This window comes from Macaca mulatta, chromosome 1 (assembly GCF_049350105.2).
Source record: "Macaca mulatta isolate MMU2019108-1 chromosome 1, T2T-MMU8v2.0, whole genome shotgun sequence".
Lineage (NCBI taxonomy): Eukaryota > Metazoa > Chordata > Mammalia > Primates > Cercopithecidae > Macaca > Macaca mulatta.
The window spans coordinates 23,268,700-23,324,718 of NC_133406.1; the positions used below are offsets into that span (position 1 = coordinate 23,268,700).

The following is a 56,019-nucleotide window of genomic DNA, read 5'->3' on the forward strand; positions in this document are numbered from 1 at the left end:
GGGTGCCTGGAGACCCACTGCACGCTAAAAGCATCTTTATAGAGCATTTAATACTTGTATTGTCCTTATTTGTTTTGCGTGTGTGGTTTTCTTAGTTTGCTTGTTTTTTGTTTTTGAGACAGGGTCTTGCTCTGTTGCCCAAGCTAGAGTGCAGTGGCCCAATCTTGGTTCACTACATCCTTGACCTTCTGGGCTCAGATGATTCTCCTGCCTCTTGGCTCACTGCATCCTCGACCTTCTGGGATCAGATGATTCTCCTGCCGCTTGGCTCACTGCATCCTCGACCCTCTGGGCTGAGATGATTCTCCTGCCTCAGCCTCCCTCCCGGGTAACTGGGACTATGCCCGTCACGCCACCCGACTAATTTTTTTTTTTTTTTTTTTTTTTTTTTTTTTTTTTTTTTTTTGTAGAGAGGGGTTTTCGCCATGTTACTCAGGCTGGTCTCGAACTCCTGGGCTCAAACAATCCTCCTGCCTCAGCCTCCCAAAGTGCTGGAACTACAGGCATGAGCCATGGCACCCAGTCTGTTATTCGTTTACATGTCTCTCTCCTCTCCTGAACTGTAAGCCCCTTGAAGGCAGTGTGGGTGCTACCTCTGGCCCTATGACAGCACCACCTTCTTCTGACCCTCATAACTGAACAAATCTTTGGAGAGTTGACTGTGTTCTTAGAACAGAGAACAGATGTTATCAACCTTGATATGTAAAAGTAAAAACATAGTTGAAAAATGTAGAGAAATGGAAAGGAGAAGGAAGGGGAGAATAAACTGTAAGCACAAAGGACAAAAGTGGAAGAGTCAAGGGATGGTGCCTCGAGCCCATGGAAAAAGCAATAGAAGGCAGGGCGCAGTGGCTCACCCCTGTAATCCCAGCACTTTCGGAGACAGAGGAGGGTGGATCACTTGAGGTCAGGAGTTCAAGACCAACCTGGTCAATATGACGAAACCTCGTTTCTACTAAAAATACAAAAACTCAGCCAGGCATCATGGCAGGCACCTGTAATCCCAGCTGTTCAGGAGGCTCAGGCAGGAGAATCGCTTGAACCCAGGAGGCGGAGGTTGCAGTGAGCTGAGATCATGCCATTGCACTCCAGCCTGGGCAACAAGAGTGAAACTCCGTCTCAAAAAAAAAAAGAAAGAAAGAAAAAAGAAAAAACGTAGAGGAATGAGTAATTGACAGTGCATGGGCAATCATGGAAGAAGAGAGGAAGGTGATGTAACTGCATAGGCTGGGGTAGGTGTGGGTACAGGGCAGCAAACACCAACTATCATAGCATACATAGCATACGGGCAAAATAGAATGTCTAAAGATGACATATCAAGAAGTAGTATGCAGAGGACATATACAAGTAAGGAGGAAACCACCAGAAAAATCAAACACAGAAAGAAATAAAATGTAGTTGCTGCAGTATACCAGGAGTATGTAAGACTGAGGAGTGTTGTTTTGCTGTGCTACCTGATTTATTCACAATTGTGCCTGATCTATATTAATGAAAATTTTAGAAATATGAGAGGGATGATTGTGATGCATCTAAGAAGTTTATCCATTCAAAATAGTAACTATAAAGTATGCTGTATTATTTAAAGGCCTTCGTCTTTTTAGAAAACGGAGCCATTTCTTGGGGATATAAGACAGTCAGAAATTTACTACACCAGTTCTCCTTCCTATCTGAAGTAGGCCACTGTTCATCTCCTTTTTATAGCCACTAAACACCAGTTGGATTGCACTGTAACTCCTTAAACAAAGAACAACAAAGAACAGTACTAGATACACTACTATTTTGAATGAAACTAGACTTTGCCCCAAGATATTGGCACTAATATATATTGCTTGCCTAACTTTACATTGCTATGTTTATACAGATCATTTCTTCCCATTAAGAATCCACAAGAAGATTATACCTATGTACCCCTGGCCCCAACAATCCATTATCCTGTGCACCAGATGGCCACACATTAATCCGTCTCCCACAGCCCCTTGCTAAGGTGTGCTTCCAGTGCTTGCATTCTTTGTGCCTACATATGGCTTTGACTTTCTGATTGAGGAAAAAAAAAAAAAAGTTTTTGCTTTTTTAAATCCAAGTAGTAAGCAAAACGTAAAACAGTTCCTACAGAAAAAATAGATATCAGTAAAACAAAGTGGAGAGCCCAAAATTAAACCAAATGCCTAGAGCATTTAAGTTCACGGTAAAGGCTACATTTTAAACAAAGAGGATAAACATGAATTCATTGGCAAATTGTTAAGGGGAAAGGCTAGATTCCTCCTGCATTCTGTACTTTTCATGCCTCAAAAACTTAAACATACACCAGGTGTGGGAGCTCACGCCTTGTAATCCCAGCACTTTAGGAGGCTAAGGATTGCTTGAGCCCAGGAGCAACATAGCAATACCCCACCTCTAAAAAAAAAATTTTTTTTAATGAGTCAAGTATGGTGGTGTGCACCTGTAGTCCCAGCTACTCTGGAGGCTAAGACAGGAGGATCACTTGAGTCCAGGAATTTGAGGCTGCAGTGAGTAAGTTATAATACATCACTGCATTCCAGCTTGGGCAACAGAGTGAGACCCTGTCTCTAAAAAGACCCAAAGATTTAAACTTAAATTATCAAAGATTTAACATATATTAAGGAGTTGAACATAAAATAAACCATAAAATTTCAAAAAGAAAGCATGAGTGAAGATGAAAAGCCTTACTAAGAAAGATGTAAAACCTAAAGATCATAAAGTAAAAAACTGGTAAATGTGAATACACAAAATTTTTTCAGTATGAAATGAAAGTAGCCTAAACAAAGTCTAAAAACCAGTGTCAAATTTTAAAAAGATATTTGCAGTATATATGATAGCAAAAGGCTAATTTCCTTAATTTATAAAAAGCCTGTATAAGTTAATAAGAAGAAAATGACAACCCAATATAAAAATGGATAAAAGATAAAAACTGGCATTTTCGAAAAAAGTTATAGTCATGAAAAATAAATAAACTTAGATAAGTACAAATCAAGACAAAACGTGAAGTATCTATGAGATTAGCAAACATTTTAAAGTTTGATGCTAGCCAATGTTGTTGACGACATGAGGAAGTAGGCTTTTGGGAATATACACTGATTGAATCTTGGGGAAGAACATTTGACAGTGGTTATCATATTTACAGCACCTTTGGCCCAGCTTTCCCACTAAAAGGGAGATATACTATGGATAGATTTATAGAAGTTTGCCAAGCAGCCATAAAAAAGGATGAGATTATGTCCTTTGCAGCAACATGGATAGAGCTGAAGGCCATTATCCTAAGTGAACTAATAATGCAGGAATAGAAAATCAAATACCACATGCTCTCACTTGTAAGCAGGAGCTAAACAATAGGTACACATGGACATAAAGATGGAAATAATAGACACTGAGGATTCCAAAAGGGGGGAGGGGAAGGGAAGAGAGGGTTGAGAAATTTCCTATTGAATACGATGTTCCCTATTTGGGTCATGGGTACACTAGAAGCCCACCAGTATGCAATATATTCATGTAATAAACATGCACATGTACTCCCCGAATCTAAAATAAAATTTTAAAACAATTTAAGTTTGCCAAGATAATCTATGAGGTCAGTTTCATTACAGTTTTTGTAATTGCAAAAACTTTTAAGACAGAAAAAACTCTAAACTGACCATTAGCAGGAAACTTATAAAAATATATATTTTTTATTTCAATAGGTTTTGGGAGAACAGGTGGTGTTTGGTTACATGAAAATGTACTTTAGTGGTGATTTCTGGGATTTTAGTGCACCCATCACCTGAGCAGTGTACACTGTACCCAATGTGTAATCTTTTATCTCTCACCCCGCTCCTATGCTTCCCCTCAGGTCCGCAAAGTCAATTGTATTACATTATTCTTATGCCTTTGTGGCCTCCTAGCTTAGCTCCCACTTGTAAGTGAGAACATACAATGTTTGGTTTTTCATTTCTGAGTTACTTCACTTAGAATAATGGTCTGCAACTCCATCCAGGTTGCTGCGAATGCCATTATTTTATTCCTTTTTATGGTTGAGTAGTATTCCATGGTATATATATACCACATTTTCTTTATTCACTTGTTGGTTGATGGGCATTTGGGCTGGTTTCATATTTTTGCAATTGTGAATTGTGCTGCTTTAAACATGCATGTTCAAGTGTCTTTTTCATAAAATGGCTTCTATTCCTCTGGGTAGATACCCAGTAGTGGGATTTCTGGATCAAATACTAGATCTACTTCTAATTCTTTAAAAAAAATCTCCACACTGTTTTCCACAGTGGTTGTACTAGTTTATATTCCCACCAGTAGCATAAAAGTGTTGCCTTTTCACAATATCCACACTAACATCTTTTTTCTATTTTTTAAATTACGGCCATTCTTGCAGGAGTAAGATAATATCACATTGTGGCTTTGGTTTGCATTTTCCTGATAATTAGTGATGGTGAGCATTTTTTCATGTTTGTTGGCCATTTGTATATAAAATAAATTTGTATGTAATTATTTTGAGAATTGTGTATTCATGTCCTTTAGCCCACTTTTGGAAGAAATTGTTTTTCTTTTTCTTGCTAATTTGTTTGAGTTTCTTGTAGATTTTGGATATTAGTCCTCTGTCAGATGAATAAATCGTGAAGATTTCCTCCTACTCTACGGGTTGTCTGTTTACTCTGCTGATTTTTTTTTCTGTGCAGAAGCTTTTTAGTTTAATTAAGTTCCATCTATTTATCTTTGTTTTAATTGCATTGCTTTTGGGTTCTTGGTGATGAAGTCTTTGCCTAAGCCAATGTCTAGAAGGGTTTTTCTGATGTTATCTTCTAGAATCTTTATGGTTTCAGGTCTTAGATTTCAAGTCTTTGATTCATCTTGAGTTAGTTTTTGTATAAGGTGAGAGATGAAGATCCAGTTTCATTCTTTTACATGTGGCTTGCCAGTTATCCCAGCACCATTTGTTGAATAGGGTGTCCTTTCCCCATTTTATGTTTTTGTTTGCTTTGTCGAAGATCAGTTGACTGTAAGTATTTGGCTTTATTTCTGGGTTCTCTATTCTGTTTCCTTGGTCTATGTGCCTAGTTTCATACAAGTACCATGCTGTTTTGGTGACTATAGCCTTATAGTATAGTTTGAAGTCAGATAATGTGATGCCTCCAGATTTGTTCTTTTTGCTTAGTCTTACTTTAGCTATGCAGGCTCTTTTTTGGGTCCATAAAAATTTTAGGATTGTTTTTTTCTAGTTCTGTGAAGAATAATGGTCACTGTTGGTATATAGCAGTGCTACTGATTTGTGTACATTGATTTGTGTACATTGATATCCTGAAACCTTACTGAATTCATTTATCCGTTTTAGAAACTTTTTGGATGAGTCTTTAGGGTTTTCTAAGTATGTAATCATATCAATAGCAAACGACAGTTTGACATTCTCTTTACCAATTTAGATGCCCTTTTTTTCCTTCTCTTGTCTGATTGTTCTGGCTAGGACTTCCAGTATTACATTAAATAGAAGTAGTGAAAGTGGGCATCCTTGTCTTGTTCCAGTTCTCAGGAGGAATGCTTTCAACTTTTCTCCACTTAGTATAATGGTAGCTGTGGGTCTGTCAGAGATGGCCTTTATTACCTTAAGGTGTGTCCCTTCTATGCCAATTTTGTTGACAGTTTTAATCATAAAGGGATGCTGGATTTTGTCAAATGCTTTTTCTGCATTTATTGAGATGATCATGTGATTTTTTTTTAATTCTGTTTATGTGGTGTATCACATTTATTGACTTGCATATGTTAAACCATCCCTGCATCCCCGGTAGGAAACCTTTTCTTATTATTATGGATTACCTTTTAGATAAGCTGTTGGATCCAGTTAGCTGGTATTTTGTTGAGGATTTTTGCATCTAGGCTCATCAGGGATACTGGTCTATAGTTTTCTTTTTTGATTATGTCCTTTGCTGGTTTTGGTATAATATTAAGGTAATACTGGCTTCATAGAATAATTTAGGGAAGATTCCCTCTTTTTCTGTCTTTTGCAACAGTGTCAATAGGATTGGTACTGATTCTTCTTTGAATATCTGATAGAATTCAGGCTGTGAATTTATCTGATCCAGGACTTTTTTTGTTGGTAATTTTATTACTATTTCAATCTTGCTGCATGTTATTAATCTGTTAAGAGTTTCTATTTCTTCCTAATATAATCTAGGGGGGTTGTATATTTCCAAGCATGTAGTGCTGGCTTGGTAATGGTGAATTCTCTGAGCATTTGTTTGTCTGAAAAAGACTTTATCTTTCTTTCATTTCTGAAGCTTAGTTTCACGGGATACAAAATTCTTGGCTGATCATTGTTTTGTTTAAGGAGGCTAAAGATAGGACCCTAATCCCTTCTAGCTTGTAGAGTTTCTGCTGAGAAATCTGCTGTTAATCTGATATATTTTCCTTTATAGGTAACCTGATGCTTTTGTCTTACAGCCATTAAGATTCTTAATCTTGACTTCAGATAACCTGATGACTATATGCCTAGGTGATGATCTTTCTGTGATAAATTTCCTGGTGTTCTTTGAGCTTCTTGTATTAGGATGTCTAGATCTCTAGCAAGGCCAGGGAAGTTTTCCTTGATTATTTCCTAAAATAAGTTTTTCAAACTTCTAGATTTCTCTTCTAACTTGGGAATACTAATCATTCTCAGGTTTAGTCATTTAACATAATCCCAAACTTTTTGGAGGCTTTGATCATTTTTTTAAATTCTTTTTTCTTTTTCTTCGTTGGATTGGGTTAATTCAAAAGCCTGTCTTTGAGCTCTTTCTTCCACTTGTTCAATTCTATTATTGTAACTTTCCAGTGTATTTTGCATTTCTCTAAATGTGCCTTTCATTTTCAGAAGTTGTGACTGTTGTTTATTTACGCTATCTATTTTTCTGGTGATGTTTTTTGTCCATATCCTGTGATATGGTTTGTCTCTGTGTCCCCACCCAAATCTCATCTCAAATTGTAATCCCCACATATCAAGGAAAGGACCTGGTGGGAGGTGATTGGAGCATGGGGGTGGTTTCCTCCATGCTGTTCTCATGATAGTGAGGGAGTTCTCACGAGATTTTGTTGTTTGATAAGTGTCTGGCATTTCTGTTGTGTGTTCTATCTCTACTCCCACCTTGTGAAAAAGGTGCTTGCTTCTCCCTTGCCTTCTGCCATGATTGTAAGTTTCCTGAGGCCTCCCTAGCCATATGTAACTGTGCCAATTAAACCTCTTTTATTTATAAATTACCCAGTCTCTGTAGTATCTTGATAGCAGGGTGAAAATGGACTAACACAACCAGTATTTTTTAAAACTTTTCTTTGTTTTTCACCTTTCTCTGGTGCCTCCTTGAGTAGCTTAATAATCGACCTTCTGAATTCTTTTTCTGGCAATTCAGAGATTTCTTCTTGGTTTGGATTCATTGCTGGTGAGCTAGTGTGATCTTTTGGGGGTGTTAAAGAACCTTGTTTTGTCATATTACCAGAATTGTTTTTCTGCTTCCTTCTCATTTGGGTAGACTATGACAGAAGAAGGATATGGGGCTCAAGGTCTGCTTTCAAATTCCTTTGTCCTATGGGGTGCTCCCTTGATGTGGTGATCTCCCCCTTCCCCCAGGGATGGGGCCTCCTGAGAGCCGGACTGCAGTGACTGTTATTGCACTTCTGGGTCTAGACACCCAGTGGAGCTACCAGGCTCCAGGCTGGTACTGGGGAGTGTCTACAAAAAATCTTGTGATGTGATCCATCTTCAGATGTCTCAGTTGTGGACACCAGCACCAGTGGAGTTGACAGGGGAGTAAAATGCACTCTATAAGGGTCGTTGGTTATAGTTTTGTTTAGTACATTGGTTTTCTCAAATGCTGGTTGTGCTAGCAGTGAAGTTATCATGTGGACAGACGCAGGACCTCCAGTTAGCCAGGGTGTTTCAGGCGGTGAAATTAGCTGTTATTTTCTCCTTTCTTGGAGCAGCGTTGTTCTTTTGAGTTGCTGTATTGGCCTGAATTAGTTGTCCATCAGCCAGGAGGTGGCGCTTTCAAGAAAGCATCAGCTGCGGTAGCATGGGGGGATACAAACTTGACCTAAGGTCTCTTGGATAAACATTCAGGTTTCTCAGGTGATGGGCGAGGCCATAGAGCTCCCAAGAGATTACGTCTTGTGTCTTTGGCTACCAGGGCACGTAGAGAAAGACCTTCAGGTGGGGCAGCGCTGGGCATGTCTGAGCTCAGAGTCTCCTTGGGCAGGGTTTGCTGCCGCCCTTGCTGAGTGGATGGGGTGTAGTTCTCAGGCCAATGGAATTACGTTCTCAAGAAGATTATGGCTGCCTCTGCTGCTTTGTACAGGTCACCAGGGAAGTGGGGGAGAGCCAGTAGTGACAGACCTCATCCAGCTCCCACACAGCCAGCAAGGCCAGTCTCACTCCCATTGTGCCCCACCGACAGCACCAAGTTTATATCCAGGCAGCCGATAAGCAGGGTTGAGATCTTGCCCAGGCTACAAGCCTTCCAGCTGAGAAAGTAAGCAGGGCTTTCAGGCTTCTCCATCTCCCCACCCACCACAGCGGCTTCTGTGCTCATATCTGCACTTCCCATTTGCCCCCCCAACCCCTGGATTCTGTCCTGGAAAATTTGCACTTAGTCAAATTTATTACAAAATCCATCTGGAAGTTTTCTTCTCCCTGAGGTCCTTACCCAATGTCACTGGCAGCCCTCCCCAGGACCTCTGTGAGATCGAGTCCCAGATGACTTCCCCAGGGACCGGGAGTGCCTACAGGTCTCTTCCCACTGCTTCTTCTACTTTTATATTTTTCTCAGCTCTCTAAGTTTGTTTCAGCTCTAGGTAACGTTAAATCCTTCTCCCATGATAGGGATTTTCAGTTTCCCGAGTGAGGATGTGTATTCACAGGTGGGCTTTCTCCCTCTCACGCTTCGGGCACTCACAGTTTTTCAGTTGTCTCATGGAGTTTGCAGCAGCAAGCTACAAGGGGTCAGTGATCTCTTTCAGTTTTCCTGGTACGTTCCTAAGGTAGTTCTTGAAGCGAAAGTTTATGATGTTGTAACCACCCAACGGGTTCACCTTGCTTGCTGCCTAGACAGAACCGATGTATTAAGACAGGGGAATTGCAATGGACAAAGAGTAATTCATGCAGAGCGAGCTGTGCGGGAGACCGGAGTTTCATTATTACTCAAATCAGTCTCCCTGAGCATTCAGGGATCAGAGTTTTTAAAGATGCTTTGGTGGGTAGGGGCTTGGAAAGTGAGGAGTGCTGATTGGTCAGGTTAGAAATGGAATCATAGGGGGTCATAGGGGGTCGAAGATAAGTTTTCTGAATGTATTCTGTTCCTGAGTGGGATGGCAGAACTGGTTGGGCCAGATTACCGGTCTGGGCGGTGTCAGCTGATCCATCGAGTTCAGGGTCTGCAAAATATCTTAAGCAATGATGTTAGGTTTCACAATAGTGATGTTACCCCCAGGAGCAATTTGGGGAGGTTCGGACCCTTGGAGCCAGAGGCTGCATGACCCCTAAACTGTAATTTCTAATCTTATAGCTAATTTGTTAGTCCTGCAAAGGCAGACTGGACCCCAGGTAAGAAGGGGGTCTTTTCAGGAAAGGGGTGTTATCAATTTTGTTTCAGAGTCAAACCATGAACTGACTTCCTTCCCCAAGTTGGTTCAGCCTATGCCCAGGAATGGACAAGAACAGCTGAAGGGTTAGAAGCAAGATAGAGTCAGTCAGGACTAATTTATTTTGCTGTCATAATTTCTTCAGTTATAATTTTGCAAATAAGGTTTCAATGTGAGTCTTCTCACATTTTTCTGTCTGTCCAAGTGGGAGCTGCAAGTCAGTCCTGACTCCTACCCGTCATTTTTTCTTTTTTTCTTTATTTTATTTATTTATTTATTTATTTTTGAGATGGAGTTTCGGTCTTGTTGCTCAGGCTGGAGTACAATGGCGGGATCTTGGCTCACTGCAACCTCAGCCTCCCGGGTTTAAGTGATTCTCCTGCCTCAGCCTCCTGAGTAGCTGGGATTACAGGCATGCATCACCACACCTGGCTAATTTATTGTATTTTTCTTTTTTTTTTTTTTTTAGTAGAGACGGGGTTTCACCATGATGGCCAGGCTGGTCTCAAACTCCTGACCTCAGATGATCTACCCGCCTCGGCCTCCCAAAGTGCTGGGATTACAGGCGTGAGCCACCATGCCAGGTCCATTTTTTCTAACCTAAAAAATAATTTAAACAGGCATGGTGGTTATGCTTGTAATCCCAGAACTTTGGGAGGCCAAAGTGGGAGGATCACTTGAGACCAGGAATTTGAGACCAGCCTAGGCAACACAGCACAGACCCCCTTCTGTACAAAAAAAAATTAAAAATGAGCCAGGCATGGTGGTATGCACCTGTAGTCCCAGCAACTCAGGAGGCTGAAATGGGAGGATCCCTTGAGCCCAGAAGTTCAAGGACGCAGTGGACTATGATCATGCCACTGTACTCCAGCCTGGGTGACAGAGCATGATCCTGTCTCTAAAAAATAGAAAATCTAAAAAATAATTGAATAACTTGACAACACCAATTGTTGGTAAAGTTGCTGAGCAATGGGAAGTCTCCTCCATTGCTTGCTGTGTGGATGGGGGTTGATGGGTACCAATCTTTAGAAACAGTTTGATACCACCTAGGAAGTTGACATACATATGACCTAACAAACCCAGGCCTAAGAATACATCTTTTTTTTTTTTTTTTAACTCTTGTTTCCCAGGCTGGAGTGCAATGGTGCAATCTTGGCTCACTTCAACCTCTGCCTTCTGGGTTCAAGCAATTCTCCTGCCTCAGTCTCCCAAGTAACTGGGATTACAGGCACCCATCACCGCATCTGGCTAATTTTTTGTATTTTTAGTAGAGACGGGGTTTCACCATGTTGGCCAGGCTGGTCTCGAACTCCTGACCTCAGATGATCCTCTCGCCTCGGTCTCGCAAAGTGCTGGGATTACAGGTGTAATTACACCATGCGCGGCCAGAATATGTCTTTGAGAAATGGTGTACATTGTGTTAATTGTGCTCACTCAAAGGAAAAAAGAATGGTGCACACCAGCACCAAAATACATCTATAAGTATGTATGTTCATAAAAGCATTTTCCGCAATAGGCCCAAACTGGAAACAACCCAAATGTCCACCAATATTAGAACTGATTTTTCCAAGTGTGATTTAGTCCTATAATGGAATACTTTACAGTAATGAAAATGAACAAACTCAGCTATGTGCCACAATTTGGATGACTCCCATAAATATAACATTGAGCAAAAGAAGAAACAACAAAATTCATAAAGTATGACTTCATTCAAATAGTGTTCATAAATAGGAAAATAAACTATCTTATTTGGAAATGTATCCACAGATGATAAAATTTTTTAAAATGCAAATAAACTGTTACAAAAGTCAGATTGAATGACTTCTAATAGGTAGGGAGGCAGCACTAATTAAGTATGTGAAAGGAAAATAAATCTTGGGACCCCAAAATCACTAAACTAAAGGGAAAAGTCAAGCTGAGAACTGCTTAGGGAAAAACCTGCCTCCCATTCTATTCCAAGTCATCCCCCTGCTCACTGAGACAAATGCATATCTGATTGCTTCCTTTGGAAAGGCTAATCAGAAACTCAAAAAAATGCAATCCTTTTTCTCTTATCTACCTATGACCTGGAAGCCCCCTCCCTGCTTAGAGTTGTCCCATGATTCTGGACTGAACCAATATATATCTTTTTTTTTTTTTTTTTTTTTTTTGAGACGGAGTCTCGCTCTGTCACCCAGGCTGGAGTGCAGTGGCCGGATCTCAGCTCACTACAAGCTCCGCCTCCTGGGTTTACACCATTCTCCTGCCTCAGCCTCCTGAGTAGCTGGGACTACAGGCGCCCGCCACCTCCCCCGGCTAGTTTTTTGTATTTTAGTAGAGATGGGGTTTCACCGTGTTGGCCAGGATGGTCTCGATCTCCTGACCGCGTGATCTACCCGTCTCGGCCTCCCAAAGTGCTGGGATTACAGGCTTGAGCCACCACGCCCGGCCTATACATCTTACATATATTGATTGATGTGTCACATCTCTCTAAATTATATAAAATCAAGCTATACCCTGACCACCTTAGGCACATATTGTCAGAACGTCCTGAGGCTGTGTCAGGGTTGTGTATCCTTAATTTTGGCAAAATAAACTTCCTAAATTGACTGAGACCTATCTCAGATATTTGGGGTTCACAAGTAGGAGCCCCCACTTTTGCCCTTTGGGTGGTAGCAATGTTCTGTTTCTTGACCTAGGCAGTACTGAAATGATTGTGTGTGTGTGTGTTTTAGCACTTTAGGTACATTGTATAGCACAATAAAAGAAGAACAAAAGAAATAGGGCCAGATGCCGTGGTTCACACTTGCAATCGCAGCACTTTGGGAGGCTGAGGCGGGCAAATCACTTGAGGTCAGGAGTTTGTGACCAGCTGGCCAACATGGTGAAACCCCATCTCTACTAAAAATACAAATATTAGCTGGACATGGTGGCGGGTGCCTGTAGTCCCAGCTATTTGGAGGCTAAAGCACAAGAATCACGTGAACCTGGGAGTCAGAGGTTGCAGTGAGCCAAGATTGTGCCACTGCACTCCAGCCTGGGAGACAGAGTGATAGTCTATTAAAAAAAAAAAAAAAAAAGGTAAAAAGATCTATTTCTTAAATTAGAATATAAATAAAGCACAGCCATACTTGACTTAGAAAAATAATAGAGCACAGGCAGTCATTGTGCTCTTTTAATTTTTTAATTTACAGCTTTTAACCTGAAGTGCTTAAACAGGAAGGTCCTAGAGAGCTTTTTATCTGAACAGCTGTGTGAAGTGTTTGGCCCTGCCATCTTTTCCCTTGCCATCCATGCCTTTTGCTCCGGGACCAGGGAATTTGACAGAGAATGTCAGTGGATGGTCAGGGTCAGAGCTGAGGAGACACTGGACATAAGGTGTGCTCATAACACTACCTGAGCAAACAGCTCAGCATGAGAGGAGGCCGAAGTGAGCTAAGACTCCACTCATTCACAAAGGTGAAGCCAAATCAAACAGCTTGGCAAATCACAGCAGCTTGCTCAGATACTTGTTCTTTCCTTTATTAAACAAATATTTATTGGACACTTATCGGATGTTAAATTTGCCATAGGCCCTGGGAATATAAAGGTGAAGTTTTTTTCCTGGAGGGATATTACTTTATAACGGAGGAATGACCCAGTAAGTGAATACATTATAACGAAAGGTTAGATAGTAAGTGGTCTGAAGAGAAATAAAGGCAAGGAGATAGTGACCAGTTGCTCGCCTATTTTAGATGGACTGATCAGGAAAGACCTCTCTGAGATGGTGGCATTTGGGCAGAGACTTGTATGAAGAGAGGCAACAGAGATGCGAGGTAGAAAAAGCAAGCACGAAGGCCCTGAGGTCAGAGCAAGCTTGGTGTGTTCAAGGATCAGCTAGAGATCCACTGTGGCCAGAGCAAAGTAATGAAGGGAAGGTGAAATTAGAGAGGCCAGCAGTGGTCAAATCCAGTAGGATCTTGTGAGCTATGGATTTTATTCTCTGTGTGCCACTGGAGTGCCAGCCAGGCTCTAACTTGCTTGATCGTGTTGAGAACTGCTATCAGCTCTCTGGGCTTTCCAGGTGTTTGATGCAGACTCATGGTCTCCTGAAGTACTTTGGGAAGTTCTTTGGAGGCACCTCCCTATGCACCACATCTTCCCCCAACTGGAGATATCTCGCCTGTATCTCCCTTGGTGTAGGTTAGTACTCCTGACTGCTCCCTTCTCCCAGAGCTTCTCAGTATCCCTCCTGCCTCTTTCACCTGAGCTCACCTCTCCATGCAGTGCTCCCTTGATCTCTCTGTTCTTTTCTTTTCTCTCTCTTTCTCTCTTTCTCGCGCGCACGCACATTTCTGCATGTGTACACACTCTCTCACTCACCATCCTTATCTGGGTCACAGCAATTGTTCAGCATCCTCTATCAGCAGATGGAGATGGCTCCCTATTCAGCACCTTCGCCTCTCTCCTCCACTAGAACAGAGAACCAGCCCCAGCCTCTAAATATGGGTGCCCCTGCATCCACCAACTGCAAAAGACATTTAACCAGCTCACAGAGAGACTAAAAAGCCCCTTTCCTTGAGCCAATGTTTCTCAGCTCAACAATATTGACATTTGGGGCATTTATTTTGTTATTGCAGGGGACTATCACATGCATTTGAGGATGTTTAGCAGCACTGTGGTCTGAATGTCGGTGTCCGCCCAAAATTCGTATGTTGGAACCTAATACCCAATGTTTAGTACTAAGAGTGGGGTCTTTGGGAAGTGATTAGGTCGTGAGGGCTCTACCCTTATGAATGGGATTCATGCCTTTATAAAAGAGGCTTGAGGGAGCATGCTTGTCCCTTTCACCACATGAGGATGCAGCAGCAAGGCACCAACTCTGAGGCATAGAGCAGTCCTCACCAGACACCAAACCTGCCAGCACCTTGATCTCGGACTTTCCAGCCTCCAGAACTGTGAATAGTAAATTTCTGGTTTTTAGAAATTACCCATTTCGGCCAGGCGTGGTGGCTCAAGCCTGTAATCCCAGCACTTTGGGAGGCCGAGGTGGGCGGATCACGAGGTCAGGGGATCGAGACCATCTTGGCTAACACGGTGAAACCCCGTCTCTACTAAAAATACAAAAAATTAGCCGAGCGTGGTGGCAGGAGCCTGTAGTCCCAGTTACTCGGGAGGCTGAGGCAGGAGAATGGCGTGAACCCGGGAGGCGGAGCTTGCAGTGAGCTGAGATCGCGCCACTGCACTCCAGCCTGGGTGACAGAGCGAGACTCCGTCTCAAAAAAAGAAATTACCCATTTCAAGATATTTTGTTGCAGCAGCCCAAACAGACTAAGACAAGCAGGATTTCTGGCCACTAGCCAATAGACGCCAGCAGCAGCCCCCAAGCTGGGACAACCCAAAATGTCTCCAGACATTGCCAACTGTCCCCTGTGAGGCAAAAAAAAAATCACCTTAATGGACAAGTCACTTCAGCCCTGGGCTGAAAGTGAGGGAAATCCTGCTTCCCTGTGGGAATGGGGCATGGAGCTCAAAGCTCAAGGCAACAGCTTCCTCCTCATCAATCTCTAATTCCACCTTGGGCTTTCCAACATCTTTTATACCCTCACGTGGCAAAGGCTCAAGGGTTGCAATACCTGCTTTCAAAAGCCCTTTTTCCAATACTAGAACAGACCCCTGCCATCTCCGTGGGAAACATGAGAGTATTTGGAACCTGGAGTTCTGGCACCTCAATCAAAACTGAGACATAAATTATCCCATTCTCTCATCTATTATGCTATCATTTTTTGTGAAAGAGAAACAGGGGCACACATACATATCACATATGTATTTGCTAGTACAGTCTCTGCATAGAGCATCTTTGGGAAGACTCACAAGAGTCTTGAATGATAATATTTGTTTTTTTTTTTTTTTCTGAGGTATTTTTTTCTAGGTGACTGGACAAGCAAAGATAGACTTTTCACTTTTATAACTTTTGAATTTGAAACCATTTTACCTTTAAAAGATAAAAAGAGCCAATAATTCAAAAAAATAAAAGAAAGAAGGAAAGAAACCCCAGTTTTAGGACCTTGTAAGGAGGGGCAGGATTGCATACGAAAAAAGCCCATATGGGCTTTATTTATTATTAGAAGGCAAGAAGGTCCAGCTGCTCTGTGGCCCAAGACTGTCCTGGGGTTAAAAACTGAAGCAGATAAAAACAATTTGTGTAATTGTTATACAGATACCTCAGGTCTGTGAGATTCTGCCTCTGAAGAATCGATTTAAAAACTGATTATTCCTACCTGACAGCTACAAAATCAATGTCCTCCCTCCCTCCTTCCCTTCCTTTCTTGCTTCCTTCCCTCCTTCCCTCCATCCCTCCCTCCTTCCTTCACCTCCTTCCCTCTCTCCCTGCCTCTCTCTCTCTTTCCCTCCCTCCCTCCCTTCATTCCTTCCTTCCTTTCTCTCTCTGTCTCTGTCTCTCTCTCTCTTTCAGTATTCAAATGCGCACTATGTGCCAAGCACTGTCCCAGGAGCTGAGGATACAGCAGTGACCAAAACAAAACCCCTGGCCTTCACACATTCCAATGCAGGGAGAGGACAGAAAATGCAGAATAAGTAAATTACACAGTGAGAGAGTGAGAAATGCTAAATAGAAAAATAAAATAAGAAGAATAAAAAATAAGAAGGTGACTGTTGAACAAACTCCTGAAGGTGCTGAGGATTTTCGGACTTGCACACAGGGCCTCATACTCAGAAGAGACCTACACTTGGTTTGATTCTTTGCTGTCACCATCTTGACATTCCTAATGATTTTTTAACAAGAAGCCCCACATTTTCACTATACACTGGGTCCTGCATATTCTGTAGCCGGCCCTGATTTCTGATAACTCAGGGATGAGCCTTTCAGGCAAAAGGAACAGCGTGAACATACCTGTTGGTGGGGTTAGGACAGTAAGGCGGGTGATGTGCACACAGCATAAGGCCATCCTCAGGCTGGGCTTCCCTGGGTGAGATGCAAAACAAGCTGTGAAAACAGGAGTGATCCTACATATGTTTTAAAAGGACCACTCTGGATTTTTCTTGAGAATAGGCTCCAGGTGGGGAAGAATGAAATCAAGGAAATCAATTAAGAGGCTGATGAAATAATCCAAATGAGACCTGGCTCAGCCCCAGGTGTTGAGTGAAGGCAATGAGAGGTGGTCAAATTCTGGATGCAATCAGAAGGCACGGTTGACAGGATTTGCCAGATTCTTCTATAGGCTAAGAGAGATTCTTCTATAGGCTAAGAGAGTAAAAGAAGAGTCAAGGATGGCTCTAATGTTGGCCTGAGGAACTGATAGGCACGAGTTGCTATTTTGAAACGCAGAAGACTGTGAGAGAAGGAAGTTTTTCAGCGAAGATGAGAAATTTATTTTTGAATTTTTAAGTTTAAGATAAACTATTTCACCTCTAAGAGGAGATGTCCAATAAGTAATTGAGAATCTGTGTCATGAGTTTGTGGGGGAAGTCTGTATTGACAATACGTATATAGGGGTCATTAGCTCACACAGATGATATCTAAAGTCATGGCAGTAAATGAATCATCATGCAAGTATGTAGACAGAAAAGAAGGTCAAGGTCTGAGTTCTGAGATACACCATAGTAGAGGATGAACATGGGGGGGACCAGCAAGGGAAGGCTCCAAAGGTATGCTTTATATAGAAAAGTTACCATCCTAATGTAGACTAATTGAGAACATTTTTTGATATATCAAAAAATAAGAGACATACAGCACTACAAACGCATACAGTTTTGACATCAGCCCAGGCTTTGCTCAGAGCTCCCAATTCGAACAACTCATTAGCAGATCTTGTAACTGGCTAGCAGAAGAGCAATGAAGCCCAAGCCATGAAAATTGTGATGATATGATGATGATGATGATGATGATGATGATGATGATTAATTTTTTTATAACAGAGAGAAAGGCTAGACTTATGGGGTGACCAACAATGCTGGTTTATCCAAGAAGGGGATTCCTAGGACGCAGGGCTGTCAGTGCTAAACCAGGTAAGGCATAGGCAAACTGGAATGAGTTGGTCAATCCAATTTAATGTCAGTCCTTCACTCAAATCTAGCCCTCTCAGTTAATTAACTTGTATTTTCTCATCCATAAAAGTAGGAGTGACACAGAGTTGTTATTAAAATAAAATAAAGGGGCCAGGCGTGGTGGCTCAAGCCTGTAATCCCAGCACTTTGGGAGGCCGAGACGGGCGGATCACGAGGTCAGGAGATCGAGACCATCCTGGCTAACACGGTGAAACCCCGTCTCTACTAAAATACAAAAAAAACTAGCCGGGCGAGGTGGTGGTCACCTGTAGTCCCAGCCACTCGGGAGGCTGAGGCAGGAGAATGGCGTGAACCCGGGAGGCGGGGCTTGCAGTGAGCTGAGATCCGGCCACTGCACTCCAGCCTGGGCAACAGAGTGAGACTCTGTCTCAAAAATAAAATAAAATAAAATAAAATAAAATAAAATAAAATAAAATAAAATAAAATAAAAGAAAGAAAGAAAATTGCCCATCAGAATGCCTGACACTTACTTAGTAGGTGCTCAATAAATTATGGCTATTATTAGAAGAAAAGTACTCTGTGTACCTCAGTACACCCTATGTACACCATTGGATTATGGCAAGCAAAATATTGGCCTGGCACAGTGTCTCACACCGGTAATCCCAGCATAGGCTAGGAGGCCAAGGCAGGCAGATCACTGGAGGTCAGGAGTTCAAGACCAGCCTGGCCAACATGGTGAAACCCCGTCTCTACTAAAAATACAAAAATTAGCCAGGCATGGTAGCATGTGCCTATAGTTCCAGCTACTCAGCAGCCTGAGGCAAGAGAATTGCTTGAACCCAGGAGGCAGAGGTTGCAGTGAGCAGAGATGATGGCGCCACTGCACTCCAGCTTGGGCAACAGAGTGAGACTCCATCTCAAAAACAAAAAAATTAGAGTTCACAATTATGATCTTGAGTTACTAAAGAACATTAAACTATGACTGTTATATTCCTGTATAGCAATATTATCCATTAAGATGTGTGGGAGTCATGATATTAGGCATGAAATAAGGAGAGGAAGCTCAACACAATATTTGGTCCTACTATAAATAGTATTTACACTGCAACAATAGCTACACTAGTTATTGAATTACAAGTTATAGAATTGAATTATAGACAAATTATGGAGAAATTAACAATAGTTTCAGAACATAGTGTAAATATTATTAATCTGTATATTGTGAAAGTACAGCTATAGTTGACAGAGGTAGCAAAGTGGAAATGGGATAAAGAAGGACAAAAACAGTAGAAGCATCAAGAGCCAACATGGGGAATTAAGAAATGCAGTCTCTTGTTCGCGGAATAAGAAGTTGAAGTTGAATTGTGTTGCTTAAAGATGCCCTAATTCCAAGTGGAGAAACTGAGAAGGGTAATAGAACCATTTTGGAGGGTGGGAAAATCAGATGAGAGAGACACAGAGAGAGAGAGAGAGAGAGAGAGAGAGAAAGGGGAGAAAGGGAGGGAGAGGGAGGGATAGAGAGACATCACATCTCCCTCCCTTTCTCTCTCCTTGTCTCTCTCTCATCTGATTTTAAACACATGCATTAATTCTATTTATGAAATTGTAAAAATAAAAACAGAAAGGATGTGAAAGTGACTGCAAATTCAAAATAATTAAAAGAAAGAATATTTGGATGCATAAAGGCATTTGGCTTTTCAGAAAATGGAGTTATTACATACCCACTCCTTGAGTATGTAAGAACACCAAGATCTTAATCCACCCAGTTTCCCTTTCACTCTGAAGCTGAACCACTCTTTATAGACACTGAAAATTGGATTCCTGTACCTCAATTGCACTTTATTTACATAAAGAGTAGGTACTCAATCAACCCCTAAGTACACCACCATTTTTTATGAAATCAGGCTTCCACCTGGGATAATAGCTCTAAGATATTTATTGCCTAACTTTCAAAGCTGTGCATTATTCTATATACAGGGTGTTCCTGTCCAACTTGGCTTCCATAAGAACTTCAATCAAATTAACAGACCACATTCAAATTTGTCAATTGTCCTAATAGCTATTATAGGTTCAGGATCATACATAATGTATAGTTGTCAGCTCTCTTTAGTTTCCTTCAACCTGGACCAGTTCCTGAGTCTTACCTTATTTCTATGATCTTGATATTTTTAAAAAGAGCAGGTTACTCACTTTGTAGAAAGTCCATCAATTTGGGTTTGTTTAGTATTTCTTCATAATTACATTTAAGTTATACAATTTTTGGCAGAAATACCCCAAAAGTGATGCTATGTTCTAATGCCATCCTATTAGGACATACACAATATCCATTTATGCTGTGATGTTTTAACTTTTATAAGATAGTGTCTGACTCCTCTATTGTAAAATTAACTATTAAGTTTTCGTATTAATATGTAGTCTGTGGAGATAACTTTGGAATTACGTAAATATTCTATTCCTTATCAAATGTTCACCTACGAGTTTTAGGATCCACTGGTGAGTCTTTCTTGAATCAGTTTTTACTATAATGATTGCAAAATGATCCTAGCTCTATCATTTCTTCCATGCTTATTAGTTGGCATCTCACTACAAGGTAGAGTTTTCCGTGCTGCCCCAGTTATTTATTTATTCATGCATTTATTCATATCAGCATGGACTTGTGGATTTCTATTTTATTCAGTGGATTGTATCTGTTATTAGCATTATTTGTTTTGATGCTTAAATTATCCCAGATTTGGTCAGTGGAAACTTCATTAAGTTGGTTTCTGTGTTCTTATGAATAAAAGGAATAATAATACCCCTTATTATTCTTCAAGCAATTTTTACTTTCTGGCACTAAAAATATCCTTCAGGCTCATCTTGTACTTGTTTGTTCCATATCTGGAATCAGCAATTTATTCAAGGATCCTTGGCTCCTTTTAGTAGAAAATAGTATTTAGAAACCAAGATCTGGGCACTACACATGCTCATGGCTACTGGGATATTATTGCTTCTAGGCCTTCACAAGAGACAGAACTAGAAATATATGAACACACACACAGCCTAGATTTTTTTTTATGTCAGTCTGTCAAAGCCATTTTCAAAACCATGAGCTCACACCAATATTTCCAATCCTTAACTAACACTCCAGGGTTTTTTCCAGCCTTTGCTTTTTCATGTTTGTAATCCTTTCTCAGATGGTGAGAAATCTGGATTCCTTTTACTCTCAATATATTTACTTTTTCAGTCAATCCTCTAGTATGTAACTAACCTCTTGGCCTCTCAGCGTGTCCCTTTAGCTAACCCCAATTATACTGGCTGCACCATCAGCCCCAATCCCACCAAACACACTAACTCAACAGTTCAATCCTCAGCCCAGCAGTCCTGGCCACACTGGCTGATTCTGTGGCACTGGAGCCACCAATCATGCCAGCTGAAGGCTCAGCCCCAACTCTGCTGACCATGTTGACTGCACCAATCCAAAAACTAGGTTTTTAAAACCCAAATAGTCTTGCCATAATTAAAATAGTCTATTACAAAAGAAGGAAAAGACATCAGTGGAACAGAATAGATAATCCAGAAATAGACCTAAATATGCATGGCATTTCAGTTCATAATAAAGGCACCATTTCCAACCAGTGGATTTATATGTAATCTAATCGGTGGGGTAAATAAAATAGTGTGGGGTTAACTGAAAGATTGTTAGGGAAAGAAAAGATGAATGTGTAGCACTATTTACACTGAAATTAATTATAATTGTATCAAAAATTTTGTATAAAATAAATCCATACAATTTCTGAATAAAGCATGAATTAATTTATTTAAGATTCTGGAATGAAAAAGGCCTTTCCAAGAAGAACACCAAGACAGAAATTTGACACATTGAATCACACAAAATTTATTTTCTCTTTGACCAAAAATAAATCAATAAAGCCAAAAAATCATCGACAAATTGGAGAAAGACATTTTCAGTACAGGAAAGCAAACAACTAATGTCCGTAATTTACACAAAGTTTTATACTGGTAAACCAAGTAACAGATAAACTCAAATAACAAATGCAAAATGCCAGTAAACTTCTGTTCCTTATAAATTACACAGTCTGGTCAGGCACAGTGGCTTATGCCGATAATCCCAGCACTTTGGAAGGCCGAGGCAGGCAGATCACTTGAGGCTAGGAGTTTGAGACCAGCCTGGCCAATGTAGCAAAACCCCATCTCTACTAAAAACACAAAAATTAGCCAGGCATTGTGGTTCATGCCTGTAGTCTCAGCTACTCAGGAGGCTGAGGCAGGAGACTCGCTTAAGCCCAGGAGGCGGAGGTTGCAGTAAGCCAAGATCGTACCACTGCACTCCAGCCTGGGTGATGGAGTGAAACTGTCTCAACAACAACAAAAATAAATAAAATTAAAAAATAAATTACACAGTCTAAGGTATTACATTATAGCAGCACAAAACAGGCTGAAAGAGTCACAATCTGTGATAATCTTATTGTTTTTATTGACAGGCTCCCTTGTTAAAATATAAGTTATATTAGTACCTGGCACCCAAGAGCACTTAAAAAATGTTTATTAAATTAATGTTAAATGAGAGGATCCTGGAAAAGTAGTTTGAGGCTAGACTAGTAAGGATCTTGAAATGCCATTATTTGAGAGTTTGGACTTCATTCTAAAGGCATTGGTCACAGTCATCAAAGAAGATATCTGCTCTAGAAAAATAACTGTAATGGTGGTTGGTGATGAATTTTAAAGGGAGAGCCAGTTAAAAGGTTACTGTGGCCAGGCATGGTGGCTCATGTCTGTCGTCCCAGCACTTTGGGAGGCTGAGGCAGGTGGATTGCTTGAGCCCAGGAGTTAAGAGACCAGCCTGCCCAACGTGGTAAGACCCAATCTCTACAAAAATTAACATTTAAAAAACTAGCGAAATGTGGTGGCACACAACTATAGTCCCGGCTACTCAGGAAGCTGATGCAGGATGATCACTTCAGCCTGGGAGGTCAAAGCTTCAGTGAGCCATGATCACATCACTGCACTCCAACCTGGGCAACAGAGCAAGACCCTGTCTCGAAAAAGAAAAAAAGTTTTGGTAATTGCTCAGGTCAGAGGAGACTTCAGCCTGAACTAGGGCAAAGGGACTAGAAGAGAAACTGTTTTGATGTGCTATCAACACAAACTGGTAATAACTAAAACCTCTATTTATTAAGTGCCTATAGTAGGCCCAGACTCTGTACTATCTTCACAATGGCCAAGTAAGATTGGTGTTAATATACCAATTTTGCAAATAAAAAGGCAAAACAAGTTGCAGAGAACTTAAGTTCCCCCAAAGTCACACAGCTAAGTAAGTGGCTCTTCCGGATTCCACTGCAGGGCTATCTCATTCCCAAGTCCAGGGAATGAAGGAAAAGGAGTGATGCTAAGTTTCCAGCTAATGTAATTACTCAGATTATTTCCTTCACTGAAATATGTAAAGGTTTTATTGGAATTGTAATGAATGTGGCTTTGGACATGCTGTGTATGAGAATCCTGTAATACAGTAGGTGTTTCTGCATGAAACAGAAACTGACTCTGGCTACCTTGCGGAATAGGATAACTCTTGGAAGGCTATCAGGGCTCACACAGTCAGTCAGGCTGGAGGTACAGGCTTCATAAAAAGGCCAAGAAGTCAGAGAGTTCCAGATGGCTAGGCAACGGAAAGAAGTCACATATGTATTCATTTCACAAATAGCTACTGAGTGTCTGTGATGGTTAATACTGAGTGTCAACTTGACTGGATTGAAGGATGCAATATTGATCCTGGGTGTGCCTGTGAGGGTGTTGCCAAAAGAGATGAACATTTGAGTCTGTGGGCTGGGGAAGGCAGACCTACCCTTAATCAGGTGGGCACCATCTAATCAGCTGCCAGAGAATATGAAGTAGGCAGAAAAACGTGAAGAGAGCAGACAGGCCTAGCCTCCCAGCCTACATCTTTCTCCCGTGCTGGATGCTTCCTGCCCTTGAACACTGGACTCCAAGTTCTTCAGTTTTGGGACTTGGACTGGCTCTCCTCTCCTTGCTCCTCAGCTTGCAGACAGCCTATTGAGGGACCTTGTGATGGTGTAAATTAATACTTAATAAACTCCCCTAGTTCTGTCCTTCTAAGAGAACCCTGACTAATACAGTGTCTACTGTATGCCAGGCATTTAAGAGCAATAGGGATACAGTAATAAACACTATATCTCCATCTTCATGTAACTTACTATTGAATAGGAAAGCCAGATAATAAAACAAATAAATTAAATAAAAAATACAAAATAGTAGTAAATTTTACTTATTACCAAAAATGGTAGTAAATAAAACAAGGAAGGGGAATAAAGAGTACCTTGAGAAGAGGGAGGCTGTAATTTTTAATGGAGTAATCAGAAAAGACTCTGAGAGGGATCTGGTCTTCCCACTGCTGCCACCATAATGAATGGAGATCTCCAAATGTCCCCATGTTGCTGTTAATTCTCTCAAGAATCTGAGTGAGTCCTGGGAGCAAGCATCTGACTGGCAAAGCTGAAGGCACATGCCCACCCCCTTAGTTCCTCTGAAGTGAAGGAGAGGGAGAACTAGCCCTTTAACTTTTTTACAGTAGGTACCTACTTTCAAACAACATATTTTAAAATAAGAGATTTTCCTAAAAACAGAAGGACATTTGGACTCTAGACAACCAAAACAATCACGTAAATGGGGGAAATCATTAAGGGAGAGTCAAAGAAAAGACTCATAGAAGAATGAGGGGGAAAAAATAGAGGCTAGGACTCTGGAGAGCCTTGAAAACATTTTAAGAGGCAGGGAGGCAAAAAGGGACCAGCAAAGAAGGCAAGAAAGAAAACAATCAGGACATAGCAACGTCTGAGAATCCAAGGATAGAAAGCGTTTACAAGGCAAATGGTGACCTTTGAGAGAGCAGTGTGAGATGACGTGTGGAAGCACAAGCCAGATTGTAAATGGAAAAGGAATTAATGGTGAGTGAAGTTAAGTACAGAGTAATTTCTGAGCCAGTGTTACACATCCATAACTTATATTGTTGTAATAGTGTTGCGGAATCAGGAGGACCAGAGAGAGACCTTGGGGTGTATACAAGAGGATATCTACGTGCATTCAGACCCAGCGGACTTAACATCCAAAGATTGGGCCCAGAACAAAGACAGCACTTGACTTTTATACACACTTCAGAAAGGGGTGGGCTAGCTTGAAGCAGGCTTACAGTGGTGTGAAAGCAGGGATACAGAGGCAAGACAAAGACAGTTAATCAAATTTTAACAGGTTCATAACTCAGGATTACACATGACCATGGCTATGCAACCCAGATGTCCATTATCTAAGTTTGCCTAGTGCCTAGCACAGCTTATTCCATGGCCTTCACTATGGCATCCAGGAGATCTGCTCAGTTTATGAACTTCACTCCACTGATTAGATAAAACAGAAGACTTGAAGTCACCAGTTACAGAGAACAGGAATTTATAAACTCATATCATAAAACAAAGGAAAATTTGTTTTTCTTCTCCCTGCATGGAGGGAGTGCTGGGAGAGTTTCCAGAGCACATTCCTTTGCGTCCTGGCTCCTTAGATAGTATTACCAAGACTTTACCTGGGTCTGGGCTGTGCCTGTTGCTGCCTCTAGAACAAGTCAGCCTAATGCAGGAAAGCTTATTTCTCTTTTTAATTTTATTTTTCTTTCTTTAATTTCCCGCCTCAATAGGACTTGCAAAATATATTATCCTGAGACAAAAGGGCAGGACTTTTGTGTAGCACTTTGTCCTCACTTCACTTCAACTTCACAATAACTTTGTGAGAAAGGTCTTATTCCCACTTAGTGAGATAGAGGAAAATGATATCCAATATTCAGTGTGGGAGACGACTGTAACTCTCTTCCTGGAATGCATCTTGTTGATAGAGATCAAAACCTAGAAATTCCTCTGCAAAGGAATTCAGTGAAAGAAAAAAAAAGTCATAAGCATGTACACATATTTATCTACAAGGTTGTACACTGCAATAGGAAAGAAGTGAAAGCAAGCTAACTCCAACAAGAGAGGATTGGTGCATCCATGCTATGAAAAGACACGCACTGATTGCCAAATAATGTTGCAGCATGAACCATTCAAGAAATGAAAAGCGTCCTATGTGAAAAAAATACAGAGTGGATGACAGGAGCTTTCTAGTCCACAACATATTTAGGTTTCCAGTTGCAAATCAATAAAGTGACATTCTGGTCTATGTATTAAAAAAAAAAAAACCGAAAAGAAATGAAAAGCAAAAAAATGGTTTACATTTTACGAAGTAAACAGACCACAAAACAGAATATACAGTATGATTCCATTGTGTGTATGCAATTTTTTTTGTGGGCTTTTCTGTATTTCAAAAAATTCTAATATAAAGGAATACTGCTTTTGTAATAAGATTTCTAAAAGAAGGTCCTGAGTGATTAAATACTTGTCTGTGGTCCGAGATAACTGGCAAAGGAGAGGCCAAATTCTTTTTTTTTTTTTTTTTTTTTTTTTTGAGATTGCAGTCTTTGGTGTAAAATGAGGGTGCAAGGTGCATCCCCGCTCCTGGTTTTTGAATCATCCCTTCCGCCACTTCGGAATGACTTTTCTTACGTAGAACAGCCAGCAAGTGGAGAAACTTACCTCAGTAATGCCAAACTGTCTCCCTAACTTACTTCCTTTCAATGTTCAAGCAAAACAAAACCCTCTCTACATCCAACATGACAGAAACCTTTCTTGTATTTAAGAAGAAAGTATGAGAATGGTTGGAAATTGCTGAAACAGCAACAGTAAAGATTTAATGAGCTCTCAAAGTACTTCTAGATGTGCAAATATGACAACCCAATACAAAGAAACACACACACAACCTAGCCTTCAAAAATCTAGATTTCTGCCTTTCCACACCTAAACTTGGAATCATTCGGGTGGGTTCCTAAGCACACTCTCTTGGAGGTGACGAATCCTCCAAAGAGGAGATAGGGGAGGGACAGGTGTGGCAATCTTCGGAAGGATGAGGGATGTCCAGAGGAGAGGTGGCCGGAGGGCGCACTTAAGACGCGCGGAAACTGGAACCGTGCCTTCTGCAGTCAGTTCCTTCGGCTTTTCCGGCATTCAGAAGCAAGTTCTACTCCTTCAGCCCGACTGTATCTGCAGGTCTCACGCAAGCCCAAGACCCCTACCCCTCCTCCCCCGGCCTCGAGCCCCGCCCCGGACGCTGGACCCGAGGGCGTATCACATCAAAGGTCTGGGTCGCGAAGGCAGAGATTCCATGTGCCGCAGAAAAAAACTCTACGTAGACAATTGGGAGACTCCCTTTAAAAAAACAAAACTCCGGGACCACGCTACTCCGCGCGCAGGGGGCGTGGGTACGGCCCACCACGCGGGCAGGGCTCGGTCCCAGCTCTCTGCAAAACTAACAATATCTGTTAGGCCCTAAACAAAAAGGCCCTAACAGCGCTACATCCATTCACGTCGGGAGTGTGGCAACCTGGGACACCCAGCGTCTCCCACGCCCCAGCTACGCGCCTCCGGGACACACCAATTGGGGCGCGGCTACTTTCGCGCACGCGCCATGCATGGCCGTGCTTCGCCCTTACCGCAGAGAGCCTAAAACCGCTACGGTGGCTCTGCTGGGGATAAATTATTCACGTCCCACTGTTGTGCAAACCCAATCCGGGAGGTATGACCTGGCTGGGACAGTGTAGGAAGACGGCCACGAAGGCACTGGGGATAGTGGATATATGTATTTGAGAATGGGAGGAGTAAATCTCTGGGCCACCATGAGCAGGAAGAAAATGCAACGTCCACCTCCCAACCAGTGGCCCGAAGTTGGCAACTTAAGAGAGCGCGCGCCAGCGCTGGGAGCCCCGCCTTGGGGGCGTGGCCGCGCGCTGGCCAGCTGGGGCGGGACCTGCTTCTGGCCCCATCTAGCGCCGTCCCAGGCGAGGGCGCCGCACCCACACTGCGCTGCGCAGTTTTGGTCTGCACCAGCCGTTCGAAGGTGATCCAGGTGAGTGCTAGCACCTGCGGGCAGCTACGAGCACTGGGCCGCCGGCGGTGTTTCAGCCTTTGCGCAGGGCACTCCCATTTCAGCCTCTCCGAGCTGAATAGAGACCCGCTGTCTCTAACCTCCCCCCACCCTTATCAGTAGATTAGCGATCTGAATTTCCACCCCCTTTGCTCTCCTGTTGCCTTGCATCTTCTCCCTGGTGGAGTGGGTTGGGAGCTTCTAAGCGAGGCCCGACCTATTTATCTGTAACTCAGGAAAATTCTCAAGGTCATCCCTTCCTCAATTCCTTCCTTTCCTCTCCCCGGGCTGTGCAGTCTGAGAGCCCCTTCTTTCTACCTTCCGGAGACCACCCGACCTTGCCCTCTGCTGCTCCGGCGCAGAAGATAAGCGAGCGGGACACTGCAGGGGGAGTGGTTGTGCAGGCCTGATCAGTAACACTGGTTTCAGAAGTGGCCTGTGAGCGCTGCACCCGCTGCGGATGGGGATGTGTTGCTAGGGACGGTCGGGAGAGCCTCTGAGGGAATTGTGTTTGTTTTCCTCCTGCCTCTTAGAATCGTCTGTCCATTGGTATTGGAAAGGGGGTCATTTCCTACCGCTGACTTAGAGCAAGAGACGCCTCTGGGCGGGTGGGGTACTCTTCAGGTTCTTCCTTGGATTTCAGAAAATGCCCCTCCTTATCTGGGTTGGCAGCACGGAGCCTCAGGGCTGCAGTAGTGGGGCAGTTGCAGGGCGGTGGAAGGCGCTGGAGACTCCTTAGTGAGTCATTCCCCGAAGTTGTGGCTTCTGCTGATACTTTCCTTGAGAGTCACGAGTTTACAAGCTACATTGTAGCGTCGGGGGCAAGTGAGTGTGGGAAAGGAGGTAAAGGAAAAGCAGAGATTAGGATGAGTAGGAGAGGCAGGGGTTAGAACTTTAATTCCTTCACTGGGGACAGGAGGTGCCCTGGAGGGGAAGGCGCTTCCGGCTTTGCAGATATGTGCTGTGGGCCTAGGTGTGGTCCTGCGGAATTGCTGCAGATTTTAGATTGCTCACGGGTAGGAGCTGCAGCCAGGGCTTGTCTTGGGAAATCTGTAGATCACCTGCAGCCTGCAGTTCTGGGTGGCACCCAAGGTTATTGGCCAGAGTTACAGGCTATATTTTATTTCAGTGAATTCAGAGAGCACCTTGAGTCAGATCAAGAATGCTTATTTCCCTAGGAGATGAATTTAAGGAGTTTAACATATAAAATAGAAACAAATACTTTCATCCCGGGAAGACTTTCCGTTAAGCTTCCCTCCTGACACAATGTTACGGAAATAGAAAACTTTGTCAAGTGATTTTTTTTTTAACCAATGTTACTATATATAAATCGGCAGGGAGACTGTCGCCAACCATGGAAACTGCGCTACAGGGGCCTCCTTAGATTAAGGAACAAAACTGGAGAAGGGCAGCCTTCCCCTTTATTTAGATTTCCTCCTGTTGGCTTAGAGTTCTGAAAAGACACAATCCTGGAAGAGAACCTACCTCCTCGCCTGGAGGTTAGCCCTGAGAAGGAACGTACAGGAAAGAAGGGCTGTACCCACTATTCAGAGAAAAGCTGAAAAGCCCCTGGAGCAGTCTGGAATGAGGTGGATGTCAAATCAATCTGTCAAAAGCAATTTAGTGCCTACTGCACATCTATCTGTAGTTAAACATATTGTGCCCTATGTTTATACTTAAATCTTCTGAATCTATATTTAGAACACCGTTACCGACCACAATTGACCACGAACCATTTAGCATTTTAAAGCAATATTTGTTTCGAAGAATATACTGCTACTGTTTTTGCAACTCAATTTATTAATGCTACTGAAAGCTTACCATCTTCCTGAATAAAAAGAATTTAGCAGTTAGCAGCAGGTAGATTATCGCTATGTAAAATAAAATTCCTGAGTTTCCCTCACTCTCTCTTACAGTACTTACCTACCTACCTGTCTCTGAGGAGAAACACTAATTAGGCAACAGGAAAATTGTACTATCTTTCAAATGCATTTGCAAATGCCTGTAAGGATTTTATTCTTTAGAATCATAGATCTTGCTGTTCCCCTCTGACTTCTTTCTAGTGTTGATCTGTTCATTAACTGGAACTTGCGTTCTAAGATTTAGTTGTCTTATTCCACCCTTTAAAAATAAGTGAAATTTTATTTTATAAATAAATAAATAAGCAAGCAATGTGAGCGGTTGTACCACAGCTTCATTCTAAGTGTAGACAGGCCTGAAATGGGCGAACCCCTGTTTCAGGCAAAAGCCAGCAGTCTAGGTGGTTCCTTCCTTTGGAGTGGTTGGTACCCTAACAGGCATTCAGCAGCTGCTACAAATTAACTACAGTCTGCCTGCATTTCTTGTCATAGAAAATTACCAAGTGGTGTCAATGTGACTTATTCGAGATGTTTTTTTCCTTCTGGAAGCCATAGCTTAGTTTCTCAATGACTCTTGGTTCCTGTGTAATGCCAGTTAAGGGACAGCTATATGGAAATCATGATATATAAGTGAAGTGCCAGTTTCTGTGTTACTTTGCTCTTGCAAACCTATATGCCTGAAAGATTGGGGGACGTTTTTTCCTTCCCGTAATCTCTACTTCTTTTGTCATACTGCGGTGCTGACACTCATTAAAAAGAAAATGTTCCTTGTTTGTACCTTTCCCAAAGTGTTTTTTTTTTTTTTTCTCTTTCCAATTAGAAACATCTCAGGCTTTAATCAGTGGCAAAATTGAAGTTAATTATTTGCTCTCTTCCTGTTAATGTATTTTGTACTCAGGAGAGGGTCTGGGGAGGTAGAAATGATTCAGAAGATGTCAGGTGTGGTCAAGCATGCTTTTCAACCTCACTGAGAGACAATAGAGCAAAAGGCTGAGAGCACAAATGAGCCAGACTGCTTGGGGGTGTGGGGATCTGACTGTGCTCTGTGTTCACTGTGTGACCTTGAGCAGGTCACTTCATCTTTCTGATACTGAGTTTCTTCATGTGCAAAATGGGAGTAATATCATAGGGATGCTGTGAGGATCTAAATGAGTTAATATTGATGAACTGCTTACAACAGGGTTTGCCCCATACTAAATAATGTGCATGGTGGTAATAAGTAATAATAATTGATTTCTCGTACTTTTCTTCCTTGAGTCTATATCACTACCCTTCAGACACACTGGACTCCTTTCTCTTCTTCATACAAGTCAAACCTTTTTCTGTCTCAAAGTCTCTGCTCTTGCTGTTTTCTTTACCTGTGTTCTCTCTCACGTATCACTTTTTCCTCTTCAGATCCTTTATCACAATGTTACCCTCATGTTTTATGGTCCTCCTGTGTTTTTGTCTTCCCTGACTACATGCTCACTGGTGCTCTCAATCATGCACTCTCTCTCTCCCTCCCTCCCTCCCTCCCTCCCTCCCACTTTCAACTGTGTATTCTAGAGACTCAGGACCTTCCTTCTCAGTCGTGATCATCCTCTTAGTAGCTCTGCCCCTTGAGTGGTACATGGCATTTAGTAAAGGTTGAATAAGGGAAGGAATCATTCTGAGAAAATACTGAAGATGATAGCTATGGACTTGAGGCAAGCATCCCATTTATGTAAAATGCTTCGTCCTACATTGAATTTATCATGTCAGCTTCATTTAATGCATTATGAGATGTTGTCTTTATTTTTCTTTCTGTATCCCATGGCTTCTCCCCATTCCCCTCCCTGCCCTCTGAAGTTGCTGCCTGCAGACCATGGGAAACATCCAGTGGACTGTCCCTGGGATCATATCTCTTGGGAAGCTCAGCTCCAAAGGGTCTAGCAAACCAGGGCTTATAGGTTAGGTGTCTCCCATAGAACCTTCTGTGTCAAGAATCTGGGAAAGTTTGTCCTCACACCTGCAGGGGAACCTGGGATTTATTCTGTCTTGTTATAAATCTGGTATTCTTAGATTCCTGAAGAACAGAATTACCAGTTTTTTTCTCAGAGGAGATTTCAGTTCCATTCAAGCATGTGTGTTTAGTGCCTTATTACACAGAAGGCACACTGCAGAGAAGCAGAAAGCAGGTAATTTGCTTATTTGGCTTTAACAGAGTTTTAACAGAGTTTGTATGAGTGCAAGCTTGTGCTCTATAACCAGGAACCATTCACTGGAACTTGAGCGTCCTGCTGATCTTCCCTCCCCCACTCCCAGCCAGTGCAGCCATGTATTAAGCAATTGTTTTCAGTACCAACAGTTTACCAAAGTGTTGGACTAAAAATGACATCTGAAACTTGAATATTTTATATGGTCAAACTACGGCTATTTAACTATACAGTTGAATATATTTGGATTATAACACGTTTATCTCTTAAAGGGACAGATCTTCCATCCACCTAACATAGAGTTAGCTTCCACTCTCCAAATATTCCACCAGCAACATTGATGAATATTGAAGACCATGGACTATGAGGTACTGGGAAAGACCCAGTCTATGACTCGCTTGCTGCTATTTGCCTCACTTGAACCAGAAATCAAGTGCTGGATAAATAATATGATTTCTGTTCAAGTTTTTTTTAGCCCTTAGGGAACAATCTACTGAATATGCAATGCAATTGTGGGGGGATAGTTACTTTTCATCACCTAGGTTTCTATTCCTTCTTTTAAGTGTAATTTAATCTGGCTGTCATGTGAAGGTTTGATGCTGAAACAGATTTTAGCATCTGTCTAATGTAGAAGTGAACTGGAACTAGCATTCTGAAAATGTAGTCTGAACCCAAAGAAATCCCATGACTCTCCTTTTCTCTCCTATCATAGAAACAGATCATTACATTTTTAAAATTCTTGTGTGTGGGTGTGTGTGTTGTCATTTTGAGGTGGGGTTTCGCCATGTTGCCCAGGCTAGTCTCAAACTCCTGGGCTGAAGCAGCCCTCCCACCTGAGCCTGCCAAGTAGCTGGGATTACAGGCATGCACTACTGCACCCAGCTTAAGTTTTACTTTGTTTCTAATAGACATATAATATCGGACATATTCATGAGGTACAGTGTGATGTTTTAGCATGTATATACGTTGTGTAATGATCAAGAGGATTGCTTTTGTGGGCCAGGCGTGGTGGCTTATGCCTGTAATCCCAGCACTTTGAGAAGCCAAGGTGGGTGGATCACCTAAGGTCAGGAGTTCGAGAGCAGTCTGGTCAACATTGTACAAACAAACCCATCTCTACTAAAAATACAAAAATTAACCGGGGCATGGTAGCACACACCTGTAGTTCCAGCTACTTGGGAGGCTGAGGCAGGAGAATCATTTGAACCTGGGAGGCAGAGGTTGCAGTGAGTTGAGGTGGCACCACTGAACTCCAGCCTGGGCAACAGAGTGAGACTCCGTCTCAAAAAAAAAAAAAAAAAAAAAAAAAAGAGTTTTTATGTTACTTCCCTCTAGGCTCTTTAATTTCTCCACTGAGCATTGTATGAGCTCCATTGAGCATTGTGTGGAGGGTCAGCTGCCCTGGCTGGAGATCATTTTGAGGCCTGTTCCTTCGTGGAAACATCTGGATGCAGAAGTTAGGCTGGACAACTAGCCAGGGGAGCTTTAAGTGAGCCAAGTGGACCCTCAGTACCACCTCAGAGTGTTCCAAGCTACCGTCTGGTGTTTGGGACTCAGGGAAGTCCATTTGGTATGATCAGACTAGCCCTTTATGTGACCATCCTTGTGTGTTACTCTCATCAAAATGTTGATTTTTGCTGTGTAAGGAAGATTGGAATAGCACAGGCAGCCAAATAAGGATTTGAATGAAACATTGAAGAATGGCTTCAAGTTAATCTGTGAATGCTTTGTCATTGTCCCATCCCTGGATACATTAAAAAGAAAAAAAAAGAGCAGTTGAGAAATTGCAGTACAATTTGAGGAGAGCAATATCATACACAGAAGTAGGGACTACCATTGTCGAAGCTGGATTTTATTTATTTGGGAGCAAAGAGAGAGAGCTGAAAGACATAATCTTCTCTCCCTTAAGAATCTCATTGTCATTTAGTAAAATAAAAGGTAGTGTCACTTCATGGCTCAGAAGTGGTAAATTATTTGAGGCAAGTACCCAAATCCATAAAACGTGCCTTTTGTTTGTGGAATACTGATTGTATGCTGGGGAATTTCTGGTGGGCAGCCAAGAGGAATTTGGAGAGTAGTGAAGGAGAACTTTACCCCAGGAGTGTTCTATTGGATGTAGTTCAGGAAGCTTTCTGGGTAAGCCTTGTAACCAAAGGAACCCTGCCCCAGTAAGATACGGCAAATGGTGGCAGAAGCAAGAATTAGAGGAAAGGTTGAGCAAAGTTTTGGTCTTAGAATAGCTATGTTTCCAGGAAACTCTGTCAGTAAAATTTCTAGAGCTAAGTATCTTAGCCAGATGTCATAATGAACCCCTGTGTTGCTAACTCAAATGCTGGAATGGAGCATATGTTTTAGGAGTTAGACCAACACTGCCTCATCTTAAGCCCAAGTTTGAGCACTCCTAAACTGAAACTTCAAGAGTGTGTTGTAGCTTACTTAAAACCCATTGGGCATCTACTGACTCTGGCTACACTGAAAAGTTTTTGCCCTGAGTGCTATTCTACCACCCACAGACCTCGGGGCCCTGCTGCTTACCAGGGCATATTAGTTTCCTAATCTACCCCTGAAAACCCACCATGGCCTGGGGCTTTTCTGCTGCCCCCCATGTCCTATACCCTGCTTGCTTCAAAATACTATTCCTACTTTTCTTCCCCTAACTTGATAATGTCCTCCAAAACAATCATGTTTGGCAAGTAATACACTGATAAATTTAAAAGTTACAAATAGAAGTGCTGCTGTGTTTTTAAAACATTATAGGACCAGGAACAGTGGCTCATGCCTATTATCCCAGCACTTTGGGAGGCTGAGGCAGGCAAATTGCTTGAGCTCAGGAGTTCGAGACCAGCCTAGCCAACATAGTGAAACCCCGTCTGTACTAAAAATACAAAAAATTTGCTGGGCATGGTGGCACACACCTGTAATCTCAGCTACTTTGAGGCAGGAGGATTGCTTGAGTCCATAGGTCAAGGCTGCAGTGAGCCCTGATTGTGCCACTTCCACTCCAGCCCAGATGACAGAGGGGGACCCTGTCTCAAAACACAAAACAAAAACCCAGCCAGGCACAGTGGCTCATGCCTGTAATCCCAGCACTTTGGGAGGCCAAGGAGCGTGGATCACCTGAGGTCAGGAGTTCAAGACCAGCCTGGCCAACATGGCGAAACCCCATCTCTACTAAAATACAAAAATTAGCTGGACGTGGTGGTGCATGCCTGTAATCTCAGCTACTTAGGAGGCTGAGGCAGGAGAATCACTTGAACGCGGGAGGTGGAGGTTGCAGTGAGCCAAGATCGTGCCACTGCACTCCAGCCTGTGGGACAGAGAGATACTCTGTCTCAAAAAAAAAAAAAAAAAAAAAAAAAGCCCACATTAGAGAAATAAATTAGGTTTCTAAAGTGTTCTTAAAAGGGGCATCTGTGGAAATCACCCACTAATAACATACTTTAAGGTGAGACACAAATACTTCCCCCTAAGCTGAGGAACAAGGCAAGGATGTCGGCACTTGACACTGGTATTCAACATTGCATTGCCCCTAACCCGGGCAATCAGTCAAGAAAAAAAATAAAAGACATCCACATTGGAAAGGAAGAAGTAAAACTGTCTCTCTTTGCAGATGGTATGATCCTATATGTAAAGTATTCCAAAGATAGTGGATCTGTCTCTCCCTCCCCTATGCTTTTGTGCCCTGACTCTGTTTCTTTCCCTTTGCTCCTAGAGTAGAAGCCCAGGGTGCTGCAGGATTCAATTGCCTTCCATTGAACGTTGCGGAGGGCTTACCCTCAGTGCTTCCCATGCTGAGGGAAGAGGTGATTTAACTTCTGAGTAAGGGACAAACCCAGCAGTGTGTTTGTTGCAACAAGCATGGACACTGGCATCAGTCTGCCTGCATTCAGACCCCAGCTGTGCACTCACCAGCTGTGGGACCTTAGGCAAATTGTTGACCTTCTCTTTGCCTCAGTTTCCTCATCTGTAGAATGGGGATGATAATAGTAACTACCATATGGGATTGTGTAAGGATGGAAAGCGTTAATTTATCTAAACTCTATTACAGTGCCTGCCGTAAAAGAAGCACTCTAGGCCTGGCACAGTAGCCCATGCCTGTAATCCCAGCACTTTGGGAGGCTGAGGCAGGTGGACTGCTTGAGGTCAGGAGTTCGAGACCAGCCTGGCCAATGTGGCAAAACCCCGTCTCTATTAAAAATACAAAAATTAGCCAGGTGTGGTGACATGAGCTTGTGATCTCAGCTACTCTGGAGGTTGACGCATGAGAATTGCTTGAACCCGGGAGGCAGAGGCTGCAGTGAGCTGAGATCATGCCGCTGCACACCAGCCTGGGTGACAGAGTGAGACCCTGTCTCAAAAAAAAAAAAAAAAAAAGAAAAGAAAAAACAAAAAAAGCAGCACTCTATGGGTACCAGGTCTTATAGTTAGGTGTTACATATGTAGCAGTGATATTTTCAGTTTTGCTATTTCTGCCAGATGGGATGAAATATTCCTTGAGAAGTTGGTTGCAAGTCCCACTGATTCATTAAATAGGCCTTTCATTTAAAGTCGTGTTTCTGATCGTTCAGAAGTTGAGGTGTGCCTGATCCATGGTATTAGAAGTGATGATCCCAGAGAGGTCATTCTGTAGCATAATGAGCATTACTTTTGAAAGATGGAGAACCTAGAACTCTGACTTAAATATTTGACTATGGGAAAATCTGATCTGGTGAGTGACCATGACCATGAAGTGAGATCTGGGAACCCAGTGGTGGTCACAGGATAGAGACTCTGAAGATACTGAGCTGGCTTACATACTTGCTTTGTTGTCTCGAGCCTCTGTTAAAGCTGAAAGAAGAAATCAGTCTTCTGCTGGGCACACTGTTAGTGTGTAATTGTGAAGAGCTTAGCTGGAGCTTGCTCTTCACAACAGCCTCTGATCTCATCGTCTCGTTCTGCTCTCAGGGGTGGCACAGAAGGAGCACCTCAGGAGCCTCCAAAGATAGTGGTAGAATATAGACCACCAAGAGAAAACTATGACTGTGGTTTTGAATCAGATAGAGTCACCACCTCCTGCAGATTTTGTTTTTGCTCAGAACAGTGGTTCTTAAAATGTGGTCCTTGACCAGCATCATCAGCATCACCTAGGAACTAGTTAGATATGAAAATACACAGGCCCCACCTAACATGACTGAACCAGAAACTCTGGGACCGAGGTATGGTTTAACAAACTCTCCAGGTGATTTTAATGCCACTGAAGTTTGAGAACCACTGATCTAGGATATAGAACAGCAGCACTCTATTGAGTTTCTGTCTTCATGCAAGTTGCTATAAAAAATATAAGCAAGGAGACGTGCTCTCTGTCCTCAAAGAACACATAGCCCATTTGGAGAGGTATACTATATTCATTGCCACACAAAGGAGGCCTTCCCAGCCGGGATCCCGATGAAACAACCCTGCCCAGTCTCTACGCCATTGCCGTGTGTTTTCCCCAGAAGAGTTCCCACTCTTGGCCAGGTGCCTGTAATCCTAGCACTTTGGGAGGCTGAGGCGGGTGGATCACCTGAGGTCAGGAGTTCGAGACCAGCCTGGCCTATGTGGTGAAACCCTGTCTCTACTAAAAATACAAAAATTAGCCAGGCGTGTTGGTGGGCGCCTGTAATCCCTGCTACTCAGGAGGCTGAGGAAGGAAAATCACTTGAACCCAGGGGGCGGAGGTTGCAGTGAGCCAAGATCATGCCACTTCACTCCAGCCTGGGCAAAAGAGCAAAACTTTGTCTCAAAACAAAAAAAGAATTCCTGGCCGGGCGCGGTGGTTCATGCCTGTAATCCCAGCACTTTGGGAGGCTGAGGTGGGTGGATCACGAGGTCAGGAGTTCAAGACCAGCCTGGCCAAGATGGTGAAACCCCGTCTCTACTAAAAATACAAAAAAATTAGCCAGGCATGGTGGCACACACCTGTAATCCCAGCTACTCAGGAGGCTGAGGCAGAGAATTGCTTAAACCTGGAGGGGCAGAGGTTGCAGTGAGCCAAGATCACGCCACTGCACTCCAGCCTGGGCGACAGAGTGAGACTCCGTCTCAAAAAAAAAAGAATTCCTACTCTCTGAAGCTGTCTTTTGTTTGCATGTTTGTTGTCAGTCTCCTGTCATCATTCGAAGGTCAGGGCCTTGAGGGCAGGACCCTTTCTTGTTCACTGCTGCATCCCCACCCCTCAGCAGTTCCTGGCATAGATAGCAAGTGCATGATGTTCTGGTTGAACAAATGAATTAAGTGTTCTTTGATTCATTATGCTGTCTATGGTAGGAAACTCTGTTTTGCAATCTGATTAGACCAGCCTTTTGCCAAATTTGAATTATTTTAAACAAAATCAGAACAAATGTGTAAGAGCATACAACTGATTTGTAGAAAAACCAGTATCTCCTCATTCAGGAACTGTTACATACAAGTGGACAGACATGTACACTTACCAGTATTTATTTCTTCATATTTGGACCAACATTTATTGTTTATACCAGGTACATATCTAGTTTATCTAATTTAATTCTGCAAACCACACTGTGATATAAGTGGGTAGTATTTTCCCTGTTTTGTAGAGAAATTAGATACATCCTAAAGCTTGCAGAGGCGATGTATGAGTACAGGTCTGTCTGACTCCTCAATTCCTCCTATCTCTAGTCTTGTAGATTTCCCAAGGAAAAGATGAATCATAAAACAGTATTGAAGTCCACTAGGAGTAAAAACATTTAGGATCTCTACTCTTAAATAAGTGACAGAAACTTTCTAATTAAAAAAAATAGATAATTCAAATTCCTTTTAAATCTTTAATGTTCTATTGACTGATCTATTTTGACTTAAGACTGCCAACAAACAGTTAACTAGGAGTGGCTACCTCTGTAATTGCTAATAAGGAAAGTGAGAATAGAAACTCTTTCATCCCATTTCTGTCTTTCCCTACCCATTTATTTTGTTTTTGTTTATTGTGTTATACCTAGTTTGTGATCATTGCTAGGTAGGGAAAAATCTGGAATTGGGTACTTGTTTACTTATTTGCCTGTGTCCCCTGCTAGAAAATGAGTGTCATAAAGAACCAACCTCTGCCCTGTTGGCCTCCAGCAGTAGCCCAGTGAGTGGCGCATAGTGGGCACTCAGTAACCCCGAATAAGTAAATGAATGCACAGTCACCCTCATGCAGTGCTGAGCAGTGTCTGGCTGCAGCAAGGGTTTGAATGACTGCAGTTTCCGGATGTCCATAGTCAGTGCTAAAATCCTGCTTCCTTCTGGCTGCTTCTGCCTTTCCCATAATAGTATATATTTTGACATGGCTGGCTGCTGAGAGTTCAGAAAAGGAGGAGGATATATGTGGTTCTAAGCTTTGCTATTTTAAAATGGCAGTTGTAAATTATAAAATGTATATTCATTATCATTTAGCCAAACATCTCCATTGAGCAGGTCAAAGACAGTTAACCAAACATTAACATATGTAACGTAACATAATATATAACATTTACTGAGTCCTTCCTATATGTCAGGCATCATGATGAATGTTTATAGACAGTATGTCCATCTGATCCTCTCACCAACCTTTCAAGGTTATATTATTATCTCCATTTAACAAGTGAGGAAACTGAGGCTGCTGAAAGGTGTTGAGTAATATTCCCAAGGACACTTAGCTAGGAAATATGAGAACCAGGTTCTGAATGCAGACAGTTTGATTCCAAAACTGATTCAACTGCAAAGCTGTCTCGTGAACTGCACTTAGCAGATAAGTGGCGGAACTCAAGCCAGAAGTCAGGTCTGATCTTTCGGTTCCATCATTCCATACTGCCTGTTCCTCTGTCTTCTCAATGAATAATTATTGTCAAGCCACTCCTTATATAATTTTTAAAAATACGTATTTGCTCATTTTGAAAATTACAGAAAATTACAAAGAAAATCTATAATCTAGCCATCTAGAAATAACTATGCTTATGATTTTTAAACTTCTTAATTTTTTTCCGTTATTAAGAAAACCAAGATTATTCTACGTAGACTTTTCTTTTTTCCCCACTTAACCTGCTGTATATTGAGCCTGTTTTAACCTCTTTAATATTTGTACACACCACTTTTAACAGTTGTATAATGTTCTGTTTAACAGGTATATTATTTATTTACCTGGCCCTCTATTATTGGACATATGTAGTATTTCTGGTTTTGCCATCATAAATATTGCTGAAGTAAGTATCTTTGAACCAAATTTGTTTGCATTTCTGATTGTTACCTCAGGATAGATTTCTAGTAGGATTAATGGGCCAAAGAATATGAATATTAAAAAGAATATTACTGGCCAAGTGCTGTGGCTCATGCCTGTATTCCCAGCATTCTGGGAGGCTGAGATGGGAGGATCACTTGAGCCCAGGAGTTCGAGACCAGCCTAAGCAACATAGGAAGATCCTATCTCTTAAAAAAAAAAAAAAAAAAAAGAAAGAAAAAATATATATAGGCTGGGCCTGATGGCTCACATCTGTAATCCCAGCACTTTGAGAGGCTGAGGCAGCCGTATCACTTGAGGCCAGGAGTTTGAGACCAGCCTGGCCAACACGGCAAAACCTCCGTCTCCACTAAAAAATAAAAAAATTAGCCAGGTGTGGTGGCAGGTGCCTGTGATCCCAACTATTTGGGAGGATGAGGCATGAGAATTGATTGAATCTGGGAGGCAGAGATTGCAGTTAGCTGAGATTGCGCCACTGCACTTCAACCTGGGCGACACAGCGAGACTGTCTCAAATAAATAAAATTAAAATTAAATAAAATAAAATTTAAAAATACAGAAATTAGCTGGGCATGTCAATGTGTGCCTGTAGCTCCAGCTACTTGGGAGGCTGAGTTGGGAGGATCACCTGAGCCCAGAAGATCAAGGCTGCAGTGAGCTGTGATAGCACCACCACACTCCAGCCTTGGCAACACAGACCCTGTCTTAAAAAAAAAAAAAAAAAAAAATTACCTATTGCCAGGCTATCCTCTAGATGGTTCTATCTTATGCTTCCCCCAACAGTGTAGAAGAGGAAAGCTAGGTACTTTTAACTACAGTTATGTGTTCACTCATGATGGAGATATGTTCTGAGAAAGATGATTTTGTCATTGTGGGAACGTCGTACAGTGTATTCACACAGACCTAGACGGTATAACCTACTACACACCCAGGCTATATAGTATGGCCTATTGCTCCTAGGCTGCAAACCTGTATTGTTACTATACTGAATACCATAGGCGATTGTAACATAGTGGTATGGATTTGTTTGTCTAAACATATCTAAAAACTTCGAAAAGATCCAGTAACAATATGGTATAAAAGACAAAAAATGGTACACCTGTAGAAGGCACTTACCATGAATGGAGCCTGCAAGACTGGAAGTGGCTCTGGATGAGTCAGTGAGTGAGTGGTGGGTGTGAAGGCCTAGGGCACTTCTCTACACTACTGCAGACCTTGCCTACACTGTATACTTAGGCTACACTACCTTCATTTTTTAATACTTTTTTCTTCCATAAGTTAACCTTAGCTTACTGAAGCTTTTTTACTATAATTTTTAAACTTTTGAATCTTTTGTGACAACACTTAGATTAAAACACAAACACATTGTAACTGCATAAAAATTGTTTCTTTGTTTTTTGTTTTGTTATGTTTTTTTCTTGAGACAAGAGTCTCACTGGGTCTCCCAGGCTGGAGTGCAGTGGTGCAGTCTCGGCTCACTGCAACCTCCACCTCCCGGATTCAAGCAATTCTCCTGCCTCAGCCTCCCAACTAGCTGGGATTACAGGCGCTCACCACCTTGCCTGGCTAATTTTTTTATATTTTTGGTAGAGACGGGGTTTCACCATGTTGGCCAGGCTGGTTTTGAACTCCTGACCTCAAGTGATCTGCCCGCCCTGGCCTCCCAAAGTGCTAGGATTACAGGCATGAGCCACCATGCCTGGCCAAAAATTGTTTCTTCATATCCTTATTCTATAAGATTTTTTTTCTATGTTTTAAATACTTTTTTTATTTTTAAAGAAGCAACACCATTCAGTTCAGAACACCTGTACTGACTTTGAGCTGATGGCCTCTGTCTGTAGGTTTCTAATTGGAAGTGAAATTTTTTCTATTTTTAAAACTTTTTATTTCATAGTTACTTTTTAAGCTTTTTTGTTAAAAATTAAGACACAAACACACACATTAGCCTAGGCCTATACAGGGTCAGGATCATCAGTATCCATCTTCTGCCTCCACATCTTGCCCAGTGGAAGGTCACATGGACATACCTGCCATGTGTGGAGCTGTCCTCTCCTATGGTCACAAGGCCTTCTGGAATGCCTCAGGGAGGACCTGCCTGCACCTGTTTGACAGTTAACATTTTTTTTTTGTAATAAGTAGAAGGAATAGATTATAATGCTAAAAAGCATAGTATAGTAACTACATAAACCAGTAACTGTTATTTATGATCATTATCAAATATTAAGTGCTGTACATAATTATACATGCTATACTTTTATATGACTGGCAGCGCAGTAGGTTTGTTTACACCAGCATCACCACAAACATGTGAATGATGCAGTGTACTATGATGTTACAATGGCACAGTGGCTATGATGTCACTAAGCAACAGGAATTTTTTAGCTCCATTACAGTCTTGTGGGGCCATTGTTAAATATGCAGTCCATCACTGAAACCCATGGCTGTGTGTGGTAGAAGGTTTCAGTTCATAAATACTAATTTATACTGCTGGTTTATGACTAATCCAGGAAACTGCATAATGATTAACAAATGCTACGATATAACCAATTGAATTGCAAAGTCATCTACACCTGTATTAAAATTCAACTCAGAAAGGACTGTTGGACTGTGTCTATAGCCCTATGTAGAAGAGAAAGCCAAGGGCAAAGTTCCCACTCTCAAGAACCTTCTCTTGTTAGGTCCATAAAAGGGTTTCTGGTGACACAGAGCAGATATATAATCAGCAAAATGTGGTGTGCAGTTCAAATGAGTGCTCGTGCCAGAGATGAGTGGGGTGCCAGCTATCAGTTCTTCCACCCTGTCCCTGGAAGCAATCTGCTACCTCTGGGGCTGGCACAACCCAGGGTGTGGCTGCGGCTGCCTAGGGTGTGGCCACTGTGAACTGAGCTGCATCCCCTTCCTGGTGCACACCCACACACACACACAAGCTACTCTCTAAGGAACGGGAATATCTACCTCTTCGCCTTGGTATCTTCAGAAAATAATGATTTAGCAAATGATGGTTTTTTTGAATGCTGATTTAATTCAGCTGATTCTTTCCTTGAAAGAGAAGATTTAACAATTTTTCAGCAACTATGACAGAGTTTTCTCTGTGTTCTGAATTCCTCTTTCTTAAGATTTCTCTTTCTGGATTAGTCATAAGCCAGTCTTTCCTAAATACATTCAGTTTCTCCCGTGGTTTCAGCAGATACTTTTGAGGGAAGACACGGAAACTTAAATTGGTTAGGTGCGTACTTTATACCAGACACTGTGCCAGATGATAAAGAATCTCAGGTGTGTGTTCAGGGGAGGGGGCGTGTGGTGGTGGTCATTCTGAAAGACACCTGGAGTTGCAGCTCAAATCATTTATTCCGTAAGTATCTACGAGCGTGCACACTGGGCTTGGCATGGAAGATGCAGACAAACATGGTCCTGCTCTGTTTTAAGTGAAGGTTGTTATGGCGTATAAAGCAGGACACCTCACTTGGTAGGATTGCAAGGCAGTGTCAGGGAGGGCCGCTGCTGCCCTTCACGCAGGCAGCTTTTCAGGCATTGCTCCTGCACCTATGCAGATGTGTCTGTGGCTCGTGCAGGGGACCCTCAGGGAGAACAGGCACGCTGCTGCCCCAGGCACTTACACTGTCCCTGTGACTGAGTATGCATCCTCTGCAAACCATTGCTGTAGCTGGGTACCCTTACTGTGAATTCATTGCCTTTCCAAGGTCCTAACTGTTCCCGGCTCTGCTTGTCCTCGTCCAGATTCATACGCCATACCTACCTTAACAAAGTCTGAGGAGAGTAACTTTCACTAGGGTGCAAAGGCCCATCAGGTTTAACCTCACAGATGGCATTTATACTTTAAAAGAGGGGCTCAGTAGTAAATATTGATTTCTAATTGTAGATTCTAACTGTAGATTGTAGAGCAGTCGCTTTGCTAGGCACTTCTCTATCTTGCCACCTACCTACCTTAACCTCTTAAAATTAAGAAAAATAGAAGTCAGTGACTAAGCCACCACATTTGAATGTGTTGCCTGGGCTAGCTGGAGTGTTTTGGGGGAGAATTCTAAAACCTGCTCTGGTCTTAGCTCTGCCCTCATTTAATGAGCCTCTATTTCCTTTTCTATAAAGTGGAGCCAACAGGATTTTTGTGAAGAGTAAAAGTGAGCTGAAAAGTGCTGGACTGACACAAGGTAGCCCTGCACGTAGCCAGGGAGCCCAGCATCCTGTCCAAAGATTAGAGTCTGAAAGTTGACTCTGTTGATTTGCAAACTTTGACCTAAAGCAAATATGCTTAATTTTATTGTCCTTAAATTTTATTGCTTCTGACAGAGGCACCTTTTCTTTTAAGGTAGGGTCTTGCTCTATTGCCCCATGCTTCAATGCAGTGATGCAATCATAGCTAACTGCAGCCTCAGCCTCCTGGGCTCGGGCGATCCTCCCACCTCAGCCTCCTGAGTAGACATGAGAGTCTCCCTGTGTGGCCCAGGCTGGTCTCAAACTCCTGGCCTCAAGTGTTCCTTCCACCTTGGCCTCCCAAATTGTTGGGATTACAGGTGTGATCCACCGTGCCCAGGTGGCAGCTTTATTTTAAATGACCTGTTTGCCCCAAATGTGTTGAATTTAAGGGTAGGCTGGAGGTTCAGTCATTTTTATTCATTTTCAAAGAGGTGTTCGGAATTCACACTCTGTATTTCTTTTACTAACTACTGTGGCTTCCTCCTCATGCTGACTTTCTACACTTGGGAAGAGAATGTGGACAAGGAAGCTTGGAGGGAAGCCAGAGACTCCTTGCTCTGTGCAGCTGCCCAGACAGGCCAGGATCTGCTGACCTGTGGAGCCAGCCCGCTGCAGTGAGTGCCCCCAGCCCCGGGAGGAGCAGCAGGCCTGCCTCAGAGAGCAGCTCAGAGTGAAGACTGTAGGAGGGGAAAACTGATGAGAATTATTGTGAACCATGGTGAGGAGGAGGGGTTTTTAGAAGTTAGGCCTGTTAGGCTGGGTGCGGTGGCTCACGCCTGTAATCCCAGCATTTTGGGAGGCCGAGGTGGATGGATCATCTGAGCTCAGGAGTTCAAGAATAGCCTGGCCAACATGGCGAAACCCTGTCTCTACTAAAAATACAAAAATTAGGTGGGTGTGGTGGCGCGCGTCTGTAATCCCAGCTATTCGGGAGGCTGAGGCAGGAGAATCACTTGAATTCGGGAGATGGCGGTTGCAGTGAGTTGAGATCATGCCACTGCACTCCCGCCTGGGTGACAAGAGCGAAACTCTATCTCAAAAAAAAAAAAAAAAAAAAAGGAAGTTAGGCCTATTTTGCTGAGCTAAGAGAAACTTACTTTTAATGAACTGAGCTGCATGCCTACCCAAATTCTGTTTTAAGGAAGATGCTCTGACCACAGTGTCAGTTTGGCTCTAAATTTTCAAGTGATACTGAAAGGGAATATTGGAACCAAATGAATCTGAATGGGGGTCCCAGGTCTGTCACTGTCTGTTTTATACCTTGGAAACATTACTTAACCTCTTTTGAAAATAAGGATTTACCATCTTGTTGGTTGGTTTGCTAGGACGATTAGATACATTCCAGAGCAGGGTAACCCTCCTAAGTTAAAAGCAGGGATTGAAGCCAGGCAGTTACCAGGGATGGAAATTGTAGAGCTGAAGGCAGAACACACACCGGAGCTGCGGGCTCGTGGAGGCCTTGCCCACCATAGGCAGCCCACGAGCGATCCCTTGAAACATGCTCCTCGCTCCTTTGGGCCCCGTCATGCTGTGGCCCTTCTTCCATCTGGTGGTCAGAGCTCAGAGCGGTTGGAGGGGCAGCACCAATTTATCATGGGATTGTTTTCACTCCCACCTGCCAAGTTCTGTTCTTGCTGCCCAGTCCCTTTCTTTCTTTCTCTCCTTTCCTCCAGGGGCAGGACAATAACTTAGCTAAAAACGCTGAACAATGGGAAATGAGCTGGGATTAGCTTTTTCTCCAAACATTTTACCATGAAACATTTCAAACATACAGAAAAGTTGAAAGAATCGGACATTGACTGTCCGTATAGCTAACACCTAGAATCTACAACTGATACTTTGCTGTATGGATTTGCATCATCCTTTTAAAATGCATTTCAAAATCAGTCGCAGCCATCAGAACTCTACATGGGGCTAGTTTTGAAGTGATGGTTTGTTGGGCAATCTGAGTTCTTAGGAGCTATCCAAAGCCTCATAGGCTCAGGAGCCATGCTCTGCTTTCAAAGTACTCAGCCTGGGCCTTCCCCTACCTGTGTGAGATGTCTGCTGCTGCACCTGCACATGCCCCAGGGTCGAAGGGAGGCCTCGGGGGTCCTGCCCTCACAGTGTCCCCCATGCCTGAAGGCAAAAAACTTGGAATCACTTATGCATATACTATTTTGGATGCTTGGTTTCTTGCTTTCTTTTTCTCTCTCTCTCTCCCCCCTCCACCTTTCCCCTTCCCTCTCTCTCTCTCCCCTCCCTCTCTTTCCTTCTCCATCCCTCTTCCCCACCAAGCTCTGCTCCCCTCACTCCCTCCCTCCCCCTCCCAATGTAATGTACACTTTAGCATTTTACCATGTTAAATATTTTTTCAATCATGTGATTTTTGTTGGCTATATTTTTCTACAGCAATGACTACTGCAGTGATGTAGATAAATCTCATAATGTTGATCAGAATCTCCCAGGCACAAAAGAGAAAAAAAGATACATGATTGTATACTTTTCTGTGTATAGACTGCATAGTTGAGTAATTTTTAAATTATTTTATATAGTACTGTCTCTGATGACTTCTTAGAAACATCAGATTGACTCACACCTTTTTTTTGGTCTCTATTTATGCATTTCCCATTAATAAAGCATCCTGCTCCCTAAGGCTTCACACCATGAAATAGCCACAGTGCTGGGGGCTGTCCCAACATGTTCTTTCTTCCACAGACGCAAGATGGCTGTCCTCTCTAAGGAATATGGTTTTGTGCTTCTAACTGGTGCTGCCAGCTTTATAATGGTGGCCCACCTAGCCATCAATGTTTCCAAGGCCCGCAAGAAGTACAAAGTGGAGGTAAGTGGGAACACAAGCTGGTACCCTTGTAGGTTTGTCTGGGGGCCACAGGCTTAGCCAAGAACTTGTTTTCAGCCATGGAGGGAGAGGCAAGGAGTTAGTTGTGAAAAGTGGCAGTTTCAGGACTGGATCTATTAGCGATTCTGCTTCTTCGTGGTGGGAAAGAGGCAAGAAATATGGGGCCCTGCTAGGGAGTAGTTTCCATCTCGTTTGACTTTGTCTCTTCTGTAGAAAGACCAGGTATGCTGGGATTCCAATAGTACCCTTTTGGCTGGAGCTATTTGCTAGGAAGAGTCACTGTATTTTCTACAGTGGGCTAAATAGCAACATTGTTTCATGGTGTGCCACTTTAAAAATGATGTTGTAAGATGATTTTCCTGTTTTCCAAGTAGAAAAGAGGTATGTGGTGTTGAGATTAGCCTGGACTTAGACATAGGAAGGTGGTCTATTAAATACTTCCTTTAGTTTTAGGTGATGTGCAAGGGATAATTACTAAGGTTGTCCCTGGTGAGCAATTTTAAATGTCTGTTTCTGTTTAGCAACTTAATAATTAAACTCCTTTACTAGAGCTTCTTTTACGTTTTTATATTTAGTTTCTTTTTTTTTTTCCTTCCAATGGACACTTCCATTAAGATTCTCACACACTCAATTTCTGTTCTTCTATTAAGGGAAATCTTAAAAGGATGTGGTATTTGATGACTCTTAGGAGGGCTCTATTTCCCTGCGGTATCTTTGTATAATGCATCTGAAATCCACCGTTGATGCTTAACGTCAATGAAAAGCAGAGTTTGGCACAAAGCTGCCTCTTTCCCTTGTGCAGCTACAGCGCAGACATACATTCTTATTCCTGGATATTTAATAGAAACATTGAATCTGCGTCTGAGAATTGAGACCCTTGTCACTGTAAATATTGAAGCAGAAATCGAATGGTCATCTATCAAGGGTGTGAAAGAAGATACTTTGGAATATATTATTTTTAAGGTTGATTTTAACTTTCAACACTGAATGCTACTCTTGACCATCTAATCAGTATGTGCTTTGTTGTGACAGTATCCTACCATGTACAGCACGGACCCTGAAAATGGGCACCTCTTCAACTGCATTCAGCGAGCCCACCAGAACACGTGAGTGTCGGCCCTGCCGGGCACCAAACACATCTGCAGAGTGGGTGTTTTCCGTCTAACACCTCAGCCCTTAGTGTGCTGTATCTGCTGAGTCATAGTGACGGTGATAATCATGGGCACCTCATTAAAAGTCTTCAAAAATTATGTATGTGAACACATTGACTATTAAGCAAACTGAAGAGTGGTTGGAATGGTGGGATTTCTGGATATTCTTTTCAAAAAGTGTCTTCATGGTTGCATTACCTGCTACAGTTTTGCAGCATGACCCATCTAAACTGATGTTGACTCTCCTAGGGGAGTAAAGAGGTTTTGAATGCTGTAAGGAAACCCACTGTGACTCACCAGGACCTTCCACTTCCATTGGTTAGATGTGAGGTCCTTTTACTCAGCATGTTCCAAGTGACCTCTAATCCCATCCAGAGCAAAGGAGGGTGGATGTTAGTGACCAGGTCTTCTCCCTGCAGTCAATGTTTATTTTTACCCCAAGCTTCTAACTTGGCAAGGAAGATATAAAGATTCATAGTGCTGGCCGGGTGAGGTGGGCTCACATCTGTAATCCCAGCACTTTGGGAGGCTGAGGTGGGTGGATCACTTGAGGTCAGGAGTTGGAGACCAGCTTGGCCAGCATGGCAAAACCCATCTCTACAAAACTTAGCCAGGCGTGGTGGCAGGCACTTGTAATCCCGGCTACTCAGGAAGCTGCGGCACGAGAATCACTTGAACCCGGGAGGCAGAGGTTGCAGTGAGCCAAGATTGCGCCACTGCACTCCAGCCTGGGCGACAGAGAGACTCCGTCTTTTCTAAACAAACAAAAAAAAAGATTCACAATTCTACACAGGCATACTTAAAAAGGGCACTTTTTAAAAGTTTCTTTCTGTCAATTCCAGGTTGGAAGTGTATCCTCCCTTCTTATTTTTTCTAGCTGTTGGAGGTGTTTACCACCCGGTAAGTTTTCCAGGAGGTGTCCATCTGTTTGGATGTAGTTCACTGAGCTATTATCGGGGACAGAAGGAGGAAATAAACATGCAATGAATATCTTCAGTGTCTAGGCACCATATATTTAAAAGGATTTTATTCAATTATTTCTTACAGAGTTCTTTAAAGTAGGTGGGATTTTCCTCATATTTTACAGATAAGGTAAAGCCTCTCAGATACTATTTAAACTTCACGAGGTCAAAGAGCTACAGAGTAGAAGGATTAGAATTTGAACCCAGGTCTGTCTGGTTCTAAGTTTCATGTCTGTAAGAGTTCATTTGTTATATTAATTCATTCACACAGCAAACTGTCACTCACCACCTGGGGTAAAGCAGTGATCAAAGGAGACAAAGACCCCTGGTTTCATAGAGCTTGCCTTTTTGTTGTAGGGGATGGGGTGGTCGCAGACAAAAAGCAAAACCTAAGTAAATGACATCATGTGTTAGGAGGTGGTGAGTGCAGAGAAGAAAACAAAGTAGCAAAGGTGGAAAGGGGGTGTGGGGCGGGATAATTTTGAATAGGGTGGTCAGGGAGGGGGGCTTTGCTGAGATGATAGTTAAGCAAGTGTAAAAGGAGGTGAGGGAGCAGGTGCTGCACGTGTCTCCCAACCTCCAGCCAGAAGACAAGCAAGGCCCGAGGCAGGCACCTGTCTGGTTTGTTTGGTGAGCAGTGAGAAGCCAGTGGAGCCAGGAGAGGGTCAGCAACAGAGGGCAGAGGGGTGAGGAGGCAGATCACCAGGGCCTTGCAGGCCTCTGCGGTATAGATGGCCCTGTGGGCTGGAGATGTAGTCTGCACTTAAACAAATCCAAATAAAGCACGTTTATCTGCCTCTAATTAATTGTCATTTGGGTCTTGTCTTAGACAGAAGTGTTCCCTTTTCCGAGGCCAGATTATCTCCTGAAATTGAGTCCTGACCAGAGTGGTGGCCCTTCAGACTTCTGGTGCTAAGCCTTTCCTAACCATCTGGTCCATACCTGAATGCCTGGTACTTTTGTTAAAAAGCTGCCAGAGTGGCACATCTACTGCTCATGACCTTGAAGGCATTTTTTTTTCAAAGAAACATCTACTGCTCTTGTGTCTCTTAGGAAAGGGTATCTTTCTGGTGCCTCTCAAGACCCCCATTCCTAGCAAGTGACTAGACTAGCTGATCTGAATAGCCCAGGTCTCTAGATTAGGCCTCATTTGGTGTCCCCACTCCATCCCCATTCCTAGCTCACATCCCTGGACCCCATTCCTTGTGGGTCGTTCTGAAAAATAAGAGCTAGTCTGGGGACAAGCACCTAACAATTGTTCCTAGGTTGCCAGTCATTAGGCAACATTATAGTAAAGAAGGGCCCGGCAGAGGCTAGAGCTGCTACATCGTGACTTGAGGGACTGGCGTTTGTTTTCATTTGTTTCACCCTCCTGTTGATATTTAACGTTACCCAAAGTCAACTCAAACAAACAAAGACCCGGATGCAGTAACCTTTTCCCTACCAGTAGCACTGCTGAGTGGGAAAGACACTGGGGAAGGCGGCCTTCTCACACGCTCTCTTCTGTGTTCTCTCCTTGCTTTTCTTAACCAAAGAAGTCACCCCAGCATGGCAGCCAAAGGGATGGATTTTTCTTCTAAGTTTTTATTCTCTCTGCTCAAGGGCATTGGAAACAGGAAGACTTTTCTCTCAAAGACCATGTATTCTGGGGTTCACAATACAAGAAGCTCTCCCCCTCTTTCTAGTGGAGCTACACCCCTAGTGTAGCCTGCAGAACCAGCTGTACCCATCCCTGCCAGTGACTGACTTTACATAGAACAGCAGCTGAGTCTTCAGTCAGTCTCATGCTCAGAGGCCCATTTGAGAAAACGGCATTTCCCCTAGTCCTGACTTTGGGGCAGTTCCCTTTTCTGGCTTGCCCTGAGACCGCCTGGCCCACATGTCCTTCTCTTGCTCTAGCACAAGTTCCCCAAGATGCCCAGGGCAAGTGGGGGGATTCCTTCCATCCCACCTGTCTAGGAGAAGGCCAGTACTCATCTCTGAGGTCCACAAGCCAAGCCAGTCATAGAAGAATCACAGATATTTTATTTTCCTGACTGAAACTAAGTTAATTCTACCTAGTTTGGGTGGGGAGTGGTTAGCCAAACCATGAAATTACTAACTTTTTGCTAACGTATTGTGTAATCAACCCTAGATGTTAATAAAGGTTTGCTTGTTTGTTTCATGCAAATACTAATGTAGCCCTTTTTTCTTAGCGTATAGCTTCCGGCCTGGGCTTGGCCTGGATTGTTGGACGAGTTCTTTATGCTTATGGCTATTACACAGGAGGTTAGTATATATTGACATTTGCCAAGGAAACAAATTTTAAATTTTAAATCCTATGCTGGCCAGGCACAGTGGCTTACACCTGTAATCCCAGCACTTTGGGAGGCCAAGGCAGGCAGATTGTTTGAGCTCAGGAGTTGGGTACCAGCCTCTGCAATGTGGTGAAACCCTGTCTCTACAAAAAATACAAAAATTAGCCGGATCTGGTGGTGCACACCTGTAGTCCCAGCTATTTGGGAGACTGAGATGGAATGATTGCTTCAGCCCAGAAGTTTCAGGCTGCTGTGAGCCATGATTACACTACTATACTCCAGCCTGGGAGACAGAGCAAGATCCTGTCTCAAAAAAATAAAATAAAATCTTATGCTACTGTATTTTTCTTCTTGAGAATTCGAGAAAAGGGGAAGTCACTTGATATTTAGGTAAAAGGTCTGTTTTCTTTTTTTTTTTTTTCTTTTTATTAATCTTTCAATTGTAACAAAACTTACTTTTATTGAGCATTTTCTATGTGCCAACCACTATAAGAACTTTGCATGTTATTTAACCTTACAATAATTCTGTAATATAGATACTGCATTTTACAAATTAGGAAACTGGGACTCAGCATGATTAAAGCTATAGGTCACAGAGCTACTAAGCATAAACTAGTAAACTAGGAATCAAATCCATGCAGTTCAACTCCAGAGCCTCATCATTACTATACCTGCTATATCTGAGTAAGGAGGAGGAAAAGCCATTTTTGGCTGTATTTCTTTGAAACAGAGGCAACTCCTTCCAAAGGTCCTGGAGCAAAGTTGCTGTAATTATTATCCCATAATTTTCTAAGATCCAGGCAATACTACTGTGGCACATTACTTGGCACGTGGTATCTGACTTGCCAACAGCTTCAGGCTAAAGAGTTAGTTAACCTCCTAAGGCCAGTTTGTCTAATGTACAACCTCAGATGCCATGACAGAATGACTTGAGAATGTTGAAAGCGTCGTAATTCTGGAGCACTCCTGGTAACTTGTTCTTTCTTCTTTTTCAGAACCCAGCAAACGTAGTCGAGGAGCCCTGGGGTCCATCGCCCTCCTGGGCTTGGTGGGCACAACCGTGTGCTCTGCTTTCCAGCATCTTGGTTGGGTTAAAAGTGGCTTGGGCAGTGGATCCAAATGCTGCCATTAAAGAATTTTAGGGGTTTAAAAACTCTTATTCATTTTAAATGACTTACCTTTATTTCCAGTTACATTTTTTTTTCTAAATATAATAAAAACTTACCTGGCGTCAGCCTCATACCTAAAACTCCTGACTCTTACCACTCATTTCCGTTTGAGTCTGTATCTGAAATCAGTAGCTAGTTCTACTAGATGAGAGAGGAGCCACAAGCAGTGCACCCTCTCCTCATCCTTCCAGCACATGTTTCTGTAGTATGTGAGGTTGAGAAAAAGTCTGATTGTAGTGATGTATGTATAGTCATGCCACAGTGGTGAAAAATTAAAGAAAAATATTTTAGCTCTCAGGATATGCTGTTATCACTTGCTACAGATACTTAGGATAACAGTAAAGATCTTTTTAAAAAAATCTCAGCTGTGACAGTGGCTCACTCCTGCAATCCCAGCACTTTGAAAGGAGGCGGAGGCCAAAGGAACACTTGAGCCCAAAAGTTCAAGATCAGCCTGGGCAACATGGCGAAACCTCAGCTCTACAAAAAAAAACAAAAAAAAAAAAAAAAACCAAAAAAAAAACAAGAGTTAGGCAGGCATGATGGCACATGTCTGTAGTCCCAGCTACTTGGGAGGCTAAGGTGGGAGGATCACTTGAGCCCAGGATGTCAAGGCTATAGTGAGTTATGATCACACTGCTACACTCCAGCATGGGTGACAGAGCAAGACCCTGTCTCAAATAAATACAAATTAAGTTTCTATTAAAGATTGTTTCTGTTGCTGAAAAACTAAAGCAGTAGACTAAGATGAAACTTAACAGAGATGAATGTAACTTTCTACATTTAGAAATAAAGATCTGACTGCCTAGGTACAAATGAGGAAGACTTAGAAGATTTCAGCTGGTTTAGAGAACACTGCCAAGTTGGCAGTATAAGATAGTTACTCCAAAACACTGATGTGGCCATAAACTACCTTAAAAGGAAATATAGTGTCTAGACCTGCGCTGCCCAATTGGCCACATGTGGCCACCTAAATTTAAATTGATAAAATGTAAATAAAAGAGCAGTTCTTCAGTTGCACTAGCGCTTTTTCAAATGCTCAATAGCCTTTGAGGATGAGAGACAGTATTTGAACCCAGTCCTGACTCTAAAATCCATGCATTTTCCATTGTACCAGTTTATTGCTTAAGCTCCAAAGATGAAGCATTTAAGGATGGAATGCCATGGCCAGTCATTGAAGATGGTCAGCCTTGGCCAAATGGCCACCTGGAGCCCTTGGGGCATTTGATGAGGAGGCTGGACCAGACCAGCACACACTCCAGTGTTAGTTCATGAGAAAGTTTCACCAGTGGAGTAAAATAAGGAAAATGAGGACTGTTTTTCGTAAAGCTTTTACTTGTATTTTTTACATTAAAATGTTCTTTATGAAATGATGGTGATGATGAATGGTAGGGATTTTTGGTCCTGGCTTGAAAAAATGATGTAATTGAGTATTTACAATAAGACAGGGTTTTGGTTTTTGCTTCGTAAGAAACACATTTAGAGAGGTCAGAGAACTTGCCAAGGTTTCCTTTCTCACTGCACAAAGAACAGCAGGCATCAGTGAAGCAGGGCAGGGAAGATCTGGAGATGAAGCTGGCTTTTTACCTTTAAAAGTCTTAACAGGGTATAATTTTCAAACTACAGATGGTCCCCAACTTCTGACAGTTCGACTTAACAATTTTTTAATATTATGATGGTGCAAAAGCAAGACTCAGGCTGGGCATGATGGCTCATGCCTGTAATTCCAACTCTTTGGGAGGCCAAGGCGGGCAGATCACCTGAGGTCAGGAGTTCGAGACCAGCCTGGCCAAAATGATGAAACCCCATCTCTACTAAAGATACAAAAATTAGCCAGGTGTGATGGTGCGCGCCTGTAATCTCAGCAACTTGGGAGGCTGAGACAGGAGAATCACTTGAACCCAGGAGGCAGAATGTGCAGTGAGCCGAGATCACACCACTGCACTCCAGCATGAGTGACAGAGCAAGACTGTCTCAAAAAAAAAAAAAAAAAAGGCAATACTCATTCAGTAGAAATCATACTTTGAGTACCAATACATTCTGTTTTTGACTTTCAGTATCCAATAAGTTATATGAGATATTCAACACTTCATTATAAAAGAGGCTTTGTGTCAGATGATTTTGCTCAACTGTTGGCTAATGTAAGAGTTCAGAGCATGTTTAAGGTCACTAGGCTAAGCTACGATGTTCAGTAGGTTAGGTGTATTAAATGCAATTTCAACTTACAATATTTGCAACGTGTGTTGGGTTTCTCAGGATGTAGCCCCATCATAAGTCGAGGAGCATCTGTAATGTGATCCCAGTTTGTCATTTTGCTGTTGCACACTGGACTCAGATGGAGTTTTGTAAGGAAGCTCAGTACATAAAGGGCGCTGTGGTTGAAGTGCAGAACTGAGAGCTCTGCCTTTCAGTGCCCTACTTCCCCACTCACTGCACTTCCAGGAAACCCTAGGGCTTGGCAGAATCCAGTTGGTAAAGACTGCTTAGAGAATAACTCTTACAAGCTAGTCCCTTGTCTTGTGGGGAAAAACTTGGCATAAGTATTTCTACCATTAACTACTAATCTATTGGCAGTGTACATTCCAAACAGTCCATTTATGTGTATAAGGGAAACACATGCTGAGTTTTGCTAGATGAAAATCAGACAGCCATGCCAGCCTATAAATGCCTAATTGAGCCATAGTGAACCTTAAGTATTCCCACCTTCAGGTGCCTGTGTGCCCTTGGGCAAGCTTATTAGCCTCCCTAAGCCTCAGCTTACACAGCTGTAAGTTGGAGATAATGAAAATACTTATCTTATAAAGTTCGTGAGGATCAAACGGTAATGCATGCACAGTGCCTACCAGGGGTCTTGTAGCCACGCAAATTGTGGTAGGAAGCACGAGAGCCACCTGCTGGTGTAGCTCGTTCAGCAAAAGTCAGCAACCAGGTTATCTTCTTTATGTTCTAAGGACCCACAGTTTGCCCAGTTTTCTGTTTCATCCCTAGTAACACTCGCCTCCAAAGATGCTCTCCTAACTTAATAAAAAACTGAGTAGTCTCTCAGTTCCTTTCCTCTTAAACAGCACTATCCAACAGAACCTTCTGACATGATGGAAATATTCTGTCGGCACTGTCCAATAAAGTGTAACCCCTACCCATGTGTGGCTGAGCTCAGTGTGGCTAGAGCAACTGATGAGTTGAATTTTTAGATTTAAGTAGATGCATATGGCTAAGGCTACTATACTTGGATAGTACAGCTCTTAAAGCAGCACTTTTCAACCTTGGCTACCTGGTAAGCTCATCTGGGTGCCTTTTAAGAATCCAGGCCAGGCGTGGTGGCTCATGCCTGTAATCTCAGCACTTTGGGAGGCCGAGGCAGGTGGATCACCTGAGGTTGGGAGTTTGAGACCAGCCTGACCAACTTAGAAAAACCCCGTCTCTACTAAAAATACAAAATTAGCCATGTGTGGTGGCGCATGCCTGTAATCCCAGCTATCGGGAGGCTGAGACAGGAAAATTGCTTGAATCCAGGCTTGAATCCAGGA

General features: G+C 42.6%; 1 protein-coding gene across 8 annotated transcripts; it reads left to right on the forward strand.

Annotated features, from left to right (window-relative positions):
• Positions 1–27,509: 27,509 nt before the first annotated feature.
• MGST3 (microsomal glutathione S-transferase 3) lies at positions 27,510–52,572 on the forward strand. Of its 8 annotated transcripts, none has more exons than XM_078005260.1 (8): positions 27,525–27,579; positions 39,747–39,825; positions 44,586–44,792; positions 46,772–46,895; positions 47,946–48,019; positions 48,907–48,964; positions 51,222–51,294; positions 52,319–52,572. In XM_078005260.1, the coding sequence occupies exons 4-8, from the start codon at positions 46,779–46,781 to the stop codon at positions 52,453–52,455; spliced, it is 459 nt and encodes a 152-aa protein (XP_077861386.1). In that variant the 5' UTR covers positions 27,525–27,579; positions 39,747–39,825; positions 44,586–44,792; positions 46,772–46,778; the 3' UTR covers positions 52,456–52,572. The 8 variants fall into 8 exon arrangements, with proteins under 8 accessions (NP_001253710.1, XP_077861386.1, XP_077861255.1 ...); XM_078005129.1 differs by having other exon boundaries at positions 44,586–44,688; XM_078005063.1 differs by lacking the exon at positions 27,525–27,579 and adding an exon at positions 29,901–31,998 and having other exon boundaries at positions 44,588–44,688.
• Positions 52,573–56,019: the final 3,447 nt, after the last annotated feature.

What these genes read in the sequence shown, in the direction of transcription:
- MGST3 (XM_078005063.1), top strand. An exon ending in CCATCATAAATATTGCTGAA is followed by an intron (nt 39,826 to 44,587) that starts GTAAGTATCTTT and finishes ACTTGGGAAGAG; the next exon opens with AATGTGGACAAGGAAGCTTG. An exon ending in TGTGGAGCCAGCCCGCTGCA is followed by an intron (nt 44,689 to 46,771) that starts GTGAGTGCCCCC and finishes TTTCTTCCACAG; the next exon opens with ACGCAAGATGGCTGTCCTCT.